The 72089-nt window shown below is 34.1% G+C and overlaps 1 protein-coding gene and 1 long non-coding RNA gene across 2 annotated transcripts; both read right to left on the reverse strand.

Annotated features, from left to right (window-relative positions):
* Nucleotides 1-6007: 6007 nt before the first annotated feature.
* Nucleotides 6008-23150, reverse strand: LOC147396607 (uncharacterized). Its single transcript, XM_086451555.1, has 15 exons — nt 23045-23150; nt 21805-21846; nt 21613-21668; nt 20390-20503; nt 20265-20309; nt 19753-19794; nt 17136-17255; nt 16873-17018; nt 16349-16496; nt 16129-16212; nt 15576-15637; nt 10408-10467; nt 9138-9196; nt 8457-8547; nt 6008-6468 (listed from the first exon to the last, which is right to left on the reverse strand). The coding sequence occupies exons 2-15, from the start codon at nt 21816-21818 to the stop codon at nt 6241-6243; spliced, it is 1269 nt and encodes a 422-aa protein (XP_086307681.1). The 5' UTR covers nt 21819-21846; nt 23045-23150; the 3' UTR covers nt 6008-6240.
* A 23795-nt stretch (nt 23151-46945) lies between these two features.
* LOC147396608 (uncharacterized) lies at nt 46946-56213 on the reverse strand. Its single transcript, XR_015180899.1, has 3 exons — nt 56000-56213; nt 51312-53327; nt 46946-47248 (listed from the first exon to the last, which is right to left on the reverse strand). It is a non-coding gene; the product is annotated as an uncharacterized LOC147396608 (long non-coding RNA).
* Nucleotides 56214-72089: the final 15876 nt, after the last annotated feature.

Here is a 72089-nt window from a genome sequence, read left to right on the forward strand (position 1 = left end):
TATAACTTTTGCAATATTAAATGCTTATGATTGGTATTGGTATAGCATACATGATGGTGAATGTGATTATCTTCACATGTCTTGTTTTAGTGATCTTGGAAATGTGGGTTTGTCTGGTTAACTGATTTACTAAGTAATTGTGTTTAATTAATAGGTTTACTAAGTAATTGTGTTTAATTAATAGGTTGTATAAAAATAAGTATTTAATTACAAATAATTTTAAAATAAAATAAATTAAAAAAAAAAAAAATTTACTGGCGACGGCCATTACTGCCACTATAGGCATTCAAATGATAAAAAACAAATTAGCGGCGGTCACTACCGTCACTATAGGCCTCATTTATATCTATAACGACGGTAAGACAAGCGGCGGTTTTTTACAGTCACTATAGGGCTCATTTATGTCTATAGCAACAGTAATACAATCAATTAGTGGCGTTACACTACCGGCAGTTTTTTGGTATTTGTGGCGGTTTTTGAACGTCGCTAAAAGTCTAAAATTTTTTAGTGTTGTGATCTTCCACTACAAGTTTTTGGAATTAAAATGAACAATTAATTGGAACGTGAATTTTATTAAAAGTTGATCACATTTTGAGAAATTTCTCATTAATTAATCTCTAATTTTACCAAAATAATGAAGTGGGGTGTGGGGATAACCCTTTAAGGTTTTTTGTTTTTTCAAAGATTTTTCCAACCTAAATAATATGAGTCACCATCCACCCTTCCTATAGCAACATATGGTATCTACGTGATATATTTTGATTGGACATTAAATACATTGGGTTGTGTGCAATATAGAAAATGTTTAAGGTATGAGTACCATGTATTTTAAACTCCAACCAAGATGTGCCACATAGATATAACTTATCTTATTCTATAGGAACGGGACACCTTACTTGATCATGATTTAAACAAATATTTGAGGCTCTCAATTACATTGACAATTGAGAAGTCACCAAGATATCACTCAATCAGATTTTTCTTTTTAAAGTGGACAAAACATCACTAGATCGAAAAAAAAAAAAAAATTCAGGGATAGTGACTGTGACCTATTTTTGAAAATATATACCAAAAAGTCCCCTCTAAAAAATGATACTCTTTAGTATCCAATTTATCAAATATTAGTTTAAAAAGGATTTCTAAAGTAAAAATACCATAATTACTATTTCAATTATTTTTAAAGTTTAAAAAAAACATGTTTATTTGAGAATATTTGAACTACTCCTATATTTTATAATTAATGACATGCCCCTTAACTATGGTCATCTCTTATAGATCAATTAAAAAATTTGTTTCTCTTACCAAAGCTAGTAATCTTTAAATCACATAGATTTACTAATAATTAAATTATTTGGTCTCTATATATTAGATTTATTAAAATATATAAATAATTTTAAATTTTAATAATTAAAACATAATTTGAATGTTCATTGAATTGATTCAACTCAAAATTAGCAAGTCGACACAAATAAGTCAAATAAAATTATATTAAGTTTACGAATGGTTTTTAATAAATAAAATATTTATTTTTTATTTTTCATTGAAATATTAATAACTAAATAAATTGTTTAAGTTTTTATTTTACTGTATATTTTTAGATCAAACACTTTGTAAAGTTGTTAAAAGTGTATTTTAGGTATTTGTTTTAAAAAAAAATCTTCAAAAGATCTTTAATAGACTAATATTTTATTAAGTAGGACTTAAATGGTCCATATTCTTTTCTAAAGGACTATTTCGTACATATTCTCAATAAAGAGTCCTTTAAAGTCATTCGTCCTTTTTTTCTTTTTTTTAAATCTTTCTATACCTTAATTTTTCTTCTCAAAATTAGTATTCTTCAAGATTTTAACTTCTATGGTAATTTTTTTAATCTATTTAACCTTATTTTGATTCCATCCTTATCAACTTCATTTTTGTATTTTGTATAAAACTCTTGATTTTTCCTGTTGTGGTTAGAACCCAAGCCACACACGAAATTCCAGTTATTAAAATTAATCTCTTATAATGCCAAAGCAATCAATTTCAACAACTAAACCCTAAGAATGTGATGCAAAGCAAATGCAAATAATAATAAAGAAAGTAAAAAAAATGAACACAACCACAACACAAGATATACGTGGTTTATCGACAGTGAGGTTACATCCATAGACAAGTCGACAAGTAGAAATTCACTATTCAAGGAAGAAATTACAACAATGGAGGTTTATACTTACCTCCAACTCTCCGGTGAAACCCACCAAATCTCTACACCCAACTCTTGTAAAAACCCAAATAAGAAATCGATCTCACTCCCATTGTCACAAGCCCGTGACTTAATGTCAAGAAAACCCTCAAGAATCTTGAATATCTAGTTTTTACAAGAGAAGAACAATACCCACATAGAGACTCAATATTTTTCTATCTCTACCAAAGAGAAAACACCCTTTTGATAATATTAGTATTTTGAGTTCGACAATAATTATTGATGAATTTGACAAATCTTACAATAAAAAATAGTGAGTTCAACAATAAAAAATGGTGAAGTTGACACTACTAGTGAACTCGACATTGTAAATGTAATTTAGATTCTTTCATTTATTTATTTTTTTTTCATTTTTTCGATTTTGATATTGAGTAAATTTTGTTGAATACCCAGAATGCATATATCATAGTTGTGAAACGGACACCCAAATCAAAAGTTACAAATAGTCATAAAAAAATTTAATATCTCAATCGTGTTCTTCATTTTTTTTTTAATATAAATTATTAAAATAAATAAATAAAATATATATCTAAATATTCAAAATTAAGAGTATATAATTCTCTATTCTTCATTCACACACACACACAAATTTTATATAATGATCGCAATCGTGATTGAGTCTTTCAAAAATACTATAACAAGAGATTATTAAGAAAAGAAAAAATTACTAAATGGACTATTAAGATATCACCCAAAATTTAAAGACCATTTAGAAAAAAAAAAAAGTCCCTCCACTAATCATTTTCCCTAATTTCAATTTATGATATATGTATTTTTAAGAAAAAAAAAATTATTTAGGAAAACGGACAGTCCATTTTGAAAATGTAATTCGATCCATAAATTTTACAAACTAAAGCGTTCGTAGAAGCGTCCGATGTACATGTGGTAACAAGGCTCACTATTACTGACACATCTGACTTTTGAACCTGGACAACTCGAATCGATTTATTGAATTTTTTAAAGAACTCAATATCACATAGAGGATCACATCCAATAAGATTAGATTCTTATTTGGATTCCTAAAATGGTTATCATGGTCGAATCAAATTAATTAGACTCAAAACCGACTAATTAAATTTAGATAAATCGAATTGACTGGCTAGGTACTCAATATTGACACTCTTTCTATAACTATACACCATTCTACTGACCCACTTTGGTTTTTATGTAGTATTTAGGGGGAAAAACTGAAAATACACCATTAAAACAATGACACTCCAGTCCAGGATGCGAACGTTTAAAGGTAATTTTGAGTGAAGGTATCTTAGTGTAGGTAATATGAGTTATGAGGATTTTTTTAGAGGGATTGAGAGAGTGAAGAGGTTGAAGCATGAGAGGGAAAGTTCAAGCATGAGGAATTTTGTGGGGGGAGAGGGAGGTTTTATACATTTTGAGGATTGCTTTTAGGGTTAAAAATAAAAAATGAAGGAAAATGACATGAATTTTAGGTTAAAGGTTTAACATTTTGGATTGGGGAAAGGTAAGTAAGGTAAAAAGATTTGATAGATTGTTTTTTACCCAAATCCATGGATAAAATCTAATTAGAATTGGTTAGGCAACCCATTCATAAGTTGAGTGTCGGTTAATGTTGAGGGGTGTGAGTGTTTGATTAAAAAGATGGCTTGTCTAAAGAATTTAGCAGTTAGGTTTTAGGATGGTGAGTTTGGTGGGGACATATGGTAAATGGTATGGGGTGAGTAGGATAGATGAGTTGATTAAGGATAAAGGGTGTGGGGATGACTTGTAATGGAATTTGACGATGTTGGGTGATGACATGTGGTGTGGGTTGTGGTATGTGGTGTAGATTTTAGGGATAATAATGAGGTAGGGTAGATTGATTTTGGGAGGCAAGTTGTGATGGTGACAAGTGTCCACCTGATGATCATGGGCTTTTGATGTTGTGCAGACCTTGATTGATTAAGGTTATGAACATGAATATGATTTTAGGTTTGAGTAAGGGTTTGTCTTAGAGTGAGTTTTTACATGTAGGGCTTATAATTAACTTGTGGCTTTAGTGAGATTGGAATCAGCTTAGGTTAGGGGATGAGTTAGGATTGGTTTAGGTTAGTGTTAGGGTTAGGTTGGAAATTGATTGGATAGGGGAACCTTGAAATTGGATTGGGTTAGGTTGAGATATTCTAGGTGGGCTTGCAACGGGCTTAGGGCTTAATGGTGGGTTTAAGATTAGAGTAATGAAGGGTTGAGAAGATGGGTTGGACATTGATTGGATTTGGATTTGGTGAATTTAGGTTTTGAGGGTTTTAAGGTTAGGGATTGAATTTAAATGAATGTGGGGATCAAGATAGGATTTGGGTTTGGGTTTAACCGGCTTAAGGCTTTGGTAGGCTTTTAGGGGAGGGTGATTTTTACATCCCATAGAGGTCCATTAGGGCCTTTATTTCAAATTTGAAATAAGAAAATTAGTCTTTGGAAAGCTTGGGCCCTTAGCCCTTTTGATTTTAAAAATACAAATTTTAGGGTTTTTTGCATGAGGTTGTTCAAATTGAGGTGCCTACACATACTACAGATGATTTAAGGTATTTTTTATGGGACGATTCATGGGACAATAATTGTGACAAAATCTATGACAATGATTTTTGTCTTATATGAGTTAGAAGTTTCAAAATGGACTGATTTTTGTTTAGAATGATCTCCTCACCATAGAGATCATCCTCACCAAAATTAACCCATTCAGAACTTCCAAACTCATCAAAAGTGGTTTACAAAAAAAAAAAAAACTATTGTTATAGATTTTATCACAATTATTGCCCCATGAACCACCCCCATTTTTATTTCAAAATAAATGCATGTCATATAAAATTCTTCAATTTTTCATATAAATTATGGATTGGAGCTTAAAATGAGTTACTCTTTAAAAAATTTATTACTTTTAACTAAGGTAACTTTTATTCTTGAAAATTTGTATCTTTAGCATAACTAAATTAATAATTTTGTTGATAATACGCTAATTTTCTTTTTTATGATGATCTGAAAAAAAAAATTTCTCATTTGATTCTTGAGAACTAAAACTGATGAATACCCGCGATTTTTTACGGTTCCGATTCCATTAATTTTGAAACCGGCAAGAACTAGAACCGAACTAAATATAATGATTATGGTTCTAAGTTCCTTAAAAACCAACCCATTGATACCCCTAGGTAGAAGTTGAAGTGCCAATAGAACTACAACAATAAAAGCTGACAACAATCAAAATTGACTGTCCATGATTCTTCAACTTATAAATTGAGGTTAGAAGTTTCAGAATTAACTGATTTTTTTATGAGGATGATCCTCTCACCATAGAGACCGTCCTCACAAAAAATCAACCCATTCCGAAACTTTTAACCCGTATAGAATAATATGCTTTGACTAGGACTTTGGCAACCGAACGCTGTCCTTTCTTTCCACCAAATGCTCCAAAGCTTCTCTAGATTCAAAAATAACTTCCTAAACACTCCCTGAAATGGACAAATTTACAATTGCTATTCTCACAGAAGTGATTGGACAAATTGGAAGCTCGCCACCTTTGCCGTGTTGGGACTTGTGGAAAGAAAGAAATGGACACACTTTCAACGGGAAGTAAAGTTCAATGCTGGATGTCCTCATTAGTATTCTTGGGTTTTTGTACTTCTGGTGTAAGCAATTTAAGGATTTTAGAGGGTTGTTTTCTAAAGATCTCTTGTTTAGATGGGATAATGTTTGTAAGAGGAGACTTTAAGCTGTATTTGACGATTCCTCTTCCTCTTATCAATAAATTTTTGCTAATAAATAAAAAATTCTAAATCAAATTTATGTAATAGTTTCTGGTACAAAACTTCCGCAATGATGATCAGAAATGCATTAGTACAGTAAATATACATTAGTACAAGTGAATATTTTCATTACCGTTACACAACAGTTTGAGACAACAAAACTAAATGTAATTTACTCAGAGATATTGCACAACTAGAGAATAATTAAATAATTTATTGTCTATATAAAGCCATGTGTTTCTGTACCTATCGAAATTCAGCGATTTCAAACACTCGTGCAGTTCCATCCAGTGAAACTGAGACAATGAACTCCCCGTTGGAAGACACGGATAAAGACTGAATAGCATCAGAGTGCCCATAGAATGTCTTCACACAATCCCCGGAAAGGCTGTCCCAGACACGTACTTTCCCATCTACACAACCTGTAGCAATGTAACAAGACGCCCCCAGCCATGCTAAGCATGCTACACCTTCCTGCTCACAAAAAAGATCAATAAATTAACGTAAGTTTGATGATCAAAATAACTAGAATTGATTTGCCCAAAATCACTTTAGCGACCCAAAAGAGCCATGATGTGTATTTTTCATGATCATCAAAGCCTATCTAAAAAATTTGGGTCCGGCTGAATGAATCATATTCCTTCTTACAATTCTGTTAAATGCATTGTCGATCATGAAATACTTGAATATTTAGTATATTTTAGCATATTTAGGTCACCTTAATTTATTGAGAGCTGTTATTGGCTCCTCAGCTTTTACTTATTACAACCCCTATTTCTTAAATTATTTATCACTTTTCAATTAACATTTAAAACACACTCTTCAAATATTATAAAGGTTTGATTCAAAAAATAATCTCAACATTATAACACCATTCAAAAAATTTCAGTAGTTGTTCACAATTTTGATTAGGCTTGTATAAAATCCAAAAAATAGAAATCTAGCAGGAAAAAAAAGACACCAGAGAGCTTCTATTGGAACCCCAACTTTTACAATTTTCAATTGTACACTTATTTTCTTTATTTTTAATTGGGGTGTGATAAGTAAAAAATAGGGTGCCATTAGCAGCTCTCTTTTTATTAGGCTTAAGAGAAGTAATGATTTAACAAGTCATAAGATAAATCGAGTTTTCGTGATTGACTAGGGTCTAGAAAGTTATTTCTAGAGCCCTTATTAAATGAACTTTACAAATAAATTGCACACTAAATCCCCTCATTAGATATAATACATGGTTAGTCCATATTTATCATTGATTTTCATTAAATAATGTATTTTGGAATTAATTACTGTTATTTACGTGTAACAGGAAATATTTGCAAAGTTTCAAGGCAAATTAGAAAAATCCAAAACTACCACTATGATCCAAGATTCGAAACAAGACCAAGGACCAAAATTCAAAACATTTGGGCCAAATTTTACTGCAGTGTCATGGTCAACAGCGGCGGCACGGTCAACGCAGACAATCCTGCCTTGAAATTCACACAGAAGCTTTGCGGCGGAAGATTATTCGCATTGGACTAGGTTTTAGTATTTTTTGTAAACTCGAAATGTTTCCGAAACTCTAATCCGGTCTCTATAAATAAGAGACCAAACTAAATAACATCTCATCTCTCATCTCCCTGAAGATCAACTTCTCTTTTTCTATTCTTTTAGTTTTAGGTTTTTTTATTTTTCTTTCTTAGTTTTACAAAAGTTGTAAGGAGGCTCTGCCAGTTTCAAAATCAAGAAGCAATAAAGAATTCATTTCTTTCATCTCTACTCTTTCTTCCATGTTCTCTTTACTTTACTTTTACTTTATTGTTCTTGCGATGACTATTGGCTAAATCTCCATTAAATCAGTTTAGGAAGCCAGAGCAAGATTTGTAAGTGTTTTTATTGTTCTCGTAATTGCTTCATAGTTATATTGTGATAGTGTTAGGTATTTATTATTAGGTTAAACATTGAATGTTTCTTAAAGTTTTGATGGTTCATTCTTTGATTAGTTCAAGAAAAACCATACTTTACAGAGAACAATTAATGTTTATTTAATAATCTCGACTTAATTTATTGCATACTTTTGATTTTATTTCTATTATAACTGTTTGATTTTCCGATCTACTAACATTAATTTTGTTTAGTGGATCGAGATAAATAGGGAACCAGAATTCACTGATAAAGCTCGTGAAGGTGGATCTAATTGGTCTGCACTTCTCTATCGTATTTTTAAGTTTTTATTTTAGTAGTTTATTTCAGATAAATCTCTCCCAAAAATTGTTTTTAATCGATTACATAAACTTGAATTGGATTGGAAGTAAAAATACTTTGGATTAATGTTGTCCCTATGGTTCGACCCTTGATTGTCAAGGTTTTCTTTTGTTTTTTACTTTATCATTATCTATGGCTCGAATAATGATTTTGGATGAAACAGTTATCATACAGAAATGATGATTTAAAATGTAATTGAGGGTAAACCCTCAACTCACCTCATGATCACATGTGCAGCGCGGTGATGAACGCTGCAAATCCCAAATGATGAGCTTCTGATCCATGCCCCCAGTTGCAACCCAAGGAAAGCTGTGAAACAACATTGAAACAGTGGGAATGGTTTTCTAAATAATGTAGGAAAATTATTGTAGAGAAGATTCAAAAATTCATAAATAAACAAAGAATTAAAGATCCAACCTTTCAAATGTAACATTTAAAAAACAGAGCGCCATAAATCAGATCATAGTAGCAACTAATAAAGAGACTTTGAGACGAAGTGAGAACTGATCAACACCCTACAAGGGAAGATTTTGAAGACTGCCAACAGAGCAATGTCCAGACCTTATCACCATTGAATATTGTTTTTATTTCATAGTAAACACCATTAAAGGTCGGCACTACAATTTTCGTTAACACTATTGGCGTCAAACTTATGTGTTCATTCCATTTAAGTGGCACCCTGACTATCAATAACAAGAACAAGAAGAACATAATACGGCATTTTTATGCAAATTTCTCTAATATTTATTAGACAAGCATTCAATGGAACCATTTACATTTCACCATTATTGCCAAAGAAATAAAGATAAAACAAGATCCTTCAGGTATTTTACTTGGAGAATTTCAGAAGTTATAGATCCTCCAAACTTAAAAATAGGTAATCCAAGATATGACCATACCTTGGAGAGTGTCCAACGCACTCAATTGAGTCAGAGTGGGCAGTCAGAGAACTAATCACCTACAAAAGCAGGAAGAATGTGTATGAGCCTTCAGTCTTTGCTTCAGAAAATTTTTCTACATCATCCAATACTTACAGCTAATAGGAAAACAAGACAACAATTACAAATAGCATAACAGCACAATGAAAGTGAAGAACTAATGGGAGTAATACACCAGGACAACAAAATGGAAATAACTCAATATTTGAGAAATTAGCACAAACTTTAAAATACTAGTATTTTTTTATTTTATTTATATTTATATTTTTTGTTGTGTAAGGTAGACTTGAACCCACGACCTCAAAGTAGCTTTGCAATGTGTCAAACCAACTGAGCTATTAAGCCCAAAATCCTAGCATGTTGGCAGGATACAGCTATTGCAAGCCTTTAATAGGTGTTGAGCAGCCCATACTAACTGCTCTTCACTATCTTGCTTGTGCGTGGACAACCTTAGCAAGGCCACCATCCTGACCCCATGGGCACCCTCAACAACTAAATAGTCATGCCTTTTGAATGTTTGGTTGTGGGCCCCGTCTAGGTGTATCTTTCTTGGATGGACTTCAGAGGCGGTGACATTTGGTCCCACTAATATTAAGGATATTATTAATTGAAATTCAACCAAAAAAGAGAAGCCAAGTCAGATAACCAACACCATTTAGAAAAGGAATATAGACAAGATTTACCAAGAAAAACAAATAGTATCCAAAGTGGACTATGTCATACTGTGACTAGTCTACACACACAACCTTATGAAAGTTATGAGTGACCACCGTGAACTTACTATCAGATCCATTTATCCTACCAACATGGTAAAATAATGGTTATGTATTGTGTCAAATATCTTCAACATCTATCAAGGACTCCATCCCTCCCAGACCAAGTAAACATGCTATAATGCCAATAAAGGAAAAGGTTTTCCACTTGGACAGTGGAGAGAGAAAATCTTTATAGATGGTTTGTCTTAGACTTGGCAGATGAGATGGAGAACCCAAACACCTCATCCTCTCTTCATGTGGTGAGCTTCTGTGCAGAGGTAAGGTCCCAAGTTGCCCCTCAAGCCCACCAACTCAGCTTCCATGTGTAAAAAAAAAACTTGTTTATTAAGAGTTAGAATTTACACTGCGTAGTTAGAATTTACATAGATTTTTTAGACAAAAATAGAGAGAAGAAACTATGAAAGAAAATAAATCAGACCTAAAGGATTACAATGGGAGAAAGGGAGGGTTCATACCTTCCCAGTTGTTATGTTCACTATATGGACAGAACCATCCTTTGATCCTGTTAAATAAGTCTGTAGGGTTATTTTAGTCTTTTCCCTTCTTTAGTTATCTTATGTAATACTTATCTAGCCTAATTAGGGCTAATTAATCAATTTTTCTTCTTCTCTCTAAATCTGAACTTGGTATCAGAGCCAAACTTCATCGAAGCTCACTGCTACGAACTCCATTGACTAATCCTTCCTTAAATCATCACCAACTTCTCTCGTTTTTCAATCCATATCACCCCTACGGGGGTTTTCTGTCACTACACACCCTACTCGCATCATGCGATAGGGAGTTAAGAACCATTCGAAGCCTGCGATCAGGCTATTCTCACAGCAATGTTGCTGTTTGATGCCTGCGACACCTAGGTTAGCTATATCTGAGCCTGGCGACACTCAAGGTAGTGTTTTTTTGATGTCTGCGACCATCGTTGGCAATGTATAAGACCTGCGATCATAGCAGGTACCCTTTTCTGAGTGTTTTGATCATTGTAAGTGGCTGCTCAACCTTGTGCGATCATCGTAGGTAGTCATCTGAGACCTGCGATCACAGCAGGTGACCTCTGCTGCGTTTTCTGACTATCGTAGGAAGCTGCTCAGTCTTGTGTGACACAACAGACTGCGATTTTAAATCCTACGATCACAACAGGTTGTTGGTATTGATCTTTGACCATCGTTGATTATTATATGAGGCTTATAATTATAGTAGGGTACTGTTTGAGGCTGTTCTAACAACAGTATTGCTCATTGATTCCTCGATTTCTCGCTCGTGGTAGTGACAACCTTTAGGGCGCTGCGATAAGTAACATTTTCACACTTTTTTGTTATTAAAACTTCACTTTTTTGATGGCTTCTGAGACATCATCTTCCTCGATCATTAATAATGGATTAAGTGGTCTTTCTTCTCATTCAACCGATTTTTCAGGCGCTCAAATTACTACCGTGAAATTAGACGGTCCTAATTATCTGCTTTGGGCACGTTCGGTTGAAATGTTCATCGGTGGAAAGGGAAAGATTGGTTATCTCACAGGGGCAGACAAACAACCCGTACAGACCGACTCTTATTACTCCCATTGGTTTGCTAATGATTCTATGGTCCGTTCTTGGTTGGTTACTTCTATGCAACCACACATTGCGGCTGGTTTTATGTTTTCCTCGACAGCAAAACAGATATGGGATTCGGCAAAGAGTATTTACTCACAACGTCAGAATAATGTCAGGATCTTCAATTTGGAGCGTGAGATTTCTCATCTTTCCCAAGGAGATTCTTCAGTTACCACTTATATCTCACAGCTACGTGCTCGGTGGGAAGAGCTGACTTTCTATTCCTCATCCTATTCATGGAAGGACCCTCTTGATGAGACATTATATTCGTCAATTTTGGATAAGAATCGGGTTTTTCAATTTCTAGCGGGTCTCCGGGATGAATTTGAATATGCGCGAGTTCATTTATTGGGTATGGATCCTTTTCCGTCGCTACAGACAGCTTATTCATATGTCTTAGCGGATGAGAGTCGTCGTGCTGCTATCCTACCTCATTCTTCAGGGGATCATTCTGTTATGCTTACTCGCCTATCTTCTCCACAACCCCCCAGTGGGTCTATGCCTACCCGTCAACGACATAAGTGTGATCATTGTGGAAAGTTAGGTCATGTGAAGGCTCGATGTTATGCACCTCTTTCAGTTACTACATCCTCATCAGACTCGGTATCTTTATCCCAAGCTGAGCTTGACAAGTTCAGAAAATTCTTCAACCAGATAGAGACTTCATCTCAGCCGGTTTCTACCTTCGCTCACTCAGGTACATTTGCCTCTGCAAACAGTGTTTCAACCACTTCCTCACCATGGATCATTGATTCTGGTGCCTCAGATAACATGACCGGTATGTCCTCCCTATTTCAAACCTATAGTGTTTGCTCTGGTCATCGCAAGGTTCGCTTGGCTGATGGTTCTTTGTCTTCCATAGCTGGTCAAGGTCTTTTACCTGTTACATCCTCTTTATCCTTAACTAACACACTACATGTTCCTCAACTTACTACTAACTTGGTATCCGTTAGTAGTCTTACCAAAAATTTGAACTGCAGTGTAACCTTTTATTCTTCTCATTGTGTCTTTCAGGATCTGGAGTCGAAGAGGACGATTGGCACTGGACGTGAAGTTAATGGATTGTATCTCCTGGATGTTCCCGGTTCCCCTAGCACCCCTTCTGCTCTTCAGCTTAGTAGTCAATCTAATAAGGCTCTTGTAATGCGTTGGCATTTACGCTTAGGCCATATTTCTTTTGAATATTTGAAACACATGTTCCTTAATTTATTTAATAATAACAATGTGCTTGATTTTTCTTGTGAAACTTGTCAATTAGCTAAACATGTGCGTTCTTCTTATCCTATTAGTATAAATCCTATTACACCTGCTATGTTTGACTTAATTCATTCTGATGTGTGGGGTCCTTCCCCTGTCACATCCACTCTTGGTTTTCGTTATTTTGTCTTGTTCATTGATGATCACAGTCGTACCACTTGGATTTATCTTATAAAACACAAGAGTGAGGTTTATGGGATCTTCAAGCAATTTCTTGCTATGGTTCAAACCCAATTTGGTCGTACTATCAAGACCTTCCGTTCTGATCATGGTACTGAATACACCTATAGTGAGGTCCTGAAACTTTGTTTAGAGTCTGGCATTGAGCATCAAATGTCCAATGTCAAGACCCCTCAGCAGAATGGCCGATCCGAAAGAAAAAATCGCCATATTCTAGAGTTAGCCCGTGCCATTTCGATTGGTATGAACGTGCCCCAATCATATTGGACTGATGCAGTTCTTACTGCTGTTTACCTTATTAATCGAACCCCCTCCAGTGTTCTTCAGTTTGTCACACCCCTCTCTAAGCTCTCTCCAGATCGTCCCATGTTTCCACTTCCTCCGCGTGTTTTTGGGTGTCTGTTTTGTTCAAATTCTTGATCAAAATCGTTCTAAACTTGACCCTAAGGCCGTCAAATGTATCTTTCTGGGTTATTCCTCTACCCAGAAAGGATATCGTTGTTACCATCCTCCTTCACGACGACGTTTTATTTCTCGAGATGTTTCTTTTTTTGAGCATACTCCTTATTATAATGGGTCCGTTGGCATTCAATCTGAGTGGTTTCCTCTCGATTCACCTGATGATTCTTTTCCTTCTTTATTTCCCCTTCCCCTACCTGTTCTTCCCTCCCCACCCCCCGTCAGTTCGTCCTCCCCTCCATTGCAGGTTTACTCTCGACGTCCACGTGATACTACCATCACTTCTATGTCTGACCAGCTCGCCTCCTCGCCTCCGGCTCCGCCTCCGTCTGTTCCCTGTGATGATCGTCCTATTGCCACTCGTAAAGGTAAGCGCACTTGTACTTATCCCATTTCAAATTATATATCTAACTCTGCACTATCACCTTCCTATCGAAGTTTTCTTGCTTCTGTTTCCGCTGTTTCTCTTCCTACTACTGTTGCAGATGCTCTTGCTCATCCTGAGTGGCGCGCAGCTATGATTGATGAGTTGACTGCTCTTGAAAAGACTCAAACTTGGGAAATTGTGCCTCTTCCGCCTTGCCAGCAAGCTGTGGGTTGTCGCTGGGTATTCACGCTTAAACATAATCCGGATGGTTCCATTGCTCGTTATAAGGCCCGTCTGGTGGCCAAAGGTTATGCTCAGACTTATGGGATTGATTATCAGGAAACTTTTGCTCTAGTTGCCAAGATGACCACCATTCGCGTTCTCCTTTCTGTTGCTGCTATTCGCGGATGGCCTCTTTTTCAGTTAGATGTCAAGAATGCTTTTCTTAATGGTGATCTTCAAGAAGAAGTCTATATGGTCCAACCTCCTGGGTTTCTTCCTTCTGCTTTTCTCCTGCACATGTTTGTCGTCTTCGCCGGTCTCTTTATGGTCTGAAGCAGTCTCCTCGTGCTTGGTCTGAGCGTTTCACTAAGGCCATGCATCAGTTTGGTTTCCATCAGAGTTCTGCTGATCACACCTTGTTTTTGCGTCACTCCCAAGGCAAAACTGTTGCTCTGATTGTGTATGTGGATGACATTGTTCTTACTGGAGATGATGTCGATGGCCTTACCGAGGTCAAAACTTACTTAGGCCGTCAATTTGAGATTAAGGACCTTGGACATCTTCGCTATTTTCTGGGTATTGAGGTTGCACGGTCCCAATCTGGTATATTTATTTCTCAGCGTAAGTATGTTCTTGACTTACTCAGTGCCTCTGGTCAGCTTGGATCTCGTCCAGCTGATACTCCTATTGAGCAGAATCACAGGTTGGCTGATTCTGAGGGAGAGTGTGTCAGATATTGGCTAATATCAGCGTCTTGTGGGAAAATTGATCTACTTGTCTATGACTCGCCCTGACATTGCCTATGCTGTTAGTGTTGTAAGTCAGTTTATGCACTCACCTCGAACATCTCATCTTGCTGCTGTTTATCGTATTCTTAGATACCTTAAGGGATGTCCTGGTCGAGGTATTTTATTCAACAATCATGGTCATCTTCGCATTGAGGCATGGACAGATGCAGATTATGCTGGTTCAGTGACTGATAGACGGTCTACTTCTGGGTATTGTACTAAAGTTGGTGGTAACTTGGTAACGTGGCGTAGTAAGAAGCAGGATGTAGTTTCTCAGTCGAGTGCTGAGTCAGAATACAGAGCCATGGCACTTGGAGTATGCGAGTTGTTGTGGCTCAAAATCTTACTAGTTGATTTATGTCTTCCTGTGCCGGTCCCCTTCTTACTATATTGCGATAATAAATCAGCTATTAACATAGCTGCAAATCCGGTTCAGCATGACAGAACGAAGCACATCGAAGTTGATCGTCATTTCATTAGAGAAAAGATAGTTTCTGGACAGATTTGTACTCCCTTTGTTCCTACCTCTCAACAACTTGCTGATGTTCTTACTAAAGGTGTTAGTAAAACCTCATTTGAAGATGTCTTGTCCAAGTTGGGCATTGTTGATATCCACGCACCAACTTGAGGGGGAGTGTTAAATAAGTCTGTAGGGTTATTTTAGTCTTTTCCCTTCTTTAGTTATCTTATGTAATACTTATCTAGCCTAATTAGGGCTAATTAATCAATTTTTCTTCTTTTCTCTAAATCTGAACTGTAACAGCCAGAGTAGAATCAAAGCTTATTGTCAAGCATGTCAGTCCTTCGGTATGATACAGATGACCTAGAGCAAAGACAATATTAAAAATCTATAACGCCAATAAAAATCTAATCATTAGTATCAGCCAATTTTCCAATTGACCATATCTATTACATATATCAACAGTTACAAAGTTAAAGCATGAATTACAAAAACATGGAACAAAAAGAACTTAGGCCCTTCTTGGCATGACCACAAATCATGGTAAATTGGCATTAAAAAAAATGTGGGCGAAGGGTGCTTGGATGCCCTCCGCAAATCGTCTCAACTATTGCACTGGTTTTGGTTTCCTTCCTTCGATAGCAAGTCGTTGTAAAGTTTTCAACACCTCGGCAAATTATCCTAACAAAACACAAAACTTTGCCATCCAAAAAAAAATTACTGCAGTGGACTGGAAAGTTTTGAGTGGTGCAATTTTTTGCAGCATAAGACTTGGTGAATTTACAGAGATTTGCAAGCGTACCAAGAAGGGCCTTAACAAATACAAACTTTCCAACATTAACTTGAAGATATACCTTTAACAACATGTATGTTCTCCCCACTTCTTGGGTTCCATATCCTCAATGAAGCGTCATCCGAACCAGTACAGATTGTTTTACCTGCCACAATAGGTGAAGCCAAAGAGTCACTCAAATTTATATCTACAAAGAAGGTTTTAAAAAAATCTTCGAAAAAAAAAAAGACTTAAGAAAAAGAGAAGAAAAACAATGTTTAGCTAATAGGTTTGAGTAGTACCATCAGGAGTAAAATCACCACAAGTGACACTGCTACCATGACCCGAAAACATATTTAGATAGGCACTTTTGTCAGCATTCCACATCCAAACAGTGGCATCCTCTGAACCTGCCAAGATCAGATGTCCTCTCGGATGCCACTTCACCCACTGAGCAAGATATATAGTTCAGATCCAACTTTCCTTTTGTATAAGCATTACGCTATAACCGAAGATATGTTAAAGATTGGGTATTTTAGAAACATCTCCCTGTTAAATCAGTAATATTAGGTTTACCCCCTTTCAAAATGCAAGATTGGGTTTACCCCCTTGACCTTAGGTCAAAGTTAACGGTGAAATTTTGAATTTTAAGAAAATGTTCTTCAAATACTTAAATTACTATATCAAAATTTGGGGGAAAAAAGTCAAAATTTCACTGTTAAATCATCAAGAAAAAGCAAAGCAACGATGACTTACGGTCAAGGGGAGCAAACCTAATATCACCAATTTAACAGGGGGTGTTCCTAAAATACCCTTAAAGATTCACCTCAATACCCGCTCCAGGACCCTCAAGTGTGCACTTGAGAGTATATGAAGATACGTCCCATACTTGAATAAGTCCATCAAAGCTTCCAAAAGCAAGTAACTGCCCATCAGAACTGAAGGCCAAACTAGAAACCGAATCCTTATGGCCTGCAAAGAGAAAGAAATAGATTGAACCAGTTTAGTGAGAAGAAAATAGAGTAAAACATTTGGACCCTTGGAGCACCTATTCACCTAAAACTGTTCTTAGTTGTACTGTAGACATACCTTGGAGCTCTTGAGCCCAATCTCCTTGACCAATCTTCCATAGAAATCCCTTATCATCTCCACCTCCTGTTGCCACCAGAATTGGATCTGTAGGACTGCACACAACTGCATAGACTTCGCCTGTGCCACGACACATAATAATTTAAAAATAAAAAGTAGCTAATACAAGAAATTTTTCTGGGTAAAACCCAAAGATTTAAATTACATGAGAAATTAAATGTTCTCGTATCCATATCCCAACATATGGTTCCAACCGAAATGATCCAATTACATGTGACTGAGATAGCAGATAGCGCAATATTTACATAGAACGTTGGCATGGATCCAAACTCATTGACGATTGGTAAAAACAGATAAGAAACAGAGCAATTCTAGTGAAAGAGATACTCACAAGGTGCAGCCAGGAAAAGGGAAGCAAAAAAAAGGGACAAATTTTAATGGATGGTGCCAAGTCATAAATGGAAATACAACAATTAAGATAAAATATAAAACCGAATGAAGAAAAGCCCTTCTAAATGAATTCCCAATATGTTAAGAGAAACAAAGGCCCAAGCAAAAACCATAGCCTTCACCTTCATGATGATATGTGCATTCTGTTTTTTCAGATGCACCAGCAAAGGGGAAAAGGAGATAATATACGAAAGAATGTTTCTAATTGGGGAAGCAAAGGCCTTAGAGTGCCAATCTTCGACTATGGATAGAACATCCTTAGACATCAGTCATCTAAATCAGAATGGATGAAGGAATCCCAAATATACCAAGAAATAAGGCAATGGAGAAGAAAGTGTTCCACTGATTCTTCACTTGAAAGGGGGAAAAAACGAAGCAAAACCTATTTGGGGTAGAAAATACAATTCTTAAGTGATTAACCGTCAACATGCGATTCATATAAAGAAATTGACTGATTCCAAGGGACTTTAATTGGAAACTCGACAAGCACCACATCCTTATCAGAGTTGTTAACATAGGGACCTCACTAAGAAGTATCTAGGAGGGAATCTCATTTAAGAGATCCACTTTCTCATATTCATCCCAAATGCACATCTACCTTGAATTGAGAAGCAAAGAACCGGTGTAATCAATCTCATAGTCATCAATACATCGCCTGATTCAAATTCCAAGAAATCTCATTTTCATTGGGAATCAAGTTATCAAAAACAAGAGCACCGTTTCTTTTAGCAAAAGCATAAATGGAGGAACAAGGGGTCTCATTTTTAGCCTTTCCCTCACTCTTTTGGAGCCTTCAACATGCACCGAAGATTTCCTATTTGGTGTTGTCATTGATCTATGTAGCAACTTTCCAAACCATTTCAATTGACTCTCAACAAGAGGAGAATTACATTTCCCTTTTTTAGGCAATTGTCTTCCTTTCATCATATACTTCAACCAATGGTAATATGAAGAACCTCGAATGATTTTTTTTTTAAGTATGAACCTTCGAATTTGGAACCAAGGTTCATGGATGGCATAGAGATGAGGTTAAAACCACTTACAAGAGCCAAGTGTAGAAAGGTATCATGAAGGGGTTGGAAGAATTGAACAAAGACCTGTCCCCATAGTTGGAAAAGATGACAGGTTTAGATTTTGGGATGATTGTCAGAGTGTTGTCTCTCTTTAAGTCTCAATATCCTAATAAAAACATGTTGATCCTCAATTTTCAGGTTTGCACAGATAATAAGAGGATCTAGGATCTCGATTTTAAAAAGAATTACAATGACTGGGAGATGAATTTTGTGGCGATTTTTTTTCCATTGCATCAATGATATCTCCATATATCATAGTGACGAGAATAAGCACATGTTGAAGAAGAAACAGATGGCTCATTCTCCGTTGACATTCATAGGGATCCATTTTCCCAACATTCTTCATTTTGGGCTCAATCAATCCATCCAAGGTGGCTTTATTTTCTTTGTATACTACTTTGATAAGATCATTGCAGACTTTTTCCCCAAGTGCAAAAAAATCGAAAATCACCTCCGCATCCACTGCAAGTTTGCATTTTCTATTTAGTTTCATTTCTTTAGCCTCTTTGTATCTATTGGACCCCTTGTTAATTCATGTTTTCCCTTTCCCAGAGCTGGAACACCTTGAATTTTGTCCCCAGAGTTAAGCCCCCTAATGAGAATAATCATGTTCACAATTTTTTTAAGGCCTTTGGAATGATATAAGAGAACCTTAGATGAAGAGGGAAACTTGATCCCCACCTTCAATCTTAGAATTAAAGCTTTATTATTATGATGGACTAAGATTTATAAGAAATTTTAGAGCCTTATCTTTCTCAGGATTATATCTTCAAATTGGATTACATGATATTTGGTGAAAGTTAAAACTGGTACTCCTTCTATAGTTCTTACTCATCAGTCTTTCCCATGGGGCTTGTCTCTTTTACCACCTTTGTATTCTTGCTTCTTTTAAAATATTCTTACACAATTAAATAAATAGATAAGTTATAATGCTCTGCTTAGTGCATTATCAGAAATAATCTATGATGTAGCTATTAATCCTGATCTACGGAATTTAGCAGAAATAAAATACTATCTACGACTGTATAACATAACTGTACATAATCATCAGATATTTAAATAAAAATTTAATAAGACTAAGTAGAAAGCCATACCAGTATGACCGGCGAATAAGTGCATGGAATCATCTGGTTCAACTGCAACCACTCAAAATTAACAAAAACCAAAAAAAAATTGAAAACTTCAAAATAATGATCTACTAGAGCCAACTAGACAATTATAACAGTAGAAAAAAAAAATACCCATCAAAAAGCACTTATCAAACTCCACATTGAAAAAAACATTTCAAACTAGTTGGAGCTGAGCTCTCATGAAGAACTCAACAGGTAAACAAAGATCTCTTTTTGAGGGGTTTTTTCCATAGTTTCTAGAGAATAAATTTATAAATTTTGTTCTCTAGAACTACCCATCTTCCTTTAAACTTATACGGTTTGATTGGAGTTCTAAATTTAAAAAATGGGGATGTTACAAGTAGAATTAAAGAAAAAAAAAATGAAAAAAATTATATTTTTCTACAGAAAGAACGATTGGGATTGAAATTTAATAGAGAAAATAGAATACCCAGAAACCGAAATAAAATAAACTAAAAATCAGATTTTGAGCATACCCAGATCATCATCTGATCCAACTTCATCATCCGCATCAGGAAGATCTGCACCAATAGACAAATAAAGAGATAAAAAGATTTACGAGAGGGTTACATAGAAAAGAGGGAGATAGAGAGGGTCACACCTTCTTCATCGACGTTGATTTCTTCGATTATGTCGTTTTCATCCAGGAATATTTTACCTTGATCATCTTCCTCGTCGCCATGACCGCTCATTCTCTCTCTCTCTTTGTCTCTCTCTGTAGCATGGTTTTTAAACTCGGTATTTGGTCTCATCTCAATTAAGGATATGTGTATCTAAGCTCAAGCTCAAGCACCCGCTCTTTAATGCTATGTTTGGATTGAGGGAAGGGAAGGGAAGAGAAACTCATTAAGGGAAGGGAAGGGAAGGGAAGGGAAGAGAAGAGAAGACTAGTTTCTCTTCACCCTATTTGGATTGAAAGAGAATAGAAGAGAAAAAGTCAAATTTCTCCTGTTTGGTTAGGATTCATAAGAGAAGAGAAGAGAAGAGAAGAGAAATTATTATTGTCAAATGACTATTATACCCTTCATAGTCTAAAAAACAAAATTCTACTTGTACAATGATACAAAATATAAACAACCAAATGTTCATGATCAGTTTGAGGGGTACCTGTCGTTTGAACGCTTATAAATGAGAGTTTCTATTGCCAAACCCACTTTTACTAAGAACATCCTAAGCAAAAGTTGGTGAGGCAATAGAATCTCTCCAATATAAGGATTTTGTTAACAAGTGTCCTAAAGGAACACGTAGAAATCCCTTATATTAGAGATGGATTTCTAGTTACACTTTCGAATGACTCATGAGGGAACATATGATCCTGATCATTTAAATACGAAATCCAACAATTGAGGTTTATAAGTATCCCACTAACACGCATAACAAAGACACTTATCTTGAGGATAAATTTCAACCATTGGATTTTATATTTAAATGGTTTGGATTTTATATTCAATCCAATAATTGTATATTGGAGAAGGACCAAAGAGAAAAATGATTGATGGACAGAATAATATAAAGAGAACAAATCTATTTCACATGCAACAGAAGCAAAAAAATTAATCCTAAAAATTGTGGGGATAGAAGAATACAACGAAGAAAAAAAAAACAGAGTTTAGATGTTTCACATGAAGGAAGGATTGGATATTTAGCAAACCTCATGGTTCTCAAGCCGTTGTTTCAGTTTCTATGATTACATATGCAAGTCATCAAAAAGGAACACACTATGTTCATGCAATTGAAGGAGGCACATTCCTATTAAAAGTTGGCTCTTAAATAATTTGAGATTCACAATTCACATGGATAATATACAACAGGGTTGCCAAACACCTGCTCGAAGAGCGGGCTCAATACTCTTAAGATTGACAGCTTGAAGTTGCCCAAACCTATCATGAACAAGCAAAATCCAAACTGTTAGAACAATAATAATAAAACAAAAAAGTGAGAATTGAAACTAACAATTACAGTAATGACCGAAATAAAATTTAAATAGCTAGTATTGAAAAAAGAAATTTCCCATACCTATGTAACTCCATAATAGTGGGGTAACCAAGGAATAGAAACCTAGATGATATCAACACATAATTTTAAATTTGATACACTGATCCCATAGTATATTGTTGCTAGGACTGTGTGGTATGGTTCAACAACTATACTAATCAAACTACTAGGTCTACATACATGCATATATAGATATAGTATAAGTAGTCTAGGTTTACAAAAAAATAAAAATAAGAATCCCCAAACAAAGGAGTTGGGATCCCACCCGGAAGAGGACAAGAGCAGCTCATATTACAGTGTAGTAAATTGTCTTTGTATAGCTGCTTTATATAAAAGACTTGGAAGGAGTGTTTGATCATCTATTTTTAGTATACTTGCCAATTTTCTTGTACTTATATGAGCATTTGCCTTTGGATTCTTTTGAGAGCATGTATTACCACCAACTTTCTTATAATACCAAACAATGAATTAAACAGTCTAGGGTGGGGATAACCATTCTATTTTGTTAATTATTGCACTCCATTCCATTCCATTTCTTCTCCAAAGAAACTCCCCAATTTAGGTTTCTAAAGTAAGAAGTAACTCAGGCTTTAAAACTTAAAAGGGGTTATATGCAAGTGATCAATGAAGAAACCAAACGTTGATAGATTACTATTGAAGTTTCTCTCTTTAATTTCATTTTCCCTTTTGTGTTTGAACCTTTTTATTTTGGTGTGTATATCCTTATTATACATTAGTTTAGTTTTCCATGAGTTTGATTAAGTTTATAACAGAAACACTTGCATTGTTTTACAAATGAACCCAATTGCATTGTTTTACAAATGAACTCAGATCCTCTAATCCTGCACACTGCATCAATCATATTCCTTGCAATCACTACAGTAGCCTAAGAGCCATCTGAATGTACAAGGACCTCTGTAATACTTCTAGTAATCCTTCTTAAATTATAAATTTAGGATAGCTTGTAACTAACCAATTCCCTACTACATAATCCTTCCTAAATTAGAAAATTCTTTATTGGAGCAAGCAAAGGATTTCAAACTAAGAAAACATGAGAGCCAAATCCTAGATCACCTCAACTGGTACAGAAACACACAAATCTAAATAAAATGACCAAATTTCAAAACTTTCAAGAGCAAATGCAGCAAATCCAGACCATCAAAATGGGGAGAGAGAAAAAAATCATACTATTTGCTAATAATACTATTGGTTTTTGAAAAAGATTAGAAGAATGATAGAGATAGAGTGAGAGAGAGAATACCTCAGGTCGTCTCCTAGTCGAGGCGGTCTCCTAGTCGAAGTTGTCTCCTACTCGAGGTCGCCGCCTTCGTTCCTTCTCTCCTTCGACTCCTTCGTCTCCTTCGTAAGCATGTGCAGGGCTTCTGCAATTTGATTGTATTTTATTACTTGGGGTGTAGTAGTAATAAACGGCCTGTCAATATCTATTTCTTTTGAAAATTTTACAAAAGAGTGGGGGCAATTTTGAAATAAAAAATATGTTCTTTCCCTTCCCTCCTCATCTCTCCACTTTGTAGGGAACAAATTTTTTTAGTTTTTCCCCTCTTCCCTTCCCTTCTCTTCCCTCAATCCAAACACAGTGTAAGGCTTTTCACTCCGATTACAGTCAAGTCAAGCTAAAGCACTCTTTAAGCTTGGGTAGGGGCTTGTGTTAGTCGCTCCGATACCGAGTTGACTCGGACGATACGTCTCATCTCGTTTGAGTCGTCTCGTTCAACATTGAGACAATGGTTTTTAACTATTTAAAAAATCTAAAAAATTCATAAATGATTCCTATTAAAAAATAAACCCAAAAAAAAATATATATATATATATATATAATTAAAAAAAAAATCATACTATACTTATCAAAATAAATTGAGTTCCATGTTTTTTTCTAAAAAAAATATTTATTGTTTTAATGAATGAACAATCACAGCTGCAGTGTTGTCTGTCATGCTTCTTTAAATGGCATTTCTGGCCCTGTGGAATATATTACATGCTTACATTCTAGAAACAAAGCATGCAATCCATAAATGTTTGCACATTGATGTTGCTTGTAAGAATGTTTTTTAAATATTTGAAGGCATGGCATGAAGCGCTTCAAAAAAATATAAAATATATAAAATTAAAAAAAACTCGATTGTTCACTTGGTGGAGAAGATGAAAAAATAATGAAGAAAATCGATTTGAGGGTGAAATAATTGACAATTGAGGCACAACTCGTTTATCTCACGAGTTAAAACAAAATCTGCATTGTCTCGTTTATCTCGTTCGTATCGCCCGAGTTTTTCGAAAATATCGTCCGAGACGACTCGCTTATCTCACGATACGCGGTCGTCTCATGACACATTGTGAGTTGGTCTCATTAAGCTCCGATACCGAGTTAACTCGGGCGATACATCTCGGTCTCGGACGAGTTTAAAAACCATGCTCTGTAGTGGAGATAAAATGAGGGCTTTTGCAGGGTTTTTCTTCGACGCAGTTGAGCGTCTCGCTCGTCTCTTCTTTTTTTTCATGTGGATTTGCTAAGCACGTGCGTTATATGGAAAGTGGCCGGGCCGGGCTTAGCCCGATTCTTGTTTAGGGACGGCTTGCGAGCTCGGGCGTTCCTTACGGCCCAATTACTTCTATTAAAATTAGATAATTTGATAATATTCCGAGAGAAATTGGTGATATTCGGTTTACCCTCACCGAAGAGAGTGAAGGTGGTTTTTTTTTTTGTCAACGTTTTATCAAAATTTAAAAAAAATCAAGATCAAGATAAAATAAAAAAAAAAAATCAATATATTGATTGATAAAGATCTTGATTATTAGATCATGATAAAAAAAAATTAAAAATTAAGATCTTGAACAGAGATTTAGATAAAGAAATGTTTAAATATTTATTTATATAATTATTTTTGTTGAAATAGATGATAACTAATGACAGACGCATTCCTAGAAGTTTGATTACCAATGATATTATAAATGATCATCAAGGTCATACATCAAGTGATATTTGGATGGGATGTGATAAACTTTTATATTTAAAAATTATTAATGACTAGAGTTCACCACTTATGTCTTAGTGTCGAGTTCATCACTTAGTATCTTAGTATCGAGTTTATAACTTGTGTGAAAATTGATTAAAATTTTATAATTTTTTAATAATTAATTTTATAATAATGCAAATTGATTACGATTACCTTTTACAAATGCGATATCATTTACAATTTTTTTAAAATTGGGAAATTAGTGGTCCATAGGAGGTCATTGCTGCTACTACTGGGTTTAAGCAATGTCTAGGACTGAGGATCGACAGATATCCTGTCATTGTATCGTGTATGACAAGAGAGGATTATCCCAGTCTCATTTATCAATGTTTTAGAGTTTTAACTCATACTAATGGCTCTCACTTCGATACTATTAGTCTTACATGGTTACATGATACATTTGGGAGATGGCCAAACAGACAAATGTCTATGGATAAAGTAAAATTTAATTATTTATTATTATAATAATAATTTTAATATTCATATTTCTAAATATTATATTATTTATTAATATTTTACATTTATATCAAGTACATAATTATACTTGTGCCTATCTATTAGTATTGAGTGAAGTCACATTGTTTCCAAGATGCATTTGGTAAGAGTGTTGATACAAGTTTATTACATTTTTTTATAGATTTATCTATTACATCTTATTATACTTGGGATACCGTCGTTCTTGCATATTTGTGCCATATTTTTAGTAAATTTGTAAGGACAAGTAAGGGCAACCATTAAGGCTTACGGATATACGTCATTTCTACAAATATGGGCACATGAGCAGCCAATTAGCTAATCCATACTTACGAGTCAGGATATTGTATTCCCCCGAGTATGTAGATGGATGACAATTAATAGGACATATATTAGATATGCGCATCATAGTGTCTTACCATACCAGATCAAGTTAGATTTTCTTATTCCCTCCATGGTAATTATGTTTAATTAAAATTTTTAAATATTATTATTATAATATTTTATATTTAGTCATTTTAATAATTTATTTATTATTTTTTAGGTTTTCTAGACACCATATATGCATGTTGATTATGATATAGAGATTATGCGCACAACCCATAATTTAAGCTTACACCGATCTCGTGTAACTTTTTTACACATGTCTTATACCATCTTATAAATCGATACATAAGACAATTTGGCCTATAGTAAATTATTTCGAGGTCCTGTCATAATGTAGGTTACAAGAAGAATGAGAGGTACAGTACCACCTACAACGATGAGAGATTGGAAAGAAATATTTGATAGATTTTGCATACATGGTCAATTATATCAAAACTTGGAAGGTAATCTTAACTATTAAATATCAATTATGTCAATTATTTAATATTTGCGAGGTAATTTTAATGTTTTTAACCAATTGATCATTTGAGGAGTTTCAAAGATGGTATGGTTGCCCTTGGATACATAATTCGGTACTTCACTACCTTGAGTCATGATATATGCCTCGTGGTTATACGGATGAATTGTATGCATTATACAAGAATTGATGTTATAATGTGGTAAGTTATAATATTTATTTTAATTACTTTTAAGAAATTTATAAATAAAAATATATATTTAATATATATTTATTTATTTTTCAAATCGGTGTTCTCAATACATTGACTCCTTAGATTCGTGAGATAGATGTTCATGGAAGAGTTATAGAACAATTAGAAATTGTTATCTCAATCTTGACATTGCTATCACCATTGCCTCTTTGGATACCTAGATTGGGTGAGTTGGTTTATACAATTTCACAATGATGACGTTGTCGACATCAACCTGAGCTTAAGCTTGTGCAAGAAAAGAATGATGACGATTACGAATACTAGCATGATGAGACTAATCGTGTCCAAGCCAGTCATGATGATTATATACTAATGCATGTTAACCAGAATGAAGATATGGTACGTGCAAATCTCGGAATTGATTTATTTTCATCTTTATTGAGTCCTGTATATGATGTTTCACACACAGTTAGATCATCACATATACATCATATGCAGTACCCACGCACTCCTCATTATCATATACACTTACCATTTTCTCATATAGAGTCATATCAGCTTGTAAAGCCATATGGACATCACATGCCGTATTCACAGACTTTTGTTGAGTCATCTCAAACTCATATGTTGAAGATTTGGATATTATTTTACTTATACATAATCTAAGAAGAAACGTAATCAAAAAATCTACACGAGGGTTATTTAAGGATGATTGTACTTGAAACAAACATTATCGTTAGTAGGCTCTATTTTATATTATGATTTATTGTTTATATATCTACGTGGTACTTTTATCATTTATTTATCAGTTTCACTAAAATTAATCTAATAATCCATTACTTTCTTAGCAAAAATAAAATAATAGACTGGCTAAAATGCACAATAAACATGTATGTAATTTGGATCATTATTTATTTTTGTTAAACAAGCGAGGAGATTACCTAATTGATGGAAGTGAAGATGGGTTCAATGGGATTTGAATCTAGGTCATAAGATCAAATTTTCTCAAGTCCTTACCACTTAACAAAATTGCACCTTTATATAATTTGGATTGTTAGGTATACCTCATTTCTAGAGTTAAAATAATGACAATAAAAATAATAATGCTAAGAAAATAAATAGAATCACCACCCGTATTGGAAAATTGGATCAAAAAATTATATTAAATATCATTACAAAGGATTTCAAAATCATCATTCTAGTTAAATTCGTAAGTGTATTCTAAAATAAATCGTGTTCAAGGTACAGTAAACCTCAAAAATTCAATATTACTCCAGAATAAAACACGTGGCTATAATTAATTGGATTTTTTTTCAAAATCTGTGCAACTTATTTTTAAATTCTGATACAATACACAATAAAACAAATAAAATAAAAGAAAAACAATATTTGTTTACGAGATTCGTTGCATAATCTGACAACGTCCCCGAATTCTTGCAAATCAATCCACTATTTTGAAATCTATATATTACATAACAATTATTTACAGATATACAAAATTAAATACATAAATATTAAAAAAAATTATAATTATTTTCAAATTAAATTTCTACATGTTGATCAATTATGTCCAATATTTCAACAACGGTTACAATGTAATGGTCGCACATCTTGAATGTCAATCTTCCTTCTGTTGACTTTTGAAAAATCAAGTTGACGTCGAGTCATTGATGATATAATTTATTCTTCTCGTTGCAAAGGATTTTCTAATTCATATGAATCGGAAGTATCTTCCATAGAAATTATATAACATTGTCAATATCTTTCAATAGCGAATTTTTTCGAACAAAATTGATATTTATCTCATTTTTAATATCGTATGCTGGCATGAAATACGTGTTTGAGTCCATTTTCTACACATACAATATCTTTAATCCATTTGAACTATATGTATTTTTTTATTATGCATGATCATAAATCTTCAATCTCATATCATTAATAATTTAAATTCACAATTAATAGTCTTTTGTATTCTTTTTTTAATTTTATTTTTAATCATTGAAACTAATTGAGAATCCCAAGTAAAATATTTTAATCTAAGTCTATTATGTAATTTAATTATTTTACACTTAATACCTTTTAAAATGAAAATTTTGATAATAACTTACTACCCAATGAACTAATGTATGTATTAAATATTCTTCTGATATAATTCAATTATATATTTCAATATTTTCTCTTTAAGTAATTTTAATTGATTTTTAAAATCAATTTAAGTCCATTTTTCACACATGACGAACTTCACTACTTTCTGGTTATTCATATGTCAGAGAAATACTTGATTTAGACAATCCAGTACCTTACTACAGTAAATTTATAAAATTTGTTCTCTAAAACTACCCATCTTCTTTTAAACTTATACGATTTGATTGGAGTTCTAAATTTAAAAGATGGGGATGTTGCAAGTAGAATTAAAGAAAAAAAATTAGATTTTTCTACAAAAAGAACGATTGAGATTGAAATTTAATAGAGAAAATAGAATACCCAAAAATAGAAATACAATAAACTAAAAATCAATTTTTGAACATACCCAGATCATCATCTGATCCAGCTTCATCATCCACATCAGGAAGATTTGCACCAATGGACAAATAAAGAGATCAAAAGAGTTAAAAGATGGTTACAGAGAAAAGGGGGAGATAGAGAGGGTCACACCTTCTTCATCGACGTTGATTTCTTCGATTATGTCGTTTTCATCCAGGAATATTTCACCTTAATCATCTTCCTCGTCGTCATGGCCGCTCATTCTCTCTCATTGTAGTGGAGATTAAAAGAGGGCTTTTGCAGGATTTTTCTTCGATGCAGTTGTGCGTCTCGTTCGTCAGTTATTTCTTTTGTGTGGAATTGCTAAGCACGTGCATGATATGGAAAGTGGCCAGGCCGGGCTTGGCCTGATTCTTATTAGGGACGGTCCAATTACTTCTATTAAAATTGGATAATTTAATAATATCCCGAGAGAAATTTGTGAATTTAAGTTTACCGTTGAATGAGAAGAGTAAAGGCTATTTTTTTTTCAACGTTTTAATAGTGATTTTTTTTTTTTGTGGAAAATTATCGAAAAAAAGTTATAATTAAAATAAATTATTCAAATAATATCAATTTTTTTAAAATTATCGAAAGAGTAATGAATCGACACTTTGCGTGTCGATTTACTTCTTTTTAATTAAAAAAATAAATTTTAAAGTGTCGAAAATTTAATATTTTTTTAACGAAATTTTTTTAACACTTTAAGTGTCGATGTACTTCCCACCAATTTTTTCTAGTATTTTCCTTGATTTTCTTGTTATTCACCTCCTCATCTGGCGACGACACACATATTAACAAAGGTAATAAAAACTCTTTTCTTTTTTTTTTTTTTTTTAATAAGTAATGAAGATCTTGATCTAGCTCTAGATAAAAATTTAAACAAAATCAAAATCTTAATCTAAATCAAGATATATATAAAATCAAGATCTTGATCTTGAGCTAAATCTAGATCAAGATAAAAATTGAAAAAAAAAATCAAGATCAAGATAAAATTTAAAAAAAAAAAATCAATATATTGATTGATAATGTGGCGCCCCGCCAAACGCTAACACAAATCCCCATGTCATATCTCGAGGTACTAGGTGGCACCTCGAAATTTCGGTATGGTCTCTTCTGTTTATGTTAACATTCCAAGGCGTTCAACCTACACTTGATAAAACAACATACAATCCTGCATATATATACAAAATATAATACTAGCAGAAACCTATATACATCTAATAACGTATGAAAATCAGAGCGCAGAAGAAGAAATTATAATACAGGATTATACGAAAATTTCTCACTCTAACATAAGTCCTATCGCTCAGAACAAAATCAACAAGACTACCTGGATGAACTAACACCACTAGGGGGTATAACCCCAATACTCACCAAGTGATAAACTCTGGATGTCTATATGACCCACTAGATGATTCTCACTCGTGCTATATACCTGTCTCGCCAAGCTTTAAATCTGAAACTAAAAAATAGATAAGGAAATGGTGAGTAATAATGGTTACCCAGTAATGAAGCAACAATTTCTGCCAATAACCTCTCCTAACATAAACGAATAAACATACTGAATCATTTTAAAATATGAAAAATTTTACAGAAGAAACTACGATTAACTGGTACATATAGCCAGGGATGAGCAATTAAATATTTTAAAACTCACATTACATCGATCAGCAGTACTCATATAACATTCTCTTTTTATACAAATCTAATGGATCAAATTGAAACATTAAACATGTATTTTCATTTCATATATATCAAAATAAGACAATAGATACATAATACAAATTGTAGAATATTGGAATTAGAGAGTTGGGATTCACGACTGGATCGCTCCCAATCGGGACATGATGTTACAATTTTCTCTGGCTTTTAGTTCCTGATTTTGTGGTTGGTCGTTGTTTACCACGTTTGTTTGACCATTTATCCGACTCAGGCTGGTCGTTTCACGTGACCATAAGCAATGGGTCTCTTTTCGATGTGTCAGAACGTTCGACTACCATAGATTGTTAGTGATCACTGACTAATCATCTTCGTCTATGCCTATCAGGCATACATGTGATTCCCAAATATACAAACCATTCGTATACGACCACCTTTGTAAAACCCCGAATTTTCAATTCGTATCTCAAGGAAAAAAATAAATAGTGGAATTTTAAGAAAATCTTGAAAGTGGGACTTAGGGATAAAACTTTAGGATGTTTCTGATCATTTTTAATGGAATCTGACCTCACTATTGAATTCAAAATGATCGAAAAACATATTTTATCTTGTAAGCATGCTCAAATGCGAGTCCGAATATAAAAGTTGCAAAATCCTCGATTACCGAGTCGGACCAGGCTAAAATAGTAAATTTTTGCTAGAGCAAGAATTATTAAGATTAGATTATACCATTGGATTCGTAACAAAAAATTATTGAAGATGGACTATTTATTTGTCATTTTTGGAGATCAGAAACTCGAATTATCGTCAAAAATGAAAACGACATCAACTTTAGGGATCACCTCTGGCCAAAAATGTAAATTTTTGTTAGAGATAAAATTTGTAGAAATTGACTACACCATTAGATCCGGAACAAAAAATTAGGCAAAATAGAGTATTCATTCGTCAGTTTTGGAGTTCGAATGGTCAAGTTATCGTCGATCAAAATAATTAACAAAATACCGAATTCGTCCCAAATTTTATATAAATAAAATTTTTAATTTTTAATTTTTTTATTATTCGTCTTCTCCAACTCGTCCAGCCAACGAAATAACGAATTTTCTTCAATTTCTTTCGATCTTCTACCTCAGATCTTTCGCAAACGGCTCACCGTCGAAGATCGACGCAGAAGGAGAAATGTCCATAGCTACGTTCTCTATACAAAACCTACCCAACCTCTTTCCATTTCATTTTCTTTTTCATCCAATATCGTCAAAAATCAGCCGTATTTAAATACGAAAATTTCGAAACTTTGACATCAAATTTCGTCCGTTTCGATGTCAAATCGTCTTTCAAAGCAGAAGGGAAAAACATTCGCAGCCTCAAAATCTACAAAACCCACCTAAATCCTTCCTTTTTCTTATCTTTTTCACCCCGTATCGTCGAAAATCAGCCGTACGTATATACGGAGATTTCGCAACTTCGACCTCGGATTTCATCTATTTCGGGGTCAAACCGTTCTCCGCCGCAGAAGGGAGAAAGGACGAACACATCGAGATCTTCGAAACCACCAGGCCAGTTTCGAAAATCAGCCATTTCAAAATTCAGTCCGTCTCGATTTTTTTGCACGCGCTTCGATCCTTTCGCCTAGAGATTGTAAGGAACTCTCAATTTCTATTAATAATCGTAGATTGTGAAAATTGCATTTAGGATTTTATCGAAAAATTTGGATGTATTTCAAAAATATAGAATTCTTTTGTTATTTCAAAAATTCACGCCAGAAATTGCATGTTTGATATGTTTAATTGTATTTTTAACAAATTATACGTGGGTAGGGTATTTTAACGGGTTATTTCCATAAATTGGGTCTTGTACACTGCTCGGACCCCGTTTTGATATAAAATTTGTATTATTTTTCAATATTATTGATAAAAATAAATTCTATAATTGGAAAATGTGATTTAATATTCATTGAACTCATATTGAGTTGATGAATATCAGAAAATTGATATTTTATTGAAGAGATTGAAAATTGTAAAAATCGAAAAAAGGGTATGAAACGGTAAAATGTCAGAGTCACACCGAGGGGTGATGTCTGCATTTTACGTTGTTGTGTTGTGTGTAGGTTGGTGAACAGATATTCAGGGATAATGTTACTAGTTGCATGTTTATTTACTTTCTGTTAGCGCGAGCCGCTGTTTACGTTTTTGTTATGTTATTTATTTTAGGCCGGGTGGCCACACTTGCATGGTAGGAAACTAGATATATGTTCTCAACCTTGTATTGTTAATTTTTCTTTTATTTTCAAATGAATAATATATATATATATATATATATATATATATATATATATATATATATATATATATGTAGCTATTTTGTGAGTTGTTAAAGAGTTTGTGAATTCCTGAAGGGATAGTACGTCATATCATCCGGAGTGGTGTACTATCCTGGGATGTACGGTAGGGACCACCAAGCTCATACATGGTATGGGACGCGTATAAGAATGGAGTCACAACTGGAATCCGAGATATTCCTCTCTATCTTTACTAGTGAACTTGTACTGTAAAAGTGGTCGTATACGAATGGTTTGTATATTTGGGAATCACATGCACACCTGATAGGCATAGACGAAGATGATTAGTCAGTGATTAGTAACAATCTATAGTAGTCGAACGTTCTGACACATCAAAAAAAGACCCATTGCTTACGGTCACGTCAAACGGTCAGCCTGAGCTGGATAAATGGTCAACCAAGCGTGATAAACAGCAACCAGCTACAAAATCAGGAACTAAAAATCAGAAAAGAATTGTAACATCATGTCCCGACTGAGAGCGATCCAGTCGTGAATCTCAACTCTGTAATTCTAATACTCCACCATTCTATATTATGTATCTGTTGTCTTATTTTGATATATATAAAATAAAATGTATGTTTAATGTTTCCATTTGATCAATTAGATTTGTATAAAAAGATAATGTTATAGTGAATACTGTTGATCGATGTAATGTGAGTTTTAAAATGTTTAGTTGCTCATCCCTAGCTATATGTACTAGTTAATCGTAGTTTCTTCTGTAAAATTTTTCATATTTTAAAATGATTCAGTATGTTTATTCGTTAATGTTAGGAGAGGTTATTGGTAGAAATTGTTTGCTTCCTTACTGGTAACCATTGTTACTCACCATTTCCTTCTGCATTTTTTAGTTTCAGATCCGGAGCTTGGCGAAACAAGTGTAAAACACGAGTGAGGACTATCTGTGGGTCAGATAGACAACCAGAGTCCGTCACCTGGTAAGTATTGGGGTTATACTCCATTTGTCTAAGAGTATTATAGATTTATACTAAGCATTAGGATTTTTGTTAAAGTGAGGAATTTTTGTATAATTTCGTAAATTTCTTCTTCCGCACTCTGATCTACCGTACATTATTGGATGTATATAGGCTTCCGCTCATATTCTATTTTGAATGTATATATGCAGGATTGTATGTCGTTTATCAGGTGCAGGTTGAACGCCTTAGAATGCTAATATAAACAGAGAGGACCATGCCGAAATTTCGAGGTGCCACCTAGTACCTCGAGTTTTGACATGGGGTTTTGTGTTAGTGTTTGGCGGGGTGCCACAACCTTTACATTACAAGTTCACTATTAAAGATAAAGAGGAATATCCCGGATTTCAGTTGTGACTCCACTCTCATACGCGTCCCATACCACGTATGAGCTTGGTGGTCCCTACCGTACATCCCAGGATGGTACACCACTCCGGATGATATGACGCACTATCCCTTCAGGCATTCACAAACTCTTTAACAGTTCACAAAATAGCTACATATATATTATTTTCATTTGAAAACAAAAGAGAAATTAACAATACAAGATTGAGAATAGATATCCAGTTTCCTACCATGCAAGTATGGCCACCCGGCCTAAAATAAATAACATAACGGAAATGTAAACAGCGCCTCACGCTAACAGAAATTTAAATAAACATGCAACCAACAATATTATCCCTGGATATCTGTTCACCAACCTACACACAACACAATAACGTAAAATGCAGACATCACCCCTCGAGTGTGACTCTGACATTTTATCGTTTCATACCCTTTTTCCCTTTTTCCCTTTTTCCGATTTTTACAATTTTCAATCTCTTCAATAAAATATCCATTTTTTGATATTCATCAACTCAATATGAGTTCATTGAATATTAAATCACATTTTCCAACTATAGAATTTATTTTTATCAATAATATTGAAAAATAATACAAATTTCATATCGAAACGGGGTCCGAGCAGTGCACAAGACCCAATTTATGGAAATAACCCGTTAAAATACCTTAACCACGTATAATTTGTTAAAAATACAATTAAACATATCAAACATGCAATCTTTGGAGTAAATTTTTTAAATAACAAAAGAATTCTATATTTTGGAAATACATCCGAAATTTTTCGATAAAATCCTAAATGCAATTTTCACAATCTACGATTACTAATAGAAATTGAGAGTTCCTTACTATCATTAGACGACGGAATTGAAGCACATGCGTGGAAATCGAGGCGAATGATGCGGAAATCGAGGTAACTCGTACTTCGAGATGGCTGATTTTCAAAACTGGCCTAGTGGTTTTGAAGATCTCGATGTCGTCATCATTTCTCCCTTCTGCGGCGGATGATGGTTTGACCCCGAAATGGATGAAATCTGAAGTCGAAGTTTCGAAATCCTCGTATATACGTACGGTAGATTTTTGATGATACGGGGTGAAAAAGACAAGAAAAGGAAAGGAATTTGAGTAGGTTATGTAGAGAATGAGCTGCGGACATTTCTCCCTTCTGCGTCGAAAAACGATTTGACCCCGAAACGGATGAAATCCAAGGTCAAAGTTTCGAAATTTTCTTATACAAATACTACTAATTTTTGACGATATTGGATGAAAAAAAAGTGAAATGGAAAGAGGTTGGGTGGGTTTTGTAGAGAACGCAGCTGTGGACATTTCTCCCTTCTGCGTCGGTCGTCAATGGCGAACCGTTTGTGAGAGATCTGAGGTAGAAGATCGAAGAAAAAATGAATTTTTCGTTTATGTATATCGCGGCTGTATGGACGAGTTGGGAAATATGAGTTTTTAAAAAAAAAATTTATTTTATTTATATAAAATTTGGGATGAAATCGATATTTCGCCTATTCTTTCGATCGACGATAACTTGACCATCTGGACTCCAAAAATGACGAATGAATATTTTATTTCGCCTAATTTTTCGTTTCGGATCTAATGGTATAGTCAATTTCTATAAATTATGTCTCTAACCAAAAATTTACATTTTTGGCCTGAGGTGACCCCTAAACTTGATGTCGTTTTCATTTTTGACGATAATTCAACTTCTTGATCTTCAAAAATGACAAATAAATAGTTTGTGTTTAATAATTTTTCGTTATGAATCTAATGGTGTAATCGAATCTTAATAATTCTTGCTCCAGCAAAAATTCACTATTTTGGCCTAGTCTAACTCGGTAATCAATGATTTTGTAACTTTTATATTCGGACTCGCACTTGAGCGTGCTTATAGGCTAAACTATGTTTGTCGATCATTTTGAATCCAATGATGAGGTCAGATTCCATTAAAAATGACCAAAAACATCCTAAAGTTTTACCCCTCAGTCCCACTTTCAATATTTTCTTAAAATTCCTATATTTATTTTTCTCGAGAAACGAATTGAAAACTCAGGGTTTTACAGATAAAGATCTTGATTATTAAATCAAGTTAAAAAAATTAAAAATTAAGATCTTAATTTATTAATATCTTGAACAGAGATTTAGATAAAGAAATGTTTAAATAGTTATTTATATAACTATTTTTGTTGAAATAGATGACAACTAATGACAAATGCATTCCTAGATGTCCGATTACCGACGATGTTATAAACGATCATTAGGGTCATATATCAAGTGATATTTGAATGGGATATGATGACTTTTATATTTAAAAATTATTAATGATTAGAGTTCACCACTCAGCGTCTTAGTGTCGAGTTCACCACTTAGCATCTTAGTATCGAGTTTATAACTTGTGTGAAAATTGATTAAAATTTTATAATTTTTTAATAATTAATTTTATAATAATGCAACTTGATTACGATTACCTTTTACGAATACTATATCATTTACAATTTTTTGGAGATTGGGAAATTAGTGGTCCATAAGAGGTTATTACTACTACTACTGGGTTTAAGCATTGTCTAGGACTGAGGATCGACGAATATCCTGTTATTGTGTCGTGTATGGCGAGAAAAGATTATCCCGATCTCATTTATCAATGTTTTGGAGTTTTAACTCATATTGATAGCTCTCATTTTGATACTATTAGTCTTACATAACTACGTGATACATTTGAGAGATGGCAAAATAAACAAATATTTATGGATAAGGTAAAATTTAGTTATTTATTATTATAAAAATAATTTTAATATTCATATTTCTAAATTTTATATTATTTATTAATATTTTACATTTATATCAGGTACATAACTATAATCGTGCCTATCTATTGGTACTGTGTGAAACCACATTGTTTTCAAGATGCATCTAGTAAGAGTGTTGATATAAATGTATTACATTTATTTACAAAATTTATTTATTACATCTTATTATACTTGAGGTGCCGTCGTTTTTGCATATTTGTATCATGTTTTTAGTAAATTTGCAATGACGAATAAGAGTGGCCATTGAGGTTTATGGAGATATGTCATTTCTACAAATATGGGCACATGAGCGATTGCTAATTGGCAGATCCATACTTACGAATCAGGATGTTGTATTCCCCCGAGTATGTAAATGGATGACAATTAATCGGACATATATTAGAGATTCGCATCATAGTATCTTACCATACTAGATTAAGTTAGATTTTCTTCTTCTCTTTATGGTAATTATATTTAATTAAAAAATTTAAATTTTATTACTATAATATTTTATATTTAGTCATTTTAATAATTTATTTATTATTTTTTAGGTTTTCTAAATACCATATATGCATGTTGATTATGATATAGAGATTATACGCACAGCCCATAATATAAACTTACACCAATCTTGTGTAACTTTTTTACACACTATCTAATACCATCCTATGAATCGATGCATAAAATAATTTGGCCTACAGTAAATTATTTCAGATCCTGTCATAGTGCAGGTTACAAGAAGGAGGAGAGGTACAGTACCACCTATAACGATAAGAGATTAGGAATAAAGATTTGATAGATTTTACGTACATGGTTAATTATGTCAAAACTTGGAAGTACTCTTAAATATTAAATATCAATTATGTCAATTATTTAATATTTGTGATGTAATTTTTAATGTTTTTAACTAATTGGTCATTTGAGGAGTTTTGAAGATGGTATGGTTGCCCTCGGGTACATAATTCGGCACTTCACTACCTTGAGCCACGATATATGCCCCGTGGTTATAAGGATGAGTTGTATGCATTATACAAGAATCGATGTTATAGTGTGGTAAGTTATAATATTTATTTTAATTACTTTTAAGAAATTTATAAATAAAATAAAAATATATATATATATATATATATATATATATATATATATATAATATAATATATTTATTTATTCTTCAAATTGGTGTTTTCAATACATTAACTCCTTAGATTCGTGAAATGTGTGTTCATAGAATAGTCATAGATCAATTATAAGTTATTGTCTCGATCTTAACATTGTTATCACCATTACCTCTTCAGATGCCTAGATTGGGTGAGTTGGTTTATACAATTTTACAATGATGACATTATCGACGTCAACCTGAGCTTAAACCTGTGCGGGAAGAGAAGGATGAGGAGGAAGATGATGAGGATTATGAGTAGTAACATGATGAGACTAATCGTGTCCAATGCAATCATGATATAAACTAATGCATGTTAACCAGAATTAAGATATAGTACGTGCAAATCTCGGGACTGGTTTTATTTTCATCTTTGTTGAGTCTTACATATGATGTTTCACACACAGTTAGATCATCACATATACATCATATGCAATACCCACAAACTCCTCATTATGATATGTATTCACCATTTTCCCATATAAAGTCATGTTAGCTTGTAAAGTCATATGGACATCACATGCCGTATTCACAAACTCTTATTTAGTCATCTCAACCACATATGCTGAGGATTTGGGTATTATTTTACATATACATAATATATTAAAAAAAAACGTGACTAAAAAATCTGTGCGAAAGTTATTTAAGGATGATTGTACTTGAGGCAAACATCGTCGTTAGTAGGTTATGTTCTATATGATGATTTATTGTTTGTATATCTACGTGATATTTTTATCCTTTATTTATCAGTTTCATCAAAATTAATCTAATAATCCATTATTTTCTTAGCAAAAATAAAATATTAGACTGGCTAAAATGCACACTAAACATGTATGTAATTTGGATCATTATCTATTTTTGTTAAGCAAGTCAAGGATTAGTAGTTGATGGAAGTGAAGATGAGTTCAACAGGATTTGAATCTAGGTCATAAGATCAAATTTTCTCAAATCTTTACCACTTAACAAAATTGCACCTTCATATAATTTAGAATGTTGCGGTATACCTCATTTATAGAGTTAAAATGAAGACAACAAAAATAATAATGCTAAAAAAATAAATAGAATCACTCACTCGCATTAGAAAATTGGATTAAAAAAATATATTAAATATCATTATAAAGGATTTTATGATCATCTTTACAGCTAAATTCGTAAGTGTATTCTAAAATAAATCGTTTTCAAGGTATAGTATACCTCAAAATTTCGATATTATTCTAGGATCAAACACGTGATCGTAATTAATTGAATTTTTTTCAAAATGTACGCAACTTATTTATAAATTCTGATTTTGATACATAATGAAACAAATAAAATAAAAGATAGACAATATTTGTTTAAGAGTTTTGTTGCACAATCTGACAATGTCTCTGGATTTTTGCAAATCAATCCACTATTTTAAAATCTATACATTACATAACAATCATTTACAGATAAATACATAAACATTAAAAAAAATTAAGAAATTACAATTATTTTTAAATTGAATTTCTACATGTTGATCGATTATGTCTAATAATTCTACAACGATTATAATGTAATGGTCGCACAACTTGAATGTCAATCTTCCTTCTGTTGACTTTTAGAAAATCAGGTTGACATCAAGTCATTAACGATATAATTTATTTTTCTCGTTGTAAAAGATTTTCTAATTCATATGGAACAGAAATATCTTCCATAGAAATTGTATAACATTGTCTATATCTTTCAATAGTGAATTTCTTCAAACAAAATTGATATTTATCTCATCTTTTAGTATCGCATGCTGACATGAAATACGTGTTTAAGTCTATTTTCCACACATTCAATATCTTTGATCCATTTGAATTACATGCATTTTTTATTTTGCACGATCATAAATCTTCAATTTCATATTATTAATAATTAAAAATTCATAATTAATAGTTTTTTGTAATCTTTTTCAAATTTTATTTTCAATCCTTGAAACTAATTGAGAATTTCAAGTAAAATTCTTTAATCTACGTCTATTATGTAATTCAATTTTACACTTAACACATTTTAAAATAAATTTTTTGATAATGACTTACTGCTCAATAAACTAATATATGTATTGAATCTTCTTCTCATATAATTCAATCATATATTTCGATATTTTCTCTCTTAATTAATTTTAATTGATTTTTACAATCAATTTCAATGTAAGCTTTAGCTAACTTTTCTAAAAGTTTACAAAATAAATCAGATTTATAAAAAAAAATTTAATTTACTTGAAAATATTGAATACAAAAAAATAAAATGATGAAGAAAAATATTTATCACAATAAATATTAATTTTTTTATTTTTCTAAAATAAATGAAACTTTGTTAAAATCATAAGATTTAAATAAGACTTCAAAAAAATTTAAAAATCATTCTCAAGTGTCTTTATTTTCTTATTCAACTATTGAATATGTAAGTGAAAAAATATCATGATTTGTGATGTGAATAACCATAGCAAACAATATACCTTGATATTTATCTTTTAAGAATGTATCATCTAATCTTACAATAAGTAATATCTATTTTTAAAATCATATATGCATGTCTTAAAGAAAATAAAAATACAATGAAAATGACTATTTTAACTAATCTTAAGAAAATAAAAACTTCCTGAATTGGTTAATAAAATGATTTGACAAAAATATTTAACAACTTCACAACCATATATTTCATAATTGATTTTTTCTCTTACTTTTCAAGTTTTTATATATGTGATAATTACATTATATTCATCTTTAATATCAGCTACTATGGATTAGGAAGAACAAAATTGATTATTCTTTACGTGAGTTAAAATTTTATCCTTTATCTAGTTATTATTAACTAGAATATGAGGTTGTGAATCCATTCTACCTATACATGTGTGAGTTTTATTAAACTTATGCATAGCAATTAAATCACCATTTACAATTTTTTCAGTATATATACGTCACTCATAGTTTGGAACATCACATTTAACTATACATTTTCTTTATTATAAAGAACATATTTTATATATAAAAAATTAGTTAAATAAATAATTTTTTCTCTTAATTCAATTACATTATTAAAAATTCTACCAATATAACTATCAAATATATTTTCATCGTCATCAGACGACGAACTCAAATTGTTATCAATAAATGCATCCACATCACTATCGAAATCATTTTTTGTTACAACATTAGGTTCATTTAAACCATATGCAAGATTATGGATAATATCGGTATTTAGATGTTGATTCGATAAGTTAGGCACACTTTGACCATAATTTGATTGACACATTCCAATATTTTCATATTGTACCACAAAAATAAATATACATTGAGAATTTTGATTATTATTTTATATGTATATATATATATATATATATATATTCCCAACTTTCTTATTGAAAAATATCAATTAAAAAATTTTCATTATCTAAATTGACAACTGACCTTATCGAAATTTGATTTAGCAATTTAAATTTTGAAGGATATTTTGATTAAAAAAAATCAGCATTAAATCATATACAAAAAACAATTTTAACTCTTTTTTTGTTGGATGATGAGAGTTCCAAACTTGTAAGCCCGACTTGCAGGAGCGAGGCTACAAGCCTCTTAGAGCACCATATCTTGTCCAAATCCCCCGGGTACATGCAATACCCAACAAAAGGCACATACCAAGTAAGTATGGATAAATCCTTGTGGGCGGCCAATGGGGGGTTGAATTCAAGACCTTTCTCTTTTTGGAGGGATGCCTTGGTCACTGCATCTAACATTCATTGGTTTAACAACTTCAAATATTTTTTAAAAGGGATAAACCTAATCTTGCATTTTGTAAGGTGTAAACCTATTGTCACCAATTTTGTAAGAAAGTTTTACTAGGACTGCAACCTGGGCTGATTGGAGGATAAACCTAGGCTCAACCCAAGTAGTAGAACTCTCAACTCGACCACCAGGCCTAAGCTCACTAACCCAAGCTCAACCCAAGGCCTAAGTTTAGATAATTTTGGGTGATTTTGTTGGGTTGGACTCGTTGAATAACCATAATTTCTTCTTGATTAGTAAATAAATTTAATGTTTAAAAAAAAGACATACAAAATCAAAAATAAAATTACAAGTAAATAACATCCCATACAACCTTCAAATCCATCATTGAGAGAATATTTAGACAAACCATACTAAACTAAAGTTCACATTAATATTAACTAATTGTCCACAAGTCATAATAATAAGATGAAATGAAAAAATTAAATAAAAATCTATAATTAATATAAAAATATTTATATATTAGTACATGGCTTCGAGTTTGGGTTGGTTATACCCTCAATTCGAGGACCAACCCGAATTGAAATCAGGTTGAGATATTCTAACTCGGGCTCAACTCATTTTCTACATAACTCGATCCAAGCTTACCCATCTATCGGGTTGTGTTCAGGCCAGCCCGCCCTAGTTGAAGTCCAGGTATCACTAAATTACCACATTTTAGTTTTATAAAAAAACTTTCAGCCTACGTCCGACCTGTAAATAGACTCAAATAGTTGTCGTCTGAGATGCGCTTGGGCATGGCTGATTTTTATTTGGTCTAGCCCAGCTTAACCATTAGATTGGTTGGACTTGAACTAGGATTTTGAGACAGTTTATGGCCTGACCCATTCACAAGTGGGTTTCAAATGATCCATATGGGGCGGGCACCCAATTAACCTACCTCATTATTAACCCAAACCAATTGTATTTGTGGCTTTAGATCTATCTATTTATGTATTTCACCATCCGAACAAGAAAACATGTGTAACAAGAACATGCCAAAAAAATTGTAGAAGAGGTTTTTGTTATCACTAATGGTTTGGGAGTAACAAAAATGACATTTTGACGTGGTGGAGGTGTAGGTGCTTTTCCTCAAGATAAGAGTAAAAAAGCATCTATGGTCAGGAGCGAAGCCAGGATTTTGCTCATGTGGGGGGCAGCTAGGAGTAGAAAATTTTGTTGTGGGGACAATTAAAAGTGAAAAAAATAGTTGTGGGGACAATTAAGAGTGAAAAAAAAATTGTAGGAGCAAGTGCCTCCACTCTAAATTCACCCGTATACAGTATGTGCATGCCACCATGTCAAAATGTCATTTTTGTCACCCCAAAAATATCATCCCCAACACAACTCTTTTGTTATTTTTGGTACAACAATCACGTACACATTCTACTACCAATAAAAATTGAGTCGTCCGTTTCTGACCCCCCCCCCCTCTTCTGACATACATGTTGGAATTTATAGAGTTGAATTTGAAAATCCTTTAATATTTAATAAGTTTAAGTTGTAGGATAAACCAATCTTTAAACCATAGGGTAAATCAATTGCAACTTTTCTTTATGCTTTATGCTTTATGCTTTATGCTTTATTACTTTAAGCTTTAGTTGTTAGTATTGATTTTTGCCTAGTGTAATTTTAGTCCCACATCGACTAAGAGAAGAATTGATTTGCAATTAAAGTTGATAGAAGTAGTGGACAGGTTTAAGGGCGCACACGGGAGCCTAAAAGAAAACCCAAGGTTCCAATTAGGATTTGGATCCACCGGTCTGAAAACCTTAATACGTGCGTGTAGGGTGTGCAAAATCTCAAATTTATACCTCACGTAGGTGTACACAAAGGCTCGTTTTTTCTTTAATTATCAGGGCCTATATGTCTGTTCTGAATCAACAATTCCAACGCCTACAAACTGTGGTACCATAATAAGAGTGAATTTTCTTTTAAGACGGTGCTTTGTGTATGCCTTAATCATTTATTTCAGGTAATATTTTCCTGTTACATTCAACTGTCCCTAGAACAGTGCAGTTTTGTATCCCTAGGAAAAAAAGATTTAGGGTTCTATCACATGCCATGTCAAGGAGCATTGCCATACCACCCACACACACAATCCACCTGTTAGAGTTGCCACAACCTCGTTTCTTATGAGGGGCTCCGCTTTTGTTTGGTCCTGATGGTCCTGATATGGTGGCAATCACCATAAACTTATGAAACTTTGTTTTGATGTTTCTCATTTCTGACAAACTTCCAAAAAATATCTCATGTCTGTGATTAGAAAAAACAATTAATCTCGTTGATCTTCTCATTTTGTTTCTCCATTAACCATTCATATAAGCTCAACTACTTAAATAGAGTTGGGAAATTAAAGCATTAAGTGTTTTAATTAATTTCTTGTAAGTAAAGATTTCAAAGAAATATAGGGAAGAGAATTCCCAACTACTAAGAGACACATGGCCAGAATGTCAAGGTTCTCATTGTGGGAGAGGAATACATTTTGAGTGCTTTTCTGGTTACTTGTTTAACAATGGCATTGGCTTTTCCATATATCTGCAAGAAAATGGATTGCAAGAGGAAGTCGACAACATCTTAAACTGTGGAATCTATTCATATTGGGGCGAGGGTTCCCAAAATCTATTTGTTGTCCATTTGCCTGGCATTTGTCTTTGATGATGTTTATCTGCCAAGAGTACAATTTTAGTTTGTGGAGTTCACGTAAGGGATTTACAATGTCCAGTCTTAATTTTTATTTGATTTTGTAATATAGTATCTCTTCTCGATTTTTTTTTTCTTTCCTATCCTTAGCTTAGAGTGTGCACTACAAACATCCTGGCTCAAACTTTAGATCTTTTTTGGAATGCATCTCGTATCCAAAGTACACATTGGCATTGACAAAGACATCTAACAGTGTCTGAAAACTCAACAGGTATGTATACATGTTCAATTATATATTAATTGGACGACTGGTCTTCTGAGTAACATGGCAGACATCTTCAATAGAGATGACACTGTAAGTTTTTATCTTTTATATTAAGTTGTTTTTTCCTCATGTTTCTATCTGTTAAATTCGTATCCTCTACATTGAGGAGTTGTTTTTTTCCATCTCTCTCTCCTTACTGGTTTTCAATTCAATTCGTGGTTTTATAATTACATGAATGGATTAACTCAATACTATCTTAAGTTGACAGTTAGTTCTTCATGTTACAAAAGAACGAGCAATTTAGTGATTCTGTGCTATCCATCAAGTTTGTTAGAATAGTTAATTTGTATTAGTGCATTCTTATTGAAGTTGCTTGAAAACTATTAGAACCTTTGAAGTAGAGGCCTTTTCTAGAATCATCCCTTCCTGTAATAATAATCATGTTTAAAATTTCAGACCACCTCTAAATTACTCTGCAAATAGAAACATACCTTTGATTTCGAGGTTGTATCGGACTGTATTGGTTGATATATGCCACACTAGACTTTAGGTTGTATAAATGGAATGCATGGTAGAAATCGTTCAGGTAATTTAGGTATACCCCTCCAAATATTCCTTCTATTTTCAAACCAATTGCATACTTTTCAACTGCAGTGTTTTGTGAGGGACTAACTAAAATGACCTAAATCCCCTTATTAAATTCCCTTGTCTTCAACCTTTGGCTAAAACCTCACTCTTTCTTTGAAAGTCCATTGTCTTGGAACGCAAAGTTGGTCTGACCTGGAATTATTACTCCCAAAATAGAAGTTGTTTTGATGTTTAATCCGCATACTCCCAAGAGTTGCAACACCTTGACACCCTCAGACTAAATATGACTACTTCACTCTTCTCAAGCTAAATATGACTAATTCCAACTCCATGGGGAGTTCACTGAAAAATTAAAAATTAAAAAAATATTAACCAAAAAAAACTCGACCTGATTTTTTCCATGGGTATGGATGTAGGTGTTTTATGTTGTGTGTTGTTTGTGCATGCATATCTCTTTCGTATTTCGTGGATAGTTCATTAAAAATCTCAACTCTATTTTTCCTCTCTTTCATGTCTTAATATTTGTGAACGAACTCTCATGAGCACCTATTGTAAGAAGATAGATTGCTTGATTGACATGCTGCAAAGGAGAAATATCAACAGCTTGATGCTTAACGACACCCGTTGAACCAATTTGAATGGCATCGGCATCTTCTGTTGGTCCACTGCACACTAGGGTCCCCTAAAACAATGAGGTCACAAGCATATAAAAACATGATAAAGTAATTAGAGAAAGAAAAAAAAAAAGAACCTCAACCTGATTTTTCCTCTCTCTCTCTCTTGCTCGCGCACACACACACACACTATGGGTGAGTGTGCAGGTAAGGCGTATGTTTGCATGTCTCCTTCCAACTCCATAGAGAGTTCATAAAGCAACCTCAACCCACATCATTGAAGAAGAAAAAGAACCTCAACCTAACTTTCCTCTCTCCATCTATTTATGTGTGTGTGTATACATGTACAAGTTCAGATACAAATCTCTTTCTTCTTCATCCATCGTTTCGTATCTTTCTTGGTCAATATTTTGAGCTTTTAAAAGACCTTCATTTGCTTTGATTTTCTCCAAAGTTTAAAGTTCCATTAAAGAACCAAAGTCCTCAAAAGGAAATCCAGTAACCCATATCTTATTGATAACGAATACTAACCCATTAAATTTTCTTTTCTGTTATTGAATGGTTTGGGGAATAGAGAAGCAATGAAGCAAAAATTCACATTAGTTTTCTAACCCTAACTCTACCTACACCTGAGTTGTTAACTCATCAGTTGAATAAAAAGTATATTTGTTAGATGGCATGAGTTCCTTGTAGCTTTGTCTATGTCATGGTTTTAAATCTCGATTTTTCATCTTGTCTCTCTCACGAATGATCTCAGTATATATTTCGGGGGTTTTTTCATTACTATGAACCAAGAAGAAGAATTGTGGATTTCAATTGTAACAGCTCACTTCTCATGCCTCCAGAATCTAACATGAATTCCTATGATTTTATACAAGATTCCAAGGCATGATATTATCCCCCAATATTATGATAATCAATATATAGACACAATTTGGAAATTTTTAACATAATTTAATAGCAGAACCATCACTAAACAAAATTAGTTATCAAAATATATGATTATCGGAGTATGTACATCATCCACATCTCCCAATAGCTCTAAAACCTCTCTCAAACATAAATATATACATAAAAAAAAAAGGTGGATACATATTGTCTCGAAATATATACAAAAACAAACATCTCAAGAAGATACTAAACCTAACAATCTCTGGCCACCTGATGTAATAGTAGCCAAACTCCTCTCCTGAAAGCTTGGCCTTCTCATTAAACTGCTCCTCTTGAAGTGGGAGCTCACAATATTCCTCAACTGTCAATACATCTGAAACTGTTGTTTGCTGGTATGAGTCACTTGAGTTACCTAGTAAATTTCTTATAGTGCTAAACAATAGTCCTAAATATGCAAATTACTATACTAAAAGCAAGTATATGATATGCAAAAATATATATATATATATATATATTATCAATTGTTAATATAATCAAATGAATTAAGAGAAGTAATCAAAATAATTGAATTGAAACGTATATCAAACTACTATAAAGTTGTAAACAATCATAAAATGTTGCACATTCAAAGGTATCCAATCAATGATAACGTGTTAGATTAGAAGTTTGAAGATCACGACTGATATGGACATCTCATTCATGATACATATATGCTCCAATGCTTCACTGGTGTGAAACCCCACCATTAGTTCCTGATTTTGTGGTCAACAAGGCAAACTAGTAGAGGAGAGTTGTTTATCCAGCTTAGGTTGGCCGTTTGACTAGGGCAATAATGAAACGTGCATCTATAATGTAGGTCAAATCCATTCAACTACTCTAGAAGGCTTATTATCATTGGCTAGACAGCTTCGTCAATAACCATCGGGCGTGCATACAAACCTCAGGTAACTCTAGTCTTGTACAGACACTATCTTTACACATGTTCTCTATTAAAGACAAAAAGGAATTTTATGGTTATCAAGTGTGGTGCTGATCTCCATAACATCCCACTCTACTAGGGAGATTAGACATCTCAACCTATATCCTAAATAGCGTGTCGCTCTGAAAGGTTACGACCAACTATTCTTTATACATATTCTCTCACACTTTAATATATCACTAAAATATATATAAAATTATTATTCTTTTTGTTTTCAAAACACAAGTTAAATTGATAAGCAACACTCAGCATAAGTTATGAATACCCAGTCTTTCTGTGAAATACCATTTTGTCACAACGTCCATCCTTGTGATCACACAAGCTAAAACTATATAAAATCGTAAAGAATAGCAATCATGCTAGCGAAATCTGTATACACCTCGTGATCACGCAAGCTATATCTAGGAAAAGAAATCACACCTTGTGATCACGTGAGCTATATCTAATGTACTTGGGTAATCATACACCGTACACATCAACTAACTAAGAACCGAGTTCTCGGTGCAAATATAACAAACTCATTGCATCCTAGATGCATTAATTAGTTAAAAGTAACTATTTCTCTCTTTTGTAACTTAAATATAATTCTATCTTACTGTTAAGAAACATTCAAAATCCTTAGTCTACAACACTGTTAAATATCATTATTTAAATTTTATAATATTGAAGTTATAACTTAAAACCAGAAAAATAATTATAAATATGTTTATAATTTCATTTATACATTTAGTTGAACTTTCCTTGGAAATTGTTTTGTAGTATCAAAAATTATAATAAAACCATCTTATTTTAAATGGTAGCCATCCCAAAATATAGTGATAATCTGTTCAATTCAATGGAAAACCAAAATCAAAGTACTAAGTAATGATAATCAATTCATTTTCTAGAATTTTGGGAATCAAGTAGAATTCAAAATACTAACACAAGGCCCAACGCTTCTAAATGCTAAAACCATTTACACCAAGAATACCTCTTTTCACTTTAAGACCTTGATTTTTCTTCACAAAATCCTTAAGATCATATGTAAATTAATATCAGCCACACATAAACACATTAGAACCTATATAAAACTCAGGGAAATTCCCTACTTCATTGCATGCATTTTAAACTATCTTTATTATTCACAAAAAGGATATAAATTTTAAGAAATTCATTGAAGAAAGAAACTCTAACACTACAGCTAAGAACATGCAACTTGTAGTTCACCCAGTTTCAGCTTTAGTAGAAGAACCATTGATGCAATTGACTAGGCAGTTGAAAAGTTCATCCAGTTGGCGCCAGTCCAAGCATTCTGCTTTCAATGGTAAGCTTTAGACCAGCCACACGCAGGGGCAGAGCTAGTAAGGAGCTTGTGGGGGCAATTGCACCCTAAAACTTTGAGACAGTCCTGAATTTTCAACTAAATACATGCCTCATTTGCCCCCACTCCCTCATCTCCCTCCTTATTTGCCCCCACCCCATCACCTCCCTCCAATTTTTTCCCCCAGCCCCCTTACAGTTTTTGAAGATGACATTGTCGCTTGATTGGGCCTTCTCTCATGGACTAATTGGAAAAGATCTAAATAGCCTTTTCATATTCAACCTTTTCAGCTGTACCATTAATTATAGTTTGCCCCCACTACAATAAAATCCTGGCTCAGCCCCTGGCCACACATCTTTCTTTCCTGACCTGCTATTCCTCTCCCTCCAACTGGCCCCTGAACGTATACACTGGCATTCGATCGCAGATTCCTTCCAATAGGGATTCCATTTTGAGGGAATCAGTCCTTTCCGAACCACCAAGTCAAATCTCTTGATTATGAAGACTCCAAGTTGTGCTAGAATTTGGGTTTGGTAATGAAGACTCCGAGGTGTGCCTATTTGATCTACTCACCTTTGAGTCTTCAATCTTCATTATAAAGACGTTTATTAGTGTTTCATTTGCGAAGGGCAGACAATGCAATCCCCTTTATCTCCTTCATATTTTTTCAGAAATTACAAAGTGGGTATTATTGGGGAAATAAGAATGATATGTTTTAGGAGAAGTATTGGTTTGAAATTCATATAGTCCAAGTACGCTCAGACATCCAACGTCTCATTTTTGGGTCCTGGAGTTTCAAATTCGGTCTCAATGACCAACCATGTTGATATAAGGATAGGCTCGTCTTAGTAGGTACAAATTTTCTTCCATATTCAGAATCCTTTCCTTCAGCTCAATGGTGACTTCAAGCTCTCAGTCTTTAACATCCTACCCCTCTCCGTCATCCACCTATGACATTTGATGCCACCCATTTCTTACGAGGACCACCGCTTTTGTTTGTCATGGTGGTATCAATAAGGTGGAACTCACCGCATTTTCCAATCAAGTCAACCATAAACATATGGCATTTTTTTTACTTTTTCTCTTTTTTTTTTTACATACTTCCAAAAATGTATCTCACAGTTGTGATTGGAGAAACAATTAATCCCTTTGATCTTTTCCTTTCTCCATAGACCATTTGTACAAGCTCAACTTCTTAATTGTGGTTGATAAATTAAAGCATGGAGTATTAAAATCTATTTCTGATAAGTAAAGGATTTAAAGAAGTTTATGAGAGACCCTATCTACTGTAGTACATGCCAGAATGACAAGCTTCTCATTGACTGCATCTCTCTTGAATTTAAAGGTGGTCTGCGATTAAGTGTAAACACATAAGCGCATTAAAAACCACTGGAACCAATACACTTAAGTGTGTCACCTGCACTTTCAATCAGGTGCTACTATTTGTTATTTTTGGAACAAGGTCCAGGTATTAACACAACATTCGAGGAATGACATCAACAATTAAATGACTAATAATGGTGGGAATATCAATTGTCACAAACAAACAAAAAAATCATTGCTAAGGAGAATGGTTACAAGTTATGACTTCTATTTTGTAGGGTAGTGTTATTTTTTATCTTTGTGTATTGTTAAAAAGCAAAGCCAATTTTTTTTAGGTTAACATTTGACTTGTCAAGTTTCTTTAAATGAATACTTCACAGGTACCCTATCTACCCACTTTTCATGTAGACCGTATATGTCTCATTTGATTAAGGAATGCTTTTATTTTATTTTTCCTAAAATTGTGGATCATGGGAGAAATTTGATTAAAAGTTTCATTGCCAATTGTATACATATGTGATACAAGGAATTCCAACTTCAAGTTGGCTAGTCAAATACAAGATTTGGATGGAGGCTCCTTGATTGAACAATTTGGGCGTAGACCGATATTTCAAATAAGCATTCATTTGAATTCCTTGGTTGGTGAATTCGCTGATCTTGATGGTTGGAAAAATTAGTATGAGGATGGATTCTGTCTTGCTGAATTTTGTTTCTAGATTAAAGACCATTGTCCCCCATGGCCTAACGAAGAAGATTCTATAGTGTGGACAGGTACACCGTCGAGTTCCTTCACTTACAAATCAGCATGGGACATCATTAGAGAAAGGAATATGAATTTACCTTGGTCAAGAATAGTTTGGTTGGCGTTAAGGAATAGTCTTCTTGCTGTCAATAACCTTGAAAGCGTGGCATGGTCTTCATCTCAAGATGCTCGTTATGCTACAACAGTTGTGAAGATAATGACCACTTACTATTCAAATGTCCTTTTAGTAAAACCATTTGGATCAAGGTCCTCAAAAGGTATGGGATTCAGAGAATGGATGTTGGATCTGCCATAGATGAAGCAAATTTCATTATTGAAACTCAGTTTTCAAAAGGTATGAAAAATATCGTGTTTACAGCTTTTTGTCTTACCATTTATACTGTTTGGAGAGAGAGAAATTGCAGAATATTTGACGGGAAAGAGACAAATTCAGATCGGCTTTTAAGCATGATTCACCATGATATGCAATCTATCTTTGAAGGCATTGAATTTTCTCATTCTTCTGAAGAGATTGCCTGGGGATGCTTGAATGTTAAGAAGACTCCCAAGTCGTCAAACTTCGCTGAAATGGGAAACTCCATCTGAGGGTATTCTCAAGCTGAATACGGATGGATCTAAGTCTAGTGGTGGGAATGGATTCGGCTTTGTTGGCAGAGATTACTTGGGGAGATTCTAATTTGCTGGGTTAGGTCCTTTGACTGGATGATGTTCCCTCTCTTGCACTCATGTTATCTTAGAGGGCTTAAAAGCAGCTTTGCAGAAGGGGTGGTCCAGATTTATTGTGAATTCAGATTCTTCCTATGCGATTAATTGCATCATTCAGCAAATTAAACCATCTTGGAAGCATCTGTTTCTTGACCGTGCTATTAAGGAGACGATTCCTAAATTCATTTTATTGAATTTGAGCATGTTTGGAGAGAAGCCAACAATGCTGCTGATTGGCTTGCAAAACACGGAGTTCTTCAGCCTTTCTATTGTTTTGATGATTTTGTTAATGTTTCTCAAGCTTTTTCACTTATCTTGTTAGAGGACTTAACGTGTACTTTTACTCGGATGTAGCCTGCAATTTTTCAATAATAAGGGTGGGGCAAGATTTTGGAGTTGTGAAGAATGAAACATTGTTAGAGAAGAATTGGTAAATAACTTATCCTTTTTTGGAAACAAGAGTTGGAATTGCATAGACTGAGACATGTTTTTATAAAAGAATTTGTAAATGTCTTATCTTTTTTTTTAAATGAGACACGACATTGCACCGTTGAAGACAATCTTAAAAATGATGAGCCTGTTGTCATAAATTGTTCTAAGTATAATCACAATAGTCGTCAGAAATCTCAGGTAAGTCAAGAGAGTAGTTATGCATATTGATAGGGTGCTTTGGGTCGTTTTTTTTCTTGAAAGTTGATCGGCATTTAGTTGGAAAAAAATTTACTGACTGGATTATTAATTTTGTAGCCGAAAATTAGGGGGAATTTGGCTAGAAAACCCTATATAAGGGTGCAATATGTAATTTTCCCATTTTTATTTGATCTAAGAATGTTTGGCCCAATAGAGTGACATGAGAGATCTTCTATATTCATTCTTAACTTTTGTTTATAGCACCAATCATCCAAATCAACCAATTCTTTTTATTTTTATTTTTACACTAATGGATATTATTTTTCTTCTACAAAGAGGTGGTAGATACATACCTCTCTTCATTGTTACTTTCTTTTTTCCACTTCTTTCCAAAGATGGTTCTTCGACTGAGTTCTCTACATCAAAACTTGTTAATTTATAATCCTAATCTCTCTCATTAATAGTTTCATCATTCACCAACTTTGGGGGCTATTTCTGCAAATTTGATTGAAGAGTAGCACTTGAAGCCATGACTCATAGGTGGAGAATGATTGTACCTTAGGTGAACTAAAGGAATCATCTTTTACTTAAGTTCTTGATATTATAAAGATTTATACGACAAAGACACCAAAGACAATTTAACTCGTTAAACCTTTTTCTTGTTTTCACTTTGACATTGAAGACATCTATGTTAATTTTTAACATGTAATCAGAGCATCGTGGAAAAAAATAAGTAGAGAACTTATTTATGAGGTTACCTGTAATGACCTGAAAATCCTAAAAATGTATCTCGAGGAAAGAATTTTAGATCCGTGTATTGATTTAAAAATATGGATTCTTAATTTTTAATATTTGAGGAAAAAATTAACTTCACCAATAGATTTAGAAGGATCAAAAAACATATTTTAGCCTGTAAACATGCCTAAATCTGAAGTCGATTGAAAAAGTTATCAAATCCTCGAGTTTCACATTAGATATTTTTCCAACATGTAAACGACACTTTAGAGACGTAATTTGAGGAAACCGATCATACTATTATATTCGTGTCGAAAAATCACCCGAAATAGAGTATAAGTTTGTCCAATTCGACATTCGGAAAAAATAATTCCCAAAATGACAAGTATGTCCCAACTTAAGTTATATAAATATCTGAATTCTGTTAGAAAAATCAGATTTTTCTTATTCTCCTCTCAAAACAAATCTCAACCCTTTTCCCTCGATATTTGAAACTCAGATCTATGCTAAACGAGAATGATCCGAGCTTAACCGCAAGAAGGAAAGTTGTTCCTCTCGCCGAGGGTTACGCGTGGACGAAAGAAATCTGATTTTCGCCGGAAGAAAATTTTGGAGATTGACCGGAGGCGATTTTAAACTCCGTTTAACCGTTGAAAATAACTTGAAGTAGGTAGCCTTCCTTTCTACCTTCTAGTTATGCGATAATTTCATAGAAAATCCATGTGATTGTCGATAAATCGATCGTTTCATTAAGTTTATACATATTTGAACGATTTGAATCATGTTTGCATGCTTATTTATGATTGGTTTTAGTTCATTTGATGTAATATAAGCATTTTATAGTTGGTATAATATTTAGATCGATTTTGGTCGAGTTTCGAAAAAAAAAAATCAGCAATTCGGAAAAGTATCCGAATATTGAGTTTGGTTCTAATTTTTTTGTGTTGCTTCCGTATAATATGTATACCCATTTCCTACCTTTATTTCATTAAAAACAGTTAAGTATTACTTAAGTTCTTTAATAAATAAATAAATAACCCGTTTTAAATTTCAACTTTGAAAAATCATTTTTTCAATACTTAGCCAAATTTTCACAGATTTTCAGCTTTTACGTCTTATGGTTTTATCTTTGTTTCCGAGTCTTTCGACTCAACCAAAACTATCGAATGGAATTGGTTGATGCTATATGGATTTCGAATTACTTTAAAGGTGAAGTTACTTTGATAGATATGTCAGAAATTAGATGATAGATTGATCGATTTAATTGATGGATGGATAGAGAGAACATATGTTCTCGACTGATTGATGGACAGTGCCTCCAGTTCTACGTAGTGGCCATGCCACGTAAAACGTGATTGATAGATAGAGGGATGAGATGATTGATGGATGGAAATGACAGATAACTGTCACAGGAGGGCACTACCAGACTTTGTTTGTATTTTTTATTAAAAGAAATGATATATTATATACAAAATAAATTATTTTGTTTACTAGTAAAGGTTTGTAGAAAACCCATAAAGAGTGACGCGTTGCTGTGTATCCGGAAGCGGCGAGTCAATCTAGGATAACACTAGATGTCATATGCTCTTCGGTAGTATGGGATACCTTAGAGCATATTACAGTTTATGAAATCTGGGAATTTCTCCTACTTATTTCCTGGGAAACGTTGTGTGTAAAGACGGTCTCTGTATAGTGTAGAGCTGGGCAAGGTTCACATGCATTGCCTCTTGATAGGCTTCGATGCGAGGGATCTCCTGGACTAGTTAGTGATCACTGTTAGTCTGTAGTCGTCAAATGGTCGACCTCACCGTTAGTTGAACTCAGTATTGGGTTCTTGGTCAACGGTCAGTCTGAGCCGGATAAATGATTATCCAACTGTGGTATGCTAAACCGGCCACAAAATCAGATTATAACGATGGGATTCCACATCGGAGGTTAAGTTTGGAATATCGTATTACCATAGCCGAGGCGGTTATATCGACGTGTTCCTCTGCTCTCTTATCGATTACGCCGTCGTGTTCTTATTATGTATATTTTCCTTATTTTGTAATGATTGATAGATGTTTTCATTTAAAGATGCATATGCTACTTTAAATGATTGAAAATGATAGATTAAAAGTTATTATAACTGTTTACTGAGTATGCTTAGACATTTATCGTATGTTACATTATGAAAACTTGCATCATTTAATTGTTCTGATGATTACTCGGGCATGTATGACTCGCTGTTAGAACGGTGTTCATATTGCTGAGTAATATTCCCTTGTTACTCACCCTATCCTTCACATTTCAGATTATTCAGCTCTTGAGGAGCTGTTATTTGATGAGTCTTTTGAGGAGGTCCCCGAAGATGAGCAGATTGATGTCTTGTCGCCACCGTGTCTTTGAGGATTAGTAGAGGATCCTAGCGGTTTTTGCTTGTAGATAAGAAACATGTCAGTTTAGAAATTTTTAACCTGATGTATTATGAGATTGAGGATCTTGACTTATATCAATGTTTGTCGATTTCTTTCGCTTACTCTAAACTTTCGTATAGATGTTAGTTAAATGTTTATTCCGCTGCGTATATTTTCATTCCATAAGTATTATTATTTGTTAATGTTCTATCAGGTTGTGTGATTGATTATCTCACACCTCGAGATTCTGACTGATGAATCATAGGGATTCGTGTTGGGATTTCGGGGTATGACATTACCATTAGCAATAATACTTCCATATCTTTTTATATCAATTTAAAATCAAAGATAGAGTAATTTAATTTGCATTTATTAACTTCATTACAAAAAAAATCAACACAGTCTTCCAGAATTCCTAGAATTAAACTTTTTCCTAATGGTAATTTAAATATAAACTGTCAAATAACTTGATTGCAATGCATGCACCCAACCCAAATTTTTGGTATCTTAGAATCCTTGTGTAGACACCCCATTTTTGCATCCGCCTGATTAATCAAGTCGTCAACCCGATCGCAAAGGTTCCCAATGATGGATGTCTATTCCAATGCTTTATTTTGTTACTAGATATGTTTCAGAAATCCGGATGAGGTATCCCGAACTGACAAAACTTAGAAACCACGCTACGCTAGGAAAATACGACCCCAGAAACATAGAAATCATCATCTTGCAAATCAAAAAGAAGCTTCACGATAAAAATCACTAAAAATGATTAAATTATCAAAATACCCCTAACCTCAAAACAACCCTAGAGCCTACGTTATGCTTAGGAAAACTCTCTCGAACACATAAAATAACAAATCGGAACCCAATAAATCATTTCACCAATTTTAACAGAATTTGACAAAATTACAAAAATGCCCCTCATAAAGTTCACAATAATTTCACATAAAAATTTTCATAAATGACACAAACCAACATTCTCATTGAATTCCTTACGAAAAACTGATTCTAAAACATCCTAGAACATTAAAAATCGACTTGAAACGTGAAAAGTCATCTCCGGGGGTAAAACGGTAATTTCACAATTTTCATAATTAAAAAATTCGAAATTAATAAATAAAACATTAAATAATTAAAGTGAAACATTAATGAAAATAATTTAAAAAGTTGAACCTAAAAAATCGATTAATTGGACTCTCAGGCAAAATTGTTGAGGGTTCGTGGGATATTTCTTTAAGGACCCCTCCATTTAGGGGTCCAAAGAATTAAAGATATTTTAGAGGGGGGTTCTCCAAAAATTAAAAGTAAATCAAGCAAGACTGAAGTCAAGGTATTAAAGTCAATCAAGTGAGACTGAAGTCAAAATTAAAGTCAATCAAGCAAGACTAAAGTCAAGGTACTAATCGAGTCAATCTCATAAGACTAAGGTCAAAATCCTAAATCAAAACCCTAATCTAAACTAATCAAGTCAATCTCATAAGACTAAGGTCAAAACCCTAAATCCAAACCTAATCTAAAACTAATCAAGTCAATCTCATAAGACTAAAGTCAAAACCCTAAAACCCTAAAGACTAAGTCAAAACCCTAATTGAAACCCTAAAAGAAACCCTAATCAAACCCTAAATGCTTCTAAAAACTTTATAAATAGGAGCCTCCACACCCTATTTTCGTATCAAAGAAAAAACCCTAGAAAAAGTAGGTGAAGAAGCCTCCACAACCCCTCCAAAACCCTAATTTTGAAGCTCCAACTCCTTCCTTAACACCCCTACTGTTATTTTAGCATAAAAAACACCCAAAAACATCCCAAAAATCCACCACAAATTCAAAGCATTCAGATCCAAGAAGGAGACACCTTGCCTCGCAGATCAGAAATCAGATCCGGAGACAAAACGAAGCAAGGAGTACGGTACAAGGAACTGTTTTTCAGATATGAGGGAATAGTGCTTTTGCAGATCGAAGGTAAGGTTTTTATTATTTTTTTAATCTAGGTTTTATCATTAGCAATGTAGATCTATTTGGGATAAGTAGAGACCGGCATTGGCCGGGCGGGGTTGGTGCCTAACACCTTCCAACCCCGTAACATGATCCCCGGATTCAGATTTCTATAGTAGATTAGTTCTTTTTATCCATTGTAGGGTCAATTTGGTTCCTAGACCATAATAACTAGGTGGCGACTCCCAAACCTCAAGGGTCAAAAGCGGATCCGCGCACCCCGCGGATCGAGGGTGCTTTCACCTTGCAAATAGTTGTAAACATACATAGTGATCTAGAATTCATACACCATGAGTTAAAAGGGATCATTCAACAAATTGAATTCAACCATGATTAGGGCATTATAGTATCTCATACCTTGCGAGGAGAGCTTTCGCTTCATAAGGGTAGCCTGAGATATTCATTATAGTTTTTTTTCCAATATCCAGTCTAACCACAATTGAAACACTTTTCTTTCTAGTCTTTTTTGATAACTGCAAGTCTAGTTGTGAGAGTGGCAAAATGCACCCTTTGTTCCTTACCCTTAGACTTTTAAGACTTTTTTTTCTGCTAGATACCAGTATTGTATTAAAAAGAAAAAAAGAAATAGAGTTACGAAAGGGAATAGACCCTTGAGATACAAATCTGAAAAATGGCAGCTCAAGATTATCTCACACCAAACAATAGTTTACAACAGAAAGTAATGGATAGAGCTCATCAAAGAAAATAGAAGCTTGAGATTTCACCGCACATGATTAACTAGAGCATCAGAAACTGAATTTGCCTCCCTCCACATATGATTAATTTACTCTCCAGTTCAAGGAAGAGAGAGTACTTCTAATTCTAATCATTCAAGGTTGGAGCTTCCAAGGGATATTGGCACCTTTTAAACCATTCGCCAACAAGGTAGAATCCAATCCAATTCAATGATTACATTGAAATGAGGAGGTACCAAAACACGGAATTCAGTAAAATTATTGGAACCTTCATTAAAGAACCATGATTCAGCTGCTCTTCTCACACCTCTGTCGTCCCTTAAAATCCCACCTCCCCCTGCTAGGCCCGGGTTACCCTTTGAAGCGCCATCTACGTTCAACTTCAACTGGCCCAAAGGCACACAAACTTCATCATCCTGGGAATAACAACCTTCTGTGAAATACCAAGGTCCATTAGGCATATTCTCTCCAAATGAGAAATAGGACTTCTATACTCAAAAGACAGGCCACTCTTGGAGCCATCTACAACATTTTTGAATAACCACGGAGAAATTGTTTTTTAATCCTCAAAAATCCTATAGTTCCTTTCACACCATATGATGCACCAGATCACAATTTAAGGTGTCATTGAAGCTACAACCTCAAAACTGATTTTTAGAATAACGACCCCACTCACAAATAAAGGGGACATTAATAGACAACGCTGACCCCAGAATTATAGTGCTGAAGAAGCTCCAGATTTTCATAGAAAAAGAACAAGTACTGGATGGACTCCTTTTGGTTAAAACATCAAGGATATTGAGAGGCTAGATTCATTCCCCATTTCTTCCAATTTTGATCTGAAGTAGCTACAGATTTTCATAGAAAAAGAACAAGTGCTGGATGGATTCCTCTTGGTTAAAACAGCAAAGCCATCGAGAGGCCAGATTCATTCCCCATTTCTTCGATTTTGATCGACCGGGCAGACTCCATGAAGGAGTTTCCACGCAAAGAGTTTCATCTTTGTGAAAGCGCCCTCGATCCGCAGGGGGCGTGGATCCGCTTTTGACTCTTGAGGTTTGGGAGTCGCCACCTAGTTGTTAAGGTCTAGGAACCAAACTGACTCTAAAAAAGGTAAACTAATCTACGAAAGAGAAAGAGAGTCCGGGGATCACATTACGGGGTTGGAAGGTGTTAGGCACCAACCCCACCCGGCCAAAGTCGGTCTCTACTAACTTCCCAAATAAATCACATTGCTAAAAACCTAGATAAAAATAAAAATAAAAAATTTCATACCTTTCCGATAGCAAGGATTTTGTTCCCTCAGATCTGACAAAAAATAGCTCCTTGTACCGTACTCCCTTGCTTCGTTCTGTCTCCGGATTTGATTTCGAATCTCCGAGGTAAGGTATCTCCTTATTTTTTTATCTAAACTCTTCAAGTTTGTTGCGGATTTTGGGATGTTTTTGGAAGGCTTTTGGGTGTTCTTTAGGCTAAAATCGAAGGAGGGATGTTAGGTAAGGAGTTGGGGCTCCAAAATTGGGGTTTATGGGAGGTTAGGGGGGCTTTTAGACCTACTTCTATTAGGATTTTTGATTTGATACGAAAATAGGGTGTGAGCACCTCTATTTATAGATGTTTTTAGGGGTTGATTTGGATAGAGTTAGTATTTAATTAGAGTTCTTTTAATTAGAGTTGTGTTTTAGTTAGACTTATTTTAGGTAGAATTGTGTTTTAATTAAAATTGTTTTAGGTAGAATTGTTTTTAAGTTAGAACTCTATTAGATTGAGTTATTATTTAATTAGAACTCTATTATGACTTTTGGTCTTATTTGATTGACTTTTAATGTTTTGACTTTAGTCTTAATTGATTGACTTTTAATATCTTGACTTCAGTCTTGCTTAATTGACTTTAATTTTGACTTTAGTCTCACTTGATTGACTTTAATACCTTGACTTCAGTCTTGCTTGATTTACTTTTAATTTTTGGAGAATCCTCTCTAAAATATCTTTAATTCTTTGGACCCCCAAATAGAGGGGTCCTTAAAGAAATATCCCACGAACCCTCAACAATTTTACTTGAAAGTCCGATTGATCGATTCTTTTAGTTTCAATTTTTAAATTAATTTCATTAATATTTCACTTTAATTATTTAATATTTTATTTATTAATTTCGAATTTTTTAATTATGAAAATTGTAAACTTACCGTTTTGCCCCCGGAGAGGACTTTTCACGTTTTAAGTCAATTTTTAATGTTTTAGAATCGATTTTTCGTAAGGAATTCAATGGAAATATTAGTTTGTGTCATTTATGAAATTTTTTGTGTGAAATGATCATGAATTTTATGAGGGGCATTTTCGTAATTTTGTCAAATTCTGTTAAAATTGGTAAAATGATTTATTTGGTTCCGATTTGTTATTTTATGTGTTCGAAAGAGTTTTTCTAAGCGTAACGTAGGCTCTAGGGTTGTTTTGAGGTTAGGGGTATTTTGATAATTTGATAATTTTTTAGTGATTTTTATCGTGAAACTTCTTTTTGCTCTGCAAGATGATGATTTCTATGTTTCTGGGGTCGTATTTTCCTAGCGTAGCGTGGTTTCTAAGGTTTTGTTAATTTGAGATACCTCATCCGGATTTCTGAAACATTTCTGGTAACAAAATAAAGCAATGGAATACATATCCATCATTGGGAATCATTGCGATCGGGTTGACGAGTTGATTAATCAGGCGAGTGCAAAAATGGGGTGTCTACACTTTGTTGGACACGTGAGTCTTCCAGACAGCCTCCCACTTGTTATTTCTAACTCCCTTCATCCGGACTAGATTCCAAGCATCCTTAGAATGGAATAAACCCGAAGGACTTTCCTTCCAAATAACCCTCTCCACAATGCTCTGCTGAAGATGAGATTGAAGAATATCTGTTGTCATTGACCACCGCCCTTACTCAATCTTCCAACTAGGCCCCACAACTCCAGACCTTGTTTAATTTTGTATTTTTTTTTTGCCTGAAGGGAAGAACACAATGAGAGGAAAATCACCTCTCCAATTGCTCAAAAACAGCGAGGCTGAGAACCTTCAGAAATCAACGTCTTAGTGTCTGAATTGTTAAGTGCATAAATTTCTTCATGCTTCTCCAAATTCTCAAATCACTAGAATTATGAGCTGCGGACCACCAATCACCATCACCCGCATATTTAATTCTGAGAAAATGTGTCCATAAACTTCTCCTGGTCAACGTTCTCCAACAAAGTTTAACCATCCCAGCTTTGTGGATGGATATCTTGTAAAGACCGGATCCCAAGACCACCCTCGTTCTTCGGTTTACAAACTTTCAACCAAGAAGCTAGATGTCTTTTTTTTTTTTTTCAAACCACCATTAAGACCCCAAAAGAAATTACAAAAACAAGATTCTAATTGAGATGTTGTGGATTTCGGAATAGGAAGGATTGAAAGAAGATAAATAGGAATGGAGGATAGCACATGCGATAATAGAGTCAACCTACCACCTTCCATCAAACTTGGATTTCCAACCCTCTAATTTTCTAGAAACCTTTGAAACTAATTCACTACACATACTTCTAGTAACTTTACTCGAGAATAAAGGTATTCCAAGATAGTTTGAAGGAAGCGCGCCTTTAGAAAAGCAACAAATCACTCTAACCATCTCAATCTTAATAGAAGCCACATTTCTGGGAAGGAAAAAACTATTTTTCCCCATGTTAACCTGCTGACCAGAAGCAGCCTCATAAGATTTCAGAAAAGCTTTAAGAGCACCCAGTGAACTCTTCATACCTTTGGAGACCATAACATTTAAGCCTGTGATGAGGGCCTCCTCCACTAGAATAAAAAGACCAGGAGAGATGATCTTGTAGACACCCCATTTTTGCACTCGCCTGATTAATCAACTCGTCAATCCGATTGCAATGATTCTCAATGATGGATGTGTATTCCATTACTTTATTTTATTACCAGATGTGTTTCAGAAATCCGGATGAGGTATCTCGAATTGACAAAATCTTAGAAACCACGCTACGTTAGGAAAATACGACCCCAGAAACATAGAAATCATCATCTTGCAGACCAAAAAGAAGCTTCACGATAAAAATCACTAAAAATTGATCGAATTATCAAAATACCCCTAACATCAAAACAACCCTAGAGCCTACATTACGCTTAGGAAAACCCATTCAAACACATAAAATAACAAATCGGAACCAAATAAATCATTTCACCAATTTTAACAGAATTCGACAAAATTACGAAAATACCCCTCATAAAGTTCACGACCATTTCATACAAAAAAAACTTCATAAATGAAAAAACCAACATTCCCATTGAATTCCTTACGAAAAACTAATTCCAAAACATCCTGGAACATGGAAAAACGACTTAAAACGTAAAAAATCCTCTCCGAGGGTAAAATGGTAATTTCACAATTTAAAAAATTAAATATTTCAAAATTAATAAATAAATCATTAAATAATGTAAAGTGAAACATTAATAAAATTAATTTTAAAATGTGAACAAAAAAATCGATCAATCAGGCTTTCAGGCAAAATTGTTGAGGGTTCGCAAGATATTTCTTTAAGGACCCCTCCATTTGGGGGTCCAAAGAATTAAAGATATAATATAGAGGGGTTCTCCAAAAATTTAAAGTCAATCAAGCAAGACTAAAGTCAAGATATTAAAGTCAATCAAATAAAACTAAAGTCAAAATTAAAGTCAATTAAGTAAGACTAAAGTCAAGTATTAAAGTCAATCTCATAAGACTAAAGTCAAAATCCTAAAGCAAAACCCTAATCTAAACTAATCAAGTCAATCTCATAAGACTAAAGTCAAAACCCTAAATCAAAACCCTAATCTAAACTAATCAAGTCAATCTCCTAAGACTAAAGTCAAAACCCTAAGTCAAAATCCTAAAGACTAAGTCCATCTCATGAGACCAAAGTCTAAACCCTAATTGAAACCCTAAAAAGAAACCCTAATCAAACCCTAATGCTTCTAAAAACTTTATAAATAGGAGCCTCCACACTCTATTTTCGTACCAAAGAAAAAATCCTAGGAAAAGTAGGTAAAGAAGCCTCCATAGCCTCCCCAAAACCCTAATTTTGGATCCCCAACTCCTTTCCTAACACCCCTACTCCGATTTTAGCCTAAAAAACACTCAAAAACCTCTCAAAAACATCCCAAAAATCTATAAAAAATTCGAAGCACCCAGATCCAAGAAGGAGATACCTTACCTCGGAGATCAGGAATCAGATCCGGAGATAGAACGAAGTAAGGAATACGGTACAATGAGCCATTCTCACCAGATCTGAGGGAATAGCACTTTTGCAGATCGAAGGTAAGTTTTTTTTTTTTTTTAATCTAGGTTTGTCATTAGCGATGTAACTTTATTTGGGATAAGTAGAGACCGGCAATGGCCGGGCGGGGTTGGTGCCTAACACCTTCCAACCCCGTAACATGATCCCCGGATTCGGATTTTCTGTAGTAGATTAGTTTTTATCCATTTAGAGTCAGTTTGGTTCCTAGACCACAATAATTAGGTGGCGACTCCCAAACCTCAAGGGTCAAAAGTGAATTCGCGCACCCCGCGGATCGAGGGCGCTTTCAGTGGCGACTCCGCTGGGGACTATTGAGGATCAAACTTGAAAAACCCCAAGTATGTGAGCATTGCCAAGATGACCTAGTTTTTTTATTATTTAGTTGGATTTATTTTATTTATTTTTTCTGTTTATTTATTTTTTATCTTGATTGTAAATGATTTTGGGTATTGCATTTTTTTTTCTCCAATTAAGGATCACTTTTTGATGACCCCTAAATAATGAAAGATTCAAATTGACTTATGAAAATGATGGAATGATGAAGGTTGGACAGAAATATTAAAATATTTTTAGAGAATATTTTAGTGAGAATTAAGTCTAGGAGCCTTTAATAAAATATAGATCTCGTCGAGTAGATTAATTTAGAATCTGAGTTCACTCAATTTCGTTATCGGAAGCCTTAGATATCATCGATGCAAGTTCAATTTTTAAATCTGAAATTATTTCTGAATGAAAGTTGGGACAGCAACGTTAAAACTTTTTTACAGAATATTCTAGTGAGAATTAAGTCTGGGAACCTCTTAATAAAACGTAAATCTCATCGAGTAGATTAATTTAGAACTTGAGTTCACTCAATTTCGTTATCAGAAGCCTTAGATATCATCGATGCAAGTTCAATCTGTAAATCTGGAATTGTTTCTGAATGAAGGTTGGGACAGCAACGTTAAAACGTTTTTACAGAATATTCTGGTGAGAACTAAGTCTGGACACCTATTAATAAAATGTAGATCTCATCGAGTAGATTAATTTAGAACTTGAGTTCACTCGATTTCGTTATCGGGAACCTTAGATATCATCGATGCAAGTTCAGATTGTATTTTCCTAATTCACAGAAAATCTGAATTTATCTAATGTTGGCACAATTAATGTTCTTGAGAGTGAGCTCATATCAACCATTGTCATTCTATCATCAATGTAACACCTATTGGAATCTCGATTTATTTTGGATCACCCAAAAGTGATCATTGATTGGACCTTAAAAATTATAAAAATTATGCCAATTGCAATGTTTGTTTGATCAATTATTATATGCCATACTCATTAATTGATTTGCCATGATCTTCAAAGATATATTTGTGATGGGTTTGATTTCATCTTAATTTCGATGTGATGGGTTTTGGATTATTTTCTTGATCAATATTCATTTGATATCCATATGTAATGACATAATCTGGCCCATGGCCCACGTGTTTGAAAAAGGCCCCGGGCACACCCCACCCTATTTTGCACACACCACAAGCACGTTTACTGTTTTACCCACTTACACGTCCCATATAGCCAACGTGGCACTAGTGCGTGGCCCGATCTCTTCGGAGATGCGACGTCATTCATGAAAACCACAACTCCAGTCACGTACCTTAGGGTATATCAAACTGGGGGCATCAATACCGTCTGATCAGGTGATTCTGAGAGGTATATTGATGCACCCAGGCTGAAGCGACTTGAGCCTTTGACCTATTGTGAGCCACACAGTCACATGTCCCGATTGCCAACGTAGTACTAGTACATGGTCGGTCCCCTCATGGGATGCCAAACCATTTATGAAAGCTACAACCCTTGACTCGTACCCGTAGGTATAAAAGATAATCTAAGTGTATCAATTGCACTTCTTGGTCAAAACCGGTGCCTAAGCAGATCTTGCCCCGCTGTACCCTACTGTACGAGGGGGATAGACTACGTCTATTCTAGACGAGAGGTATTTAAGTGGGCCCTTGCTCAGCATTGTGCGCCACCTCTCAACTGGAGATCAAACTGACTGTTTTTGGCTTCAGAGAAGTGAATTGAGGTTTTAGATTATCACCTATACGGTATATCAAACCAAGTCACCACGTATCGAAAGGTATATAGGTGTGCTTGGGCAAGGGTGGCCAGATAAAAATGCATTGCACGTAGTAAGCTTAGAGTCTAGAAACCTTCCCAGTAGGTCACGACTCGAACTTATCGTGGGTGTTCCCGGGTTGTTTATTGATTGGAACCTGTTGATTGATGAATGTATGTGAGTGCTAGATCAAAGTATATGGTTGTCCTCAAGGATCAAAAATTTGTTTCAAAAATTAAAATGGGTGCACCGACCCAATAAAGAATCAATTCTTTTAAAATAATGACCCAGTCCATCCCGATCTAATAATCATGGTGGGTTGGACCATTTAAATTGAAATAGAAATCAAATTTTCAAAGAAGAAAAATGATTTACGAAGGGAAAGTATTTTCTAGAAAAAGTGTTTTCCAAAATAAGTGTTTTCCAGAAAAAAGTATTTTCCAGAAGAACAAGATTTTCCAAGAAAAAATGCTTTCCAAATAACAAACTATTTTTCAGAAGAAAATATTTTTCGAAAGAAAAGAAGATGAAGGAAAAATGATTTACAAAAGATCTATTTTTGCGTGGAAAATTTTTGAAATATGTTCTTTACCAAAAATCTATTTTTTGCATGGACCTTGTAAAATTATCGAAATATGTTTTTCTAAAAAGAAAATGATTGCCAAAAATAATCAGAATTATGAAAATTGTTATTCAATAAAAACATTATTTTCAAGAGTGCAATAAAATTATTTTCCTTCTGAATAATCATTGAATGGATGAATTGTTTAATGGATTGGTGTACAAAATTCTATAAAATCTCAGGGTTCATTTAAAATGTTATCAAGGGGGTGACACTGAAATTGGTTAATTTCACCTTCAAAGAGGTTTTAAGGGTTATCATTGTATGTAAGCTCAATCGTCCATCGTCTAGCTAGGGCTGTAAATCCGGTCAGTTAGAGTAAACGTCAATATCAAGTCAACAATCGAAAATGACCTCAAAATTTCTCAACATCATCCAGTTGTTCTTTAAAGATCATAGTGCTTCAATCCTACCGGTTATAAGCAATATCTCAGTCCTCAGTCCTAATCAAACTCGTGTGAGTACTTATCTTGAGTTTTCATGAGTCATTTGGGTTAGCTCGAGTCCCTTTTTCCAACAAGGTCATGCCTTCTTTAGATTGAGTCTACTCTTTCCTATTGAGTCAAGTTAGTTCATCGAGTCTATAGAGGTGTCTGTTGTCCCATCTGAAATTGATTGGATAAATGAAATTTTTGAATACCTCGAGTGCATTAACGAAATTAACTAATAATTTGATAGATTTCATTTCTGAACAAGAAGATAAGAGTCGGGCTCAACCTTTAATCGAGAAAGGAAAGGTCTTTGACCTCGAAACTAAAAATAATTCCTAAAAAGATTCAAATAGAAACCATCTTATCCCTAAAGGAACACGAGGGGATAATGAATTTACTCAGAAATTTCAAAAGACTTGTTCGTGTGATCATATGAGGGTATGTTAGGTACAAGCTTGGGTGTTGTTCAACACAGAATAGATACTCGTCTATATCGATGGAATCAAAGAAGATGTTATAAAATGTATCAGCACTATCCTTACTACATCTTGAGTTTCAAATCACATATTATCAGTTGATATGGGGGTACCTTTTGAACTGATCTCTGATAATGGGTCGTACTTCAAAGCATAAATCATTACTCTATGTTTAAAGTTGAAGATCCGGAAGCACAAATCATCCCCCTACCGTCCTCAGATCAATGAAACGGTTGAAGCAGTTAGTAAGAGTCTCAAGACTATCATCAGGAAAATTGTGTCCATCACATCGAGATTGGTCAGAAAAATTATCATTCACGCTATGGACATATCGAACCTCAATTCGATCCTCTACTGGAGCTACTCCCTACTCCTTAGTGTATGGCATGGAAGTAGTCTTGCCAATTTAAATGGAAATTTCGTCTCTCAGGGTCTTGTTGGAAAATCATTTATTAGAAACAGATTGGGTTCGTCAGCAGTATGAAGAATTAAACTTGATCGAAGAAAACGAGTTAAAGCCCTGTACCATGTGCAAGCTTATCTAAGAAGAGTCACCTGTGCATTTGACAAAAAGGTCAAAGCTCATCATTTACAAGTCAAGGATTTAACTATCAGACTTCAAAGAAAATTGAACACTCCTCCTCGACTATAGGAGAAAGTCTGAACCCAATTGGAGAAATTCATTCATTAAGGAAATACTGTCTGGAAAAGTCGTTAGACTTCAAGATCATGATGAAATATAATTACCAGAACCGACCAACCTTGACCGAATCAAACGGTACTACATTTAAGGAGGCCATCTTTGGCCGAATCAATTCTCCTGTGACCCAGTTCAATATATCCTTTCTCAACCCCTTACGCAGCTTTTTCAAAAAGAAAAAAATTATGCCTTCTTCTTTCTTAGCCCGATCACCTAACCTAAGGGAGGGAAAAATATTCGAACTACGTTTTGGTCTAATCCCAAAATTCTGGGGTACGTAGGCAACCTGAGAAGTTACTTCAGGCCCGACCACATCAAAAAAATAAAAATAGATTCCCCGACAAAGAAAAAATCTAAAAAAAAAAAATTCAAAAGAAAAAAATTGTCAAAGTAGGGAAGAAAATTCAAGGAAAAGAAATAATTTAAAAGGAAATGTCACACAAGGGGCATTTGGGTTTTTGAGCCTCAAAATCCCTTTCTTTTTATACCTAGTCCTAAGCTTACCCATGAAAGTCCTCTTAAGTACCGTGCGAGAAGTCAAGGAAGATAGCAAAGCATGATCAGACAGCAACTCCAGAAGTTCAGAAGGGAAGAAGAAGAAAAAAAATCTGCTAAGTTGAAAACCCAAAAAGGGCGGCTTAGGCAAAAATTAAGGTAAGCTCGCAAGATTGAAGATCTGAAAGGATGACCTTGGCAACAATCAAAGCAAGGAAAAAAGAAAAAATTGTAAGCTCGCTAGATCGAAAACCTAAAAAGGCGATCTAGGCAAAAGCTAAAGCATGCTCGCTAGATTGAAAACCTGGATAGGCAATCTAGGCAAAACTTAGAGCTATCAAAAAATAAAAGAAAATCTCCGTTGAGTTGAGAAGCTGAAAAGGTAGTCCGAGCCGAAATATCAGAAGTCCGAATGATCAAGTTTCAATACCCAGTTTCAACCAAATATAGACTCAGTGGATACAAGTATCTCGTCTATGATTGATTTGAAGAGTTTCATGTCCCTAAGCGAACCGACGGGGAGAAAGAACAAATTCTATGATGAATTTCAGAAAGAAATATTTTGTTCCAATGTCTTTGAGCCTGACTCAAAATCTTCAATATAAAAAGTCAAAATTAAAAGTTAAACCTTTATTGCGCTTGCGGTAATCAAGGATTTCAAACTTTCATAACAAGGGCACTTCCTTTTTTCTAAAGAGTACAGTTTCCCCCCTTACACTAGGGGCATTTATTTTCAAATTATATTCAATTATCCCTAGTGCAATGTTCCTTGTCAAACTAGGGGCATTTTTGTTCTGATGCCTGGTCAATTTCAACCCCAAAGGATAAGGTTAACTTTGCATTAAAGGTTACACTCTTGATAGTAATTTTGAAAACTCTTCAGATTCAAAGAGAGTTAAAATATTTACCAGACCTTCATAAAATCCAACTTTTTATTAAAAAAAAAAAGTCAAATGCGAGGTTAATCCCCCGTTTGTTCCCTCAAAGCTTAGTTCATTATTCATGTACCCTGGGCAGGTAGAATAGAACTTCCTAAAAAAGAAAAAAATTAGTTCATTACTCTTTCACTCCAAGTAGGTAGAGTAGAACTTCCCAGAAAAAATTAGTTCATTACTCTTTCACTTCGAGTAGGTAGAGTAGAACTTCCAAAAAAAAAATTAGTTCATTACTCTTTCACTCCGAGTAGGTAGAGTAGAACTTCCAAAAAAAAATTAGTTCATTACTCTTTCACCCTGGGCAGGTAGAGTAGGACTCCCAAAATAATTAGTTCATTACTCTTTCACTCCGAGTAGGTAGAGTAGAACTTCCCAAAATAATTAATTCATTACTCTTTCACCCTGGGCAGGTAGAGTAGGATTCCCAAAACAATTAGTTCATTACTCTTTCATTCCGAGTAGGTAGAGTAGAACTTCCAAAAAAAAATTAGTTCATTACTCTTTCACCCTGGGCAGGTAGAGTAGGACTCCCAAAATAATTAGTTCATTACTCTTTCACTCCGAGTAGGTAGAGTAGAACTTCCCAAAATAATTAATTCATTACTCTTTCACCCTGGGCAGGTAGAGTAGGATTCCCAAAACAATTAGTTCATTACTCTTTCACTCCGAGCAGGTAGAGTAGAACTTCCCAAAATAATTAGTTCATTACTCTTTCATCCTGGGCAGGTAGAGTAAGACTCTCAAAAAGCTTGGTTCATTACTCTTTCACTCCGAGTAGGTAGAGTAGAACTTTCCAAAAAAAAATTAGTTCATTACTCTTTCACCCTGGGCAGGTAGAGTAGGACTCCTAAAAAATTAGTTCATTACTCTTTCACTCCGAGTAGGTAGAGTAGAACTTCCCAAAAAAATTAGTTCATTACTCTTTCACCCTGGGCAAGTAGAGTAGGACTTTTAAAAAGCTTAGTTCATTACTCTTTCACTCCGGGTAGGAAGAGTAGAACTTCCCAAAAAAAATTTAGTTCGTTACTCTTTCACTCCGAGTAGGTAGAGTAGAGTAGAACTTTCCAAAAAAAAAAAATTAGTTCATTACTCTTTCACCCTGGGCAGGTAGAGTAGGACTCCTAAAAAATTAGTTCATTACTCTTTCACCCTGGGCAGGTAGAGTAGGACTTCTAAAAAGCTTAGTTCATTACTTTTTCACTCCGAGTAGGTAGAGTAGAACTTCCAAAAAAAAAAAACAAAAATAGTTCATTACTCTTTCACTCCAGGTAGGTAGAGTAGAACTTCCCAAAAAAAATTTAGTGCATTACTCTTTCACTCTGAGTAGGTAGAATAAGACTCTCAAAAAAATATAAATTTATTACTCTTTCACCTAGAGTAGGTAGAGTAACATTTAACTTTCTCCCAACTTGTGCTCAGATTTGTCTCAAATATCATTCAAATTTTCTCGAGTTTTGTTTTACTCAAATTTTACTCAATTTCACACAGTGCACACACTTGCACTTTTTATTCAGGGAGAATTCTCTAAAATTCAAGGATCTGACACTGTCAGTGAGAGCTCTCGCTCAAGGACCTGACAATCTTTTAATTCGGGGAGAGCTTTACCCTCAAGGATCCGAACACCCCGACGAATTGTTAAATTAGGCTGTAAAATGAACTGTCACTAGCTTTGGCATTCAGATATCGCACTATCTACCAAAATAGATTTGCTATCTAGTTTGCTTCAACCCTCTGCCAAAGAGGGGCATCTGTAGACACCCTATTTTTGCACTCGCCTGATTAATCAACTCGTCAATCTGATTGCAATGATTCTCAATGATGGATGTGTATTCCATTACTTTATTTTATTACCATATGTGTTTCAGAAATCCGGATGAGGTATCTCGAATTGACAAAATCTTATAAACCACGCTACGCTAGGAAAATACGACCCCAGAAACATAGAAATCATCATCTTGCAGACCAAAAAGAAGCTTCACGATAAAAATCACTAAAAATTGATCGAATTATCAAAATACCCCTAACATCAAAACAACCCTAGAGCCTACATTACGCTTAGGAAAACCCATTCAAACACATAAAATAACAAATCGGAACCAAATAAATCATTTCACCAATTTTAACAGAATTCGACAAAATTACGAAAATACCCCTCATAAAGTTCACGACCATTTCATACAAAAAAAACTTCATAAATGAAAAAAACCAACATTCCCATTGAATTCCTTACGAAAAACTGATTCCAAAACATCCTGGAACATGGAAAAACGACTTAAAACGTAAAAAATCCTCTCCGAGGGTAAAATGGTAATTTCACAATTTAAAAAATTAAAGATTTCGAAATTAATAAATAAATCATTAAATAATGTAAAGTGAAACATTAATAAAATTAATTTTAAAATGTGAACAAAAAAATCGATCAATCAGGCTTTCAGGCAAAATTATTGAGGGTTCGCAAGATATTTCTTTAAGGACCCCTCCATTTGGGGGTCCAAAGAATTAAAGATATAATATAGAGGGGTTCTCCAAAAATTTAAAGTCAAGATATTAAAGTCAATCAAATAAAACTAAAGTCAAAATTAAAGTCAATTAAGTAAGACTAAAGTCAAGTATTAAAGTCAATCTCATAAGACTAAAGTCAA

Source organism: Akebia trifoliata, chromosome 8, assembly GCF_017979445.1.
Source record: "Akebia trifoliata isolate Shusen 1 chromosome 8, ASM1797944v1, whole genome shotgun sequence".
Lineage (NCBI taxonomy): Eukaryota > Viridiplantae > Streptophyta > Magnoliopsida > Ranunculales > Lardizabalaceae > Akebia > Akebia trifoliata.

Excerpts from the sequence above, each read along its gene's own strand:
- LOC147396607 (XM_086451555.1), bottom strand. Across the intron at positions 19,795-20,264 it reads TGGATCAGATGATGATCTGG|TTGAACCAGATGATTCCATG; the intron begins GTATGCTCAAAA and ends GAGTGGTTGCAG. Across the intron at positions 16,497-16,872 it reads GTCCTGGAGCGGGTATTGAG|TGGGTGAAGTGGCATCCGAG; the intron begins GTGAATCTTTAA and ends TATCTTGCTCAG.